Source organism: Thunnus maccoyii, chromosome 13, assembly GCF_910596095.1.
Source record: "Thunnus maccoyii chromosome 13, fThuMac1.1, whole genome shotgun sequence".
Classification (NCBI taxonomy): Eukaryota; Metazoa; Chordata; class Actinopteri; order Scombriformes; family Scombridae; genus Thunnus; species Thunnus maccoyii.
The window spans coordinates 14527765-14578281 of record NC_056545.1 but is presented as its reverse complement, the minus strand read 5'-3'; the positions used below and the strand labels follow the sequence as shown (position 1 = coordinate 14578281).

The 50517-nt window shown below is 38.5% G+C and overlaps 1 protein-coding gene across 2 annotated transcripts; it reads left to right on the top strand.

Moving 5' to 3' along the window:
- Positions 1-4813: 4813 nt before the first annotated feature.
- Positions 4814-44855, top strand: nsg2 (neuronal vesicle trafficking associated 2). 2 transcript variants are annotated; one of them, XM_042430208.1, is made up of 5 exons: positions 4814-5626; positions 6092-6265; positions 19801-19911; positions 39805-39915; positions 43227-44855. In XM_042430208.1, exons 2-5 carry the CDS (start codon positions 6137-6139, stop codon positions 43422-43424), a joined length of 549 nt encoding a protein of 182 aa, XP_042286142.1. In that variant the 5' UTR covers positions 4814-5626; positions 6092-6136; the 3' UTR covers positions 43425-44855. The 2 variants fall into 2 exon arrangements, with proteins under 2 accessions (XP_042286142.1, XP_042286143.1); XM_042430209.1 differs by having other exon boundaries at positions 6037-6265.
- Positions 44856-50517: the final 5662 nt, after the last annotated feature.

Below are 50517 nucleotides of genomic sequence, written 5' to 3'. Positions count from 1 at the left end.
TGTAAAAAAGAAAAGAAATCAAACTATTTGTACTAATATAAATAATTGAAGTTATTTTTAAAACATTAAAGGTTTTGTGCTCATTTGCTTATTTTTGTTTATTTTAAGCTACTGTGATTGATTGCATTGTAATTATTAGGTCAACAATGTATTTAGCTGTTTATTGGTATATTTTTAATTGGAATGTATAATTGATTTTTATAATTTTGATCAGATTTTTGTTATATTTTTGAGGTGAAGCTTTTAATATGTTAAAGTGTCTAGTTTTTACTAATTGCTATATTGTGCTCCACAATATATGGTTCACATTTTCTGAAGGAAAATAAATATTTAAATATTTGTCTGTCAATGATGTTACTTAATGGCAAGATTTCAATAGTTTTTAACTGTGTATGGGAAGGTTGTTGTATTTATTAATAGCATTTTTTACTTAAGATATCACCTTAATTTTTATTGTCATTTCACTTTATAAGTTCCTATTTTTGTATTTTCCTTTCTAATTAAGTTATGTAATACGGATATGTCCATATTTCTAGGAGTTGGTCTGTAGAAGTGCTAGTGAAACGAAAAAGAAAAATCTAATGTTATTTAATTGTTTGCAGCCAACTATTTATAACAGTATGCATAATTTTTAAATATTTGTAATGTGAAATGTTGAATGAAATAAATCTTAACTGTGATGAAAATATGTGCTTTGTGTGCTTATTTCTGTTGACATTTTAAACCTGGTATGTGATGGTCGTACTAACTAGACCACTGCCATAATGTGTCACACCTTACTTTTTGTCTTCAGTTTGACTCTGTCATGTGCTGTAATATTGCCATCACATGTTCACTGGTGTCAGCAATAAGAGCAGGTTTCCATTAGAACATCTGCACCAAACTGGCTTATGGTGTATATTTTAAAGGGGGCATATGCACATTTCCAGCTTTATATTTTTTTTAAATAATTTTCTATCTTTTTTTTGATCTTTGCATGATTTACAGTTCAAAAAAACTCCTTATTTATTTATTCAGCCACTGTCTGGAACAGGCTGTTTTAGCTCCTGTCTCTTTAAGGCACCCTCCTGATGAGCCACCTCTGTTCTGATGCAAAAACCTAAGCAACAAAGGGTACGGAACAGACGGCCTTTAATGGATGTGCATTTTTCTACGTTGCTGACATCAGCTTGTTGGCAAGGTAGAAAAAAAACGTCGAAAACCGAGCGTTCAGGGCAGGTTGAAGCCCGGGCTTTTCACTTTCAGGGAGCATTTCTACATATGTTAACCTCAAGTTTTGGAACTTTAACAATGGTTAGTGTAGATATCTGACATCATAACAGTGTATAAATAACAGAAAATCACAAAAAGCATAATATTGCCCCTTTAAGAGTGACCCGAAAGGTACCCTGTGGACCACTACAAGAACTATTGAGCACTGTTTTTTGTTTGTATTGGTCCCGTTAGAGGATGCACAGGTGCCCATGCATGACACGATACACATTCCTGCCATCAGTTTTACGCTGTTCAGCTGACTGGCAGTTGGTGGCAGAAAGACACTAAGGAATGAAGCAACGTGCCAACAAAGGCCGGCTGCTAGCGAGCAAACATGAATGTAAACAAATCACAATTTAAAAACAGAAGAAAAATCTGCTTGGCAAATGATTTCATTAAGGAAATGCACTCAACATGTTTGTTAGACCTCGAGGATACACACAATGTGTTTTGGTGTTAAAAGCAGTGTTTCATGCTGCTCTGGTACTATAAAAAGTGTCAGGTCTGTTGCACCTCTGACCACACCCAACATCACTGATAAGTGTGGATGGCTGATTTCTGTTGCAACCACGCGTAACAGTGATGTCACAGTGTACTGACACACCCTTTTTCATGAGCATTTTAAGTAAGTTATTACATTTTATATGACAGTGGGGAGATTTAACAGGAAATAACGGAGATAATTGAGATACAATGTGATCCCCTGCCAGAGTCAAACTTGGGCCTTTACAGTTTATGGTCAGCATCATAACCTCTAAGCTACAGTACATTCAGACACTCTCTGACACACTGTTGGAACACTTCTAGATCAGTGAAACATGGTGCGAGGGTCAGTAAAAATTAGATTTTCCATTGGGGATCATTTGCTCTTCAGCCCTAAATCTACTTTTACTATTACTTTTTTTGAGTAATATTGAGTACTATTGATTATATTATCGATTGATTCTGGTACATTTGTGTTTTGTGAAATACAACGGGAGATATTTTGCCTTTTTCCAAAGAAAATCCAGTAAATGTATTGTCTGAAAAAACACTATGACCTAGCCTGTGAAGTAGAAGATATCTTTACAATCACTCTGATCAAGAAACAGAAACCAACCTTCAGCAGTATTTGGAGTTGTCATTTGCACCAGCTCAGATGGACAGCCAACAGAGAAACGCACATCACTGGCTGCATGCTTTGGGCGGTTTATATCTTCAATGATCAGCTAATTTGCTAAATTATTTCCTTGTTTGTCTAAGGCTGCTAAAATAAATACATTCAGTATCTTCAACAACTTTTCAGCACATATTCATGTGTAAAAGAAGTGTGTATGCCACTGAATTACAGCACTAAACTCTCTCTCCTCTGTGTATTATGAACAATGTCTACACACCTACTGCTCAGTTCAAGGCTTGTGCCCAAATCACACATTTCACCCACATCACATTCACTTTGTGGATCCATAAACATGCCATCTACCAATCAAAGCAAGAATGCTGACTGGGTCATGTGTTGTTTTGTCAAATTCCAAGAAAAAACTGAACAAATTGACCTACAGCTCAGCTGGTTGCATCATGCACTGTTGAGCGTGACTTATCATTTAGCAGCAGAGCTCTTCATATGTGCACTTTCATTTTCTCTCAAAACTGATGAGAGTTTGTTGAAGTAAAATATTAATACTGGCATCAAGTGCAGACTATATGACTCAACTTTGAGTAATAATGTAGTCTGCCTTTCCAGCTCAGAGTAGTTTTATTCATCATTACTATGGGTGAGATAATACAACTCTCCTGTGCCCAGTTCACCGTGGCACTGCTCTGACAAATCACCACAGGATAGATCAATTGTGCTATCAAGTGGTAATAACATATTTACTAAATGGTTAAAATTAATAAGACATGAGACTTACATTTTATATATAAACAAGAGAAAATTATCACATTGTGTCATAAAATGAAATTAAGGAAATCAGCTTCATCACCTTCTAGCACAAAACAACTAGAGGGTGCTGTTTCTTCAGTGCAAACAAATCTCATCTAGTCAAGTCAATGTTTATTTGTATAGCCCAATACCACAAATCACAAATTTGCCTCAGGGGGCTTTACAATCTGTGCAGCAACACAAGATCTTCTATCCTAAGATCCTTGATTTGAATAAGGAAAAACTCCCCCAAAACCCTTTAACAGAATAGAAGACTCCTTAGGAAGAGGTTTGCTTTGAGATTCTCACAAAAGCAGATAATATTGGTTGCAGTATCTTGTTTTCTGCTTATAGTTAACTCCCCAGAGACCAAAAAGGAGCAACTTCCTGAACATGGTTTGGCACCATAGAGACATAAAAGCAAGTATGAATTTTGCTTTTTTATTAAAGATATCAACACTGCTCATTTCTCATGCATGACATACATTAGAGCTTTTTTTTTTCTTAAGCTGCTGATAACAGTAATGTAACAACTCATATATATCCATCTGAGATGATATGGATGCCTTCCAGTTTACTCCAGTTTACCACAGATTGAGGTCTTGACCTGCATCTTTACAAACTATGATCAACCCAGAGAGGGACAGACTGGGCAAAGAGCTGGTTCAGGATGAAAGGCCAGGAGGTGACAGCAACTGGCAGGAGACTCTATAACGTCATGACTTCATGCATGGACAGTGACAGGTGCAGTGCATCGATTTGTAGCTGTGGAGAGGTTATCGTAAAAAATAGAGCATTGAAATTGAAAAATATCGAAATAGAGAGTAGCTGTTTCAGTGAAGCCTGTGTGAAATATAATAGTACTTTTGATGTCTGACATGGATTAAAATCTTTTTAAAAAGTGTTACACCTACTGTAACACCTTTAATATCATGCAAATGATTATGTGGATTATCTGATGATGTGTCTGGCCACAGGTGACAGAAGAGAACGTAAAGTGTCCGAGACAGAGAAAAAAAAAATTGTTCCCCTGGGCTCATTTTAAACAAGTGATTGAGGGAGATCTACTCAAATAAAAGAGAAAGTGAGCACTTGATGAGCTTTTTTTTTAAAAGCCTGAGTGCATCTTTACATTTGTACTGCAACATGTTTCATCTTGCATACTGAAGGGTCTGCAGAATGACCTACCTGCAGTAGGAAGTACTTGCTCCAATAATTATCTTAATTTATCTTAAACACATATCTTATTGATTTAGCCTTTTCAAAACATTGCATTTACCTGCCCTTTTGATTTGTGTGTCTCCTCTGCTTTTATGTCAGATTTTTTTTTTTTCCTCAGACAAATTAGCCTTCTGCTGCCCACTAACTACTGCAGAGAAATAACTTATAAACCTCCCTATATTTTTCACACAGGCATACACATCTCAGCATCTATCTTACACGTGGTTTCACACACTGACAGTCTGGTTATTGATGTATTTCTGTAGACACGCCCTCCTGTTTTAGATATCTTAAATCTGACTGTGAGTCAATGATTTAAGCGCCAGATGGCGCCGTAAAACCACAAGAACCACTTTCACTGCCACATGGCTTATGCTGCTTTCATGTGCTGTAGGAAAATTCAAAGTCTAACGTCTATCTTGTGAAGAATTTAATTTTTGGCAAATTTACAACCGGGAAAGTGTGGATTTTCTATGATTGCTGAGGTGTTGACATGTGACATTTAGGAGGCACAGAGCACTGACTTTGAATCAATAATAACGTAGGAAATAAATGATTTTATAGCCTAAGATTGTTATTCTGCTTTGTTCGGCTGTTGTTTTCATTCTGGTTAACTCTGGAGCTGTCACAAAAGACATGAATGAAACAGAAATTGACCTCCATCTAAATCCTTCATTCGGACACAACATCAATCTCCTCTGATTAATTTATTTACCAGGCTAAATAGTCCATAGCCTACTGTAACATGAATAGCCTCCAGATACTTTCGCAACAGGGCATTATTTGCTTTTATGTGAATCATTTTCCTGCGCGCGTTTTTCAGATATGAAACCTTTTGAAACGTTTCCACCCTTTCAGCTCTCTGGTACAGGAGTTTCCGGACAGCACTGGAAGGCAACATTAATTCAACCTCCACTTTGGCCAAATAAACGAGACTCCCAAAAGGAAAAAAAAAAAAAGTCCCCCTAGCGGCGGCAGCTCCAGCGGCTGGGTGTAACTGCACGGTGAAGAAGAAGAGGAGGCAGTGTTTGGATTAGGGGGGTTGGGCTGCCCTGCTGGTAGGAAACCTGCCGCCAGACATCCAGTTGGTCTCCGGCGGTGCAGCGTTGCTTTCCCGCAGCATCAGCAGCAGCAACACCGCAGCGCAGCGCAGCCTCACCTGCTCCTCATCTGCGCTTCACTCCGCCTCTGTCCAGTCACAAACACTGCCGCAGCACAGAGGAAGCGGGCGGACAAGGACGATCAGCTGTAAGTAACTGCTTTTTACTGCCTTTTTTTTTTTTTTTTTTTTTTTTTTTTAGGGGTGCTTTTTTGTTAGGTGTTTTTTTGTGATGGAGAAAGGTGTGGAAGATGCTATTGAGGATCTAATTTATCTGTTTGGTTTTCGGTAAATATAAAGCGAGATATGTTTATCTTGCAAACAAATTTTGCTTTTTTTGTTTTGTTTTGCTTCTTTAATCATGAATTGTCTTACTTCACATTTTGACACAATTTGATTTCCATATCTCTCAACAAAACAGTTACTTGACATCTTTTTTTTTTTTTTTTTTTTTACATCTAAGCTTATTGTGTGCTTTAAGGCTGCAAACAAGTTAAAATCACATCAATATTATCAATTTTTAATCTCCTGTTACATTACATTCTTCTCCATCATGTAGCTACAGCCTGCCAGGTGGTAAAACCATCCCTTTTTTCAACACCTCCTCTATTCAGGAGCAGTCTTCAGGGAAATAAGGGAATATATAAGGTCAGTGAAAGATGGTGAAACTGGGGAGTAATCTTCAAGACAAAGGGGCCAAACCTGTGAGCGTGGAGGACGGCTTTCAGAATGTGCCCCTCATCACTCCTCTGGATGTTGGCAGCCTCCAGAGCCAAGCACCTGACAAGGTGAGAGACAGCTGCCCAAATGTGTGTTTGTGTGTGTGACAGAATTTCCTGCTTGTTTGTGCATCTATCTGTTTTTCTAAATAACCTTCTTTCTGTGTGTGTGAACTCAGTGTTGTTCAGCTACGCTGTCCTTAAACTCTCTTATGTTGTATACCCCCCCCCAAACACACACACGTATACACACACACACACCCTTTCATTCATTCACATGTTCATTCATCTGTCTCCCAGCCGTGTCCTTTGTTTTCCAGCTGAGATTAGGAGACAGATTTGGTGCCAGACAGACTGTCATTTATCATCCCGACATCCCATAGTAACTGCACCGCCGCTTGTTAATCCAGTTACCATGGTGGCAGTGCAACGTGGAGAGCCGATTGGTGTTTCTATGGGGTCGGGACAGAGAGCTGCACTGATTGCACATTATGAAAATCAATGGAATTAGACAATAGGCAAGCTCATTGATGCTCATCGCACATATGAAAGCTTCATTATGAATCCGCTGATGTTTTGGTTTCATTCAAGGCAGTGTGATGATTTCATTTTGCAGCAATATGAATCCATATTTCTACTGTGAGCAGCTGATCAATTATTTATTGCAGAACTCCGAGATGAAATGACAAAATTGATCATAACATCATTGCACCTCTTGTCTTATTAGCTATCAGAAGGATGACTGTCATACAGCAAACCAATATACTCAGCTTAATAAGAGTTCAGACAGGAATTTAACGGGACAATCAATCCAGTTTCAAACAGGTATTGGCTCCTTTATATGAATATTAGAGAGTTTGGATCCCCTTTGGGGAATAAAACCCACATGCAGACCTACCTTACTTTCACAAGTAGCTTTTACTTTTACTTCAGTTACAGTCAGCATTTAATTTAAAAATCCTTCATATCCACATAGGAACAAGTGAACAGTGATTGCTTGGGAAATCGAAATGACCTGGAGACTACAACTTCCTGGAAAACATGGCAACTTTAATGGTGACATCATCACAAGGAAGCGTGCCAACCAGTAAAGCCGTCTCAGTAGCGCTGAAATGATTGGCTGATTGATTAGTGGATCACCAGAAAAATAATTTTGGCAAACAGTAAATGGATTAAGGAATTTAAAAGCAATAGTTAGACATTTTGGGAAATATGCTTATTTGCGAGAGTTATATCAGAAGATTGATACCAAATACAAGGCTACAACCAGTAGCTAGTTAGATTAGCTTAGCACAGTGACTGTAAACAGGGGGAAGCAACTAGCCAACACCTCAACAAAGCTAATTAACATCTTATATCTCGCTGGTCCTGGCACTAGTCTGGTACATAAACGCCTATAAAGCCACAAGTAGATGTTTTTACGCTTTGATTTTTGTGCAGATTAAACAAGACATGACTTGTTAGAGGTGCTGGTTGATAGACTTTGTTATGTTTGGACAGACCCAGGTTGCTGCTTCCAGCCTTTGTGCTAAGCCAAACTAATTGGCTGCTAGCGGTAGCGTCATATTTACCATACAGACATGACGGGGCATCGATCTTTTCATCTAACTTTCAGCAAGAAAACAAATGAGTGAGTTTCCCAATATGTCAAACTATTAATTTAATATCTTTGGGTTTCTGTCAGTTGAACAAAACAGACTGTTCAGATGCCTTCTCAGGCTTTGGAAACTTATGATTGGCTTTTTAAAAAAATATTTTTTACATTTTTACAGACAAGGATCAATTGCATGATAAAAAATGTATTGACATATTAATCAGTAATGAAAATTATTGTTATAGTCGCAGCCCTATAACAGAGTGAACAAATCCCACCTCTGTACCCATCCTTTCAAAACAAACAGCCTTTCTCTCCATAACTAATATAATTTGTTGTGATTCCTGGAAAAACAGGAAAGATGTCAGATATCTTTTTGTGGGACCTTTTAAATATAGCTAATTTAATCCTGCAAAAGCCTTATATATCATTGTGTCAACTAAGGCTTTACGTTACCTGCTGGCATTTGAAAAGCATGACAATCTGCGCCAGTTTATAATAGCAGGTGTCACATTCTTGCATATGATGAATATCTGAATGTGGAATAAAGCTCTTCAAGTGCTTTTGTTGTTGAGGGTTCACAGAAAACTCCCAAAAATATTCCAACATGGCCGCCCATTTGTACCACTGCAGACACAAGCACGCAGCATAGCTTGAACCCTCTCTGTGTATTCTGCTAAGGGAAGAATAATCTCTTTCTATTTCATATACTTGTTAACTGGGGAGCCTTGTCATTCACCACGCTCATATGCACGCACGCACACACACACACACTCACAGAGCAGAACAGTGCAGCTTGCGTACATTTTGAAGGAGTGTGTGTGTGCAATACAGGCATTTGAGAGCATGTGCTCATGTGTGAGTGACAAGTCATTTCTGTCAGCAGCCACCAGTTTGTGACATTACATTCAGAGAGCCGTCAGTCATTTTACTCTGATGAAATCAGTCCCACTAGACTTGAGAACGTTGCTACATACTGTAGTCAAAGCTGCCATTGTGTCGGTTGCACCACATTGCTAAAGTGTGTAATTTGGTTCCACTGATCACCTGAGCAGGTAGACTGGCAGAGAGAATGAGCTGGCTGGAGTATGAACTCCCGCGATGTACCAGCGAGTAATTGTTTGTGACATTTGAAGGGAAAATAGGGTCAAAGAAGAAGGCTTGCTGTTTTTTTTTGTGAGTTCTTGCATGCCTTGAGAGTTGCGGACACAGAGATTGCTGTTGCTTGTTGCTTTTCGATATGCTAGCTGACAGCTGATGCAGATTTTGTATTCTGCTCAGTTTGGGACTGAAAAATTGTTAATTCAACCGCCGGTTTCAGTTTTCTATACTTGCAGTTGCATTAATCACACACAGCAGAATCAACATCACCCGTTTAAAGAAAAAAAAAAAAATTATGCAAATGCAGATTTGCTTTTACATGGGACAATGTGGGAGTTGTAAAGGTCAGTCTGCTGTTAAATATTTGAATTTGTCTCCAGCTGTAAGTGTAAGAATTTGTCTCCTTGGCAAGTGATGCACGAATTAGACAACAGAGCATAGGGGATGTTGATGATAGTGATCACAGTTCATTTAATGGAAATTCTGGACACAATATTTCATCCTTTTTTGTATGTGTGTATGATCATACTGTTTTGCTCTTTTAACATAGCATTTAACATATTTTGTTTGCCTTTTTGAAGCTAGTGTCATTATTATTTTGCAGTGCAGTGTTGGACAATGTAGTGGGACGCTGTAACTTTGTGTGGATTTCTACCACAAAATCTTAAAATATGGCACACCAATTATATCTTCATTATGAAAATCTCTATTATCTCGCTTACGGTAATTTAACATTGTTGTTTTTGCCGCCAGCCCCACCCAGACAGTTCATCTTCTTTAATCAGGCTTTCAGGATCTGACCTTAGACCAGTTTCTATCTGTCTGCCTTTTAAAGCTAAAGTGAGGTTTATTGGGTCATGTGACCTGAACAGCACCCCAGATCTGTGCTGCAGTTCAGAGAAGCTTTACAAACACAAGCCCTAATCCTGCCTGATGACTGTGTGACCTCCCCGACTACAGGGTTACCCAGGCATATTTGCAGGGGCGGGGTGCAGTGACGGCGGGGTTTGCAGTGAAGTTCATACACACACACACACACACACACAAATAACAATGCCGCTGTGGTATACAGAGGCTGAGGCATTAGAGTGGTATTAGATTTGATTCCATCTGGGCAGGGACGCGTCAAAGCCACCGCTCGGTCGCCAATATCTTGATTGGATTGCTGGTAGTTTAAAAATAAAAACAACAACCAGAGGAGGGTGGAGAGATGGAGATAAACAGATTGACTCACAGACAGACATCTTTTCTCTCTGTGTATTGTTTCTCTGAGAACAAAGCTCAGGTACACAGATCTGCTTCAAAGGCCGTGAAAGATTTACAATCAGTCTCTTATCCTGTCCAACATATCTCTTTACACACCTTCATCCTTTTCTCACCTCGTCTTCTTTGCTTTTAAGTCTCATTCATTCTTTACAGCTGTGTGCACAACCTCATAAATTAGGGAGGGATTCCTTGGAGCAGGAATCTTCAATAAGCATTTTAAATCAGTAATGGATTGTTGAATGATTTCTGACAGTATGTGTTGTGATGATGTGAGGCCCTCGGAACCAGATCCAGAAGCATCATCCAAGTTTAATTTGACAAATGATCTCGAATTAGACATAAACTCTTTTCACATTTATTCGGCTGACTGTGCACAGAGGCTGTGAAAGTAGCTGTGACTTCTGAAGGCAAACTAATGTATTGCAGTAATAAAGCAATAACATGCTGTTTATGAAAATGAAAGCCTGCAAGCTGATAGAGTCTATTAGTGGCCAAGATGTCAATTGTCAGCTTTTGCTTTGTAATTAAAAGACATGCTTTGTCAACAGGTAATGTTAAGCTTTTTTTAAAAATGAATATTAATATTTATGAATCATTAAATCTATTTACTATACCCAAGTTCAGTCAAAACCTCTGTTCTTTGTATGAATCAGGCATATTTTCAATTTTAAATTCAAGGAAATACAAGTCAATTAAATGAGGAGCATGGAAAAATATGGATTAGTAAATTCAGTTTTCACATTTCTGCAAGAGCTTAATTCAGCCCACACCTTATAAATATGTTTAAAAAACACATTTGTAAATATGAAGGAAGAATAAAGAAGAAAGAAGAGAAATAAAAGGAACTAACAAAAGGAAATATCTTATTATTCATCTTTTGTATTTAAAGTATTGAAGAAACCACTTTGTGCCATAAATATCACCACAATCACTATACTGTATACTGTATTAGAGATGCGATGATTAGTTGATTAACTGATTAGTCGATCAACAAAAAATTAACTATTTCGATAGTCAATTCATCATTTTGTAAGAAAAAATGTCCAAATTCTCTGGTTCCAGCTTGTTAAATGTAAAGATTTTCTGCTTTTGTTAGTCTTCTATGCCACTAAACTGAATATCTTTGGGCTGTAGACTGTTGGTCGGGACAAAATAAGATGTTTAAGGACGTCACCTTGGGCTTTGGGAAACAGGAAATGACATTTTTCACTATTTTCTGACCTTTTATAGGCTGAATGACTAACCGATCAATTGAGAACATTGAAAATGAAAAGAATCATTAGTTGCAGCGAGGGATGGATATCGTTAGTATTTATTGCTTATCGATACCAATACTTATCAATACTCTTATTTATACTACTCTCCATAATTTGGTGCAAAAATAAAGACATGACATGAAAAAAGATAATTTATTATTACTTTTTTGCAGAAATAACAAGTTAAATTGTTTCCTGTATATGTAATGATGGAGGAGCAATTGCTACAAATATCTGGTGGTGATGAGCCTTAATGCTGCTTCACTTCCAGAAACTAAACTTAAACAATATTAAATATTACAAATGACCAAAGAACTATAGTCTTTGAGCTTCTCAGAAGCTAACAGAACAAAAAAAAAATTGTGATACACATGACCGTGGTATAGTGATCCTGTGTGATACTTGTCCACCCATCAGTGATTATGGCTACTTTTGACACATTGACAAGCTCACAAATGATGTTTTTCTTCTTAACTTCATACCAAGCAGGTATGAGGATGTTTGATTATGTGCCTCTGGAAAGAGGTGGTGACCTGGGTTAAGGGCTGTGGTCATCTCCCTATAGTTGAAAATATTTGGATAAAAATATTTGGATAAAAAAATATTAAAACTCAATAAAGTGATATATTAACAGCCCTACAGTGAAAATTACAACAGCTTTTAGCCTGCTTTCAAATCTCCGCTAGGTTGGTGGTTGGTGGCCTTTCTGCTACATAGCCAAGATGGCGCCCATTAAGGGTGAGACGTGTCCAGCGTTTGCGATAACCCACATAGCAAAATTGGTCTGGCCCAGTGACGGGCCACACAGCCCACTTACACATGGCTCAAATACAGCAATGAATTCCCGTCCATGGGTGGTCCAGGTCTGGTAGCTAGAACATGGGCCACATATGTTCCATGACATACAGTATCCATATCTCAGCCAATGACCATAGCTATTCTGGCCCAATGTCGGACCAGACAAGTTTCAGCAGTGGTTCCAGATGTCAACCTCAACTAAACCTTAACCAAGCCACTTCATTAATACACACCCTTCATATTTGGCCCAGATGAAAAATGCCTCAATGACGACAGTATTATGGACAATAATGTATTTGTTTTTTCATGGACATATGTGACATCATCTCTTTTCCAAATCACACCCACTTCAAACTAGCGAGAGCTCAGAGAAAAACACAATCCCAGAAATCTCTCAAAGGAAATCACCTCAACTTTTATAACTTTGGCACAAATTCAGTTCAATTCAATTTTGTTTGTGTCGTGCCAAATCACAACAGAAGTTATCTCAGGGCACTTTTCACATAATACATAAAAAGCGATAGCAGCACAGCTTTTCCAGGAGCTTATAATATTTTGGTACTGACCAGTCAGGAACCAATACCAATTTAGTACCAGTTCTCAAAACCCATCCTCAGTTGTAGCCCTATACTGTGTGATCCAACAGCACTGCAGTGCTGCCTGTTGGTTGGACGAGTGGTTTGTCAGTATTGCACCTCAGAACTCAGAGCCCTGCTGATTTTCATTCTAGCTGTGTACGTAGGGATTGATTTACACCTCTGATGCCAGGGGAATGCAAATAACTGCTCTTACTTATGCCCGTAAGATAAGAGAACCATCAGTGCTTACCCTGAGAGACCAGCAGTGGGTTCAGGATTGAGTTCACTGATTGTGGTTTCTTCGCAATGGTGTAAAGCTTTTGTTTTTTTTAAGCTGCAATAATCAATATTTTTATATTAACAAGGCATTGTATGTGAAAAGTTACAACCCCACTTACAATTATCACTCGATTCTGCAGTTTCTCTTATCTGTGGGAGCTTTTTAGTGTCTTTTAGCTCATTGTTTTGGTTTTCTGGTTTACTGTTTTGGTTCACTCTCACCACTCTCATCACCGTCATTTTCTGATGCAGTGATAAAGCTCTGATAAACCTACTATACACTACACAAGTTAGCAACTGTCGCTTTTGAAAATAGTTGAGCAATTAGCAGCTAAAGAGGGAGATATTTCCCTCTGGAGTTAATGGAGAGGAAAACAGAGCTAGGAGGAGAGTGAATATTGGACTTATATTCATGAGGTGGCTAGAAACACAACTCCAGCTGAGTTGCTCTGTATCTGCTGGATGTGTAAATAGATAATTGTTTGCAAACAGCTTGTCTCCACTGTATCCAAGAAGCCAAAAAAAAAAATCAGTTTATGCACTTTTAAAGAAAACTCTAGCCTTGGTTTGTTTTGAAAAGCTATATTTAATGTGTCTAATGTAGCCTAGGGCTGCAACTAGTGATTATTTCCATTATTGATTAATCTGTTGATTATTTTCTCGATGAATCGATTAGTTGTTTGGTGTATGAAATGACAGAAAATGGTGAAAAATATTGATCACTGTTTCCCAAACACCAATATGACATCCTCCACTTTGTCCTGACCAAAATTTTTTTGTCCTGACCAACAGTCCACAACTCAAAGCTATTCTGTTTAGAAACCAAAAAATATTTGACATTCAAAGATATTTGAGAAGCTGGAACAAGGGAATTTGGACATTTCTTTCCTAAAGAATGATTCCAAATGATAAATTATTAAAATAGTTGTCCATTCATTAAATAGTTGGCAAGTAATCGATTAATCGACTAATCGTTGGAGCTGTTCTCTAACCACATTCATATAAGAACAGGATTCAGATCTCCAAATAGTGGATATCTTATTTTTGAATCACGTTGCTCTGTGTCTACTGAACCATCTCATGCAAATCAGCCTGAATATCCAAGCACTAAAAGAGGAGCTGATTAAACATTAATCATCTTTATCTTTATATCACAGCTTCATCATGTTAGACCTCATGTTGTACCAAATCAGCTGCCACAGAGATGGATCCCTTCTGCTTTTTTCTATGGATTTCATTCACTGTTTTATTCACAAGGAAACACAACTATCAAACATGTCAAAAGAATTTCTGCGGCTGCCCTCCACACTGCAAACTTCACCAAAGACCAACTCTGCAGCTCAGTCTGTGGGGATGAAAAATCAAACAGCAATCATAGTGATAACAGGTCTGAGGGATCACATAGTGGGGAAGACGGGAAGAAAAGAAAAGTTCTGACAGCTTTTCCACAGGGAATATCAAATCTAAAAAAAACAACAAAAAAAACTGTGAATGGAGACAGAAAGAGAGAGGAGCAGGCTGAGTTTGACGAGCTATAACCGTGCATTTTCTGAAATGTACTTTTCTGTAGTTCATGTGACACTCATCATTCACTCGAATATAAAAAAAAGGAAAACTTAAAAAGCTCTTAAGTGCTTTTTGGAAAAAAAAAAAAAAAAAAAACATCCAAAAACATATATCAAGTCATCTTGAATTCAAAAACATCCACCAGTCATTTCACCACACAGAAAGAAATAAATGAATTGTGGAGCTCTGTTACAGATCTAAAAGCGACTCTGTGTGAGTCATAGACATACTGAATGTCACAGTGCATAAAGACGTTTGCATAAAATATACATGACTAATTGAATATATGTAAATAGATTCTCACAGCAAATTGCAGCAGAGGCTGTGCTTCTGTGAGCAAAAGAGCAAAAGTCTGGAAACTCAGCAGCCACACATTTCTCTGTCCTTTATTTCTCTGTTTAGCGTCTGTCTAGCCGACTTCACTTTTCCAGCAGTTGGGGAAAGAATAGACGTCACTTCTCTTGGTCTTGACAAGCTGCCGTATTTCTTAACTGACACATTGTAGCCCGTATTGCACATTCACTACCAGGTTAACAACTTAATGCTAACCTTTTCCTCTGCTCCGCTGGCATTTACTGTCACTTTTCTTCCGCTCGCTCTCTCACTCAACCACTTACTCACCCGCTACGTGCACACATATTATGCACTGTCGTAATCCCTAAAAGGAGTTACGCTACCAGAAGTTTTCCAGGCAACAACACAGAGGTTAACTCACGTTTCGAAACAGCGCTGCACAGAGGCTCCCAAATGCTATTGATTTCCGAATGAATGGATATTTGGTGTTATTTTTGCCATTAAAAAAATGTTTTTTTGGCCTGGCGGGGTTCTCATTGTCTCATTGTACACTGCACTGGTTTTGTTTTGTCTTTGTTCTGAGTATCTCTAATTGACATGTGTCAGCACTATTCAGTCACTCTCCAGTACCATCTGCACTTGTCTCATTGTGAAGGTAGAAATAACTGAGGTGAAATACAGTTTGTTCACACTAAAGAAGGCATACATTGCGAAACGTCTGTCTTAGTGCTCTGCCATGTAATTTAATAAAAAGAGAGATTTCTGAGACATCTTTCAGAGAGCGAAAGCTGTTTTGACTTCTGAAGATCACTTGGGAACCGTGAATGTCTGAACCAAATTTCATAGAAATCCATGCAGTATTTGTTGGGATATTTCACTCTGGACCCATATAGCCATCTATAAAGCCACACCGCTAAAAGAAATAAACAACACATGAAATGAAAAATGAGGTGCTGCTTCTGTGGATTAATAAGTAAGCAACTTTTAATTACATTCTCGTTCTTTCTATCACAGCTGTTCACGGCTGCATCATTTATATGATGTGTTTTCGCATCAAGCTTTGTTAAACAGATTTTATTGTTCATAAATTAATAGTTTCCCAGAGAGTATTTGGACCTGTCTGATCAGAGCAGGTGGCACTTTGTTCACTAGATTCCTATGTGCTGCTGATAGCTAAAGGGCTGTGTAAATGAGGGAATGTTGATTGATGGCAACTTCATTGGGTAATATGAAACAAAGGACTGAAAAATAGAGGAGGGGTGACAGAGTAATGAAGCAACATAAAGCTCTGCTGTGTTTGAACCTAAAGGCCCTGAGCAAGTTATTGTGAATGAGTCAGAGAATGAGAAAGTAGAGGCAAAATTGAGACATTAGTTATGATTATGACAAGCTTGAACTCGACGTCTGGCATTGCCGCGCTGGAAGCCACCAGGCTTCCGAGCCTCAGGGGTCCAATCAAATTCACTGCACTCAGTACACCTACTGCGGCCTTCAACTCTTAGATAAGAGCTTTCTAGAGCCAACTGACAGCTTTGTTATTCAGATAGTGGAGCCAGTTTGTGTGCACAGCAGTTTCTGGCTTTGTCTCAAAGTGACAGAGAGTCGCTCAGAAGCTGCACAATTAGCCACAAGGACACTGAGACATTGTTCTCTCTCCCTCTCCATCTACCTTTCCTCTGCTTCGTCATTTGCACGCCTCTTTCTGCATCTGCTGGGTCCTCTGTCCTGTGCAAATTCATATATGGCAAATGCACAAAACAGTAGAGGGACACTTTCGCTTTTCAGTAAGTGCAAGGATGATGGGAAACCTGAGTCTTTTGATCATTTAAGTCAGTGCCACAAAAGAAGAGATGAAGCTAAAGCAGAGAAGGCAAGTTAGAGAAGGTTTTATATGTTTTTTAGGATTTAGGATCAGGATTTTTAAATCTCAAGTCAGTAGTGTAAGTGAATGAATATCCAAGCAGAAGTTCACTCTGTTACTAAAAACAGGTCCAAGATTGCATGGATTGAGTTTTATGCACATTTATTTCCTCATGAATAATACAGCCTTGTCTCTTAGAAGTTATGTTCATATAGAACTAAATTGCAACAGCAAATTTGTTTTGCAAGAAACGTAACGCTGCTGAATTATGTTTCTCTCAACATAATGATAAAATGTTGTTAATTAACACATTTTTTTTTACCTAAATTTCCAATCTTGCACAACAATATCCGCTAGCAGAAACTATAGTAATATTAAACTTTTTATGGTTATGTTTAGACACTGGCAGCACTTGGTTAATGTTAGAGAAAGATCATCTTGGTTTAAAAAAAAAAAGTTTACAATGACTTGAAGTGCAACATGTTTATTAACATGTAAGTGAAGCTACAATCTTTCCAAAATGCTTTTGTTTCCTAAACTCAACCACACATGGGACTCAGGATGTGAGCTCCAGTCTCTGGTGACATAGTCCTGTGTTTCATTCATTTGAAAAAACATTTTCTGTGAACATAATCCAGGCGGCGATTACATTTGCCGAAGCAACAGTAACTGGGAAAACAATTTAGTAGTATATAAATATACTTTCTAGGAGACAGGTTTGCTTAATGATGTTATGAATGATAACATTGTTTGGAACATGGCAAATCATCACAAACAGAAGGAAACATGAGCGACATGTTTTAAACACACCACAGATTCAAAAAACTTATTTGAAATAGAAAACAAAGGTGAATTATTACCTCAACAGTCTGTTGTGAACATCCATCACAGTTTAACCTCCTGGGTCAACTTTGACCCACTGAATGGACCATGGTTATGCATGGACACTTTTTTTCTTTCAGGTTTTTTCAGATGTGCTCGCTTTCAAATAAAGCAGCTTAGATAATCTGGTTGTAAACAATTAAAATGTTTTATTAAAAACTGTATTATCCTTTAATGGAGGGACTGAAGGTTGACACCTCAGTCGTAGTTGCTAAAGGAATGAAGAAATCCACTTTCCCCACCAGTACCTTCCACAACACAGCTGAAAAGTGAAAAGTAGATAAATCTATCTAGTTTTGGGAGTTTCACTCTGTCTCTTTTCCCCGTGTCCCTCTCATCCAGACTCCTGTATATTGACTGTAGCTCTGAACCTGTTTGCTTGAGGAGTGTTAGACTGACAGTACTGGAGCAGGGCTGGCTCTTTTTTTCCATCTAGGTGAAAGCACAAAGCACAGTGGTTTCCTTTCAGGTAGGTGGTCTTGGATTTTGGGCACCAGACCTTATTAACATGCAGTAGAGCTCTAACAGCTGCCTGGCATTAGTTTCTCCTGAAGTATGGTTCCTAGTTTTGTTGGGATGTAATTTATGTTCTAAAATTGAGGTTGGATCCATTTCCAGTCCAGGGTCAGAGTCAGTGAATTCACTTCTGTAACATTATACTGCACTTCAGCATTATACACTGACAGTTGTACTATTATGTGTGTTATCTATGTGTTCTTTTATGTTCTATCAGATTCAATATCAAACAGCAACATATGCTTTCATCCTGTATCCCTACTTACACCTTTGGGTACTGAGCTGTGCACTCATCTCAGCCTCTCTTCTCAAAATTACTTTTTTATGGCATCTCAGCTTTATCAGAATATGTACTTTGGAAGATGTCTGAGCCCCTGATGTGCTCTCAGTGTCATATCTATTCTTTTGGTCCCATATGGCTCAGGGTGATATTTCTGGCTGTGAATATCCAGCTTTTAATACAAGCAGTAAACATTGCACTAATATCTGTAAATAGAAAAAACCCACTGCCCAAGGTAAAGCTTTGTTTTTGCCAAATACCTCAGCAGATCTCCTAAACGTTGCCTTTTAAATCTTATACTGTACCTGTTGTAAACTCTAGACAGTTACAATATAGTTAGGTCCAATTTTGAAGGAAATATATGAGAAAATGAGGATAACAAAAGATGTGATTTGTATTAGTTCCATGAGTTCATGGTATCGGCTTCCACCTGGACATTATACTTCATTTATCATCCACTGTATACAATGTAATATGTTTTATATGTGACATGACCTTGTGCTACTTTTATGTTAATGATAAGGCCAACGTTTATCAATAAATGCTTTTCACATTTACCCTGATGTTGTTGAACCTGAGTACCTTCTTTTCCCCATAATTGATTTTTTTTCTTTAATTTATTTTATTATTTATGTGCCTCCACTTGTTTTCTTTAACATGGCTACCTTTTTTATGTGAAGTGTGTTTATTATTAAATTACTTAATTAAAGATCCCCTATAGACATCTGTTGAGACATAAAAATACATAAAAATACAACAATGATGTGTGTCTGATATGTATAAAAGTATAATCACCACTTTAAAATCAAATTTGGCGTCTACTCCTTCTCCCTCATTAAAAAATTCCAGAATCTATGAATATGCAAATTTATTTCATTCCAGAAGTTTAACTGTTGGATATAAGATGTCTCCTACTTCACTGCAAAGTCTATTCTCAGTGTTTGTGTACTGGAAGCTTCAAGTTTCCACATCACACTTATGTAAGTTGAATATTGGACCAAGATTTGCTTCCAAACTAGTTGTGATGTAACAAATCTTGCTCATACTATAGTCCCACCCCTAAAAATCTGATTTTCAATGAGCACAGAGCAACTTTCCACTTTCAACACATGAATGTGAAAACAGCCTTCTAGTGTCAAACTGCACATTCATTATACTGCACAGTGAAGCTCAAACATCCAACTGTAGGAACAAGAAGAAAAACATATATTTCAGTGGAGGGGAACATTAAAATTCAACTCGATCGTTTCTTCCCAACAGTAACATCCATCCATCTTTCACCATAAGCATCTCTGAGTATTTAACTGCTTTAACAGTCTTCTCTCTCCTTCAGGTGGTGGTGAAAACTCGCACAGAGTACCAGACAGAGAAGAAGAGGCTGAAGGTTCCTAAGGTGGAGGAGTTCACCATCAGCTTTACTGACGGGGTGTCTGAGAGACTTAAGGTAAGAATTGAAACATAAAAGGAAGGTTGTTGAGGTCATTTTTGTCATCAAGGCTCTAATTAGAAGCAGGTTGAACCACCAGTTTAAAAAATACACCTACGCTTGACACAGATAGTGTGCTATGTAAATAAAGAGCTGCAGGCAAATAAATTGAAGAATTGGTAATAATATGATCATCGCATGCAGACATACAGCAACATGCTTTGTCTCTTTCTTCTCTCCATCTCTCACACAAACACGCATAATCACACACAGGCATGCAAGCGCACACTCTTCCCTGGCGAAGGGTAGGACCAGTGACTCCAGCGGTGTGTGTGAATCACAGAGCTACCTTTCCAAAAACATCTACATCACCCAGGCGCTGCCTGTTCCATTCTTCTGTTGTCGTTAGGGGAGACCACAGAGAACTCATGTTGTCATGGTAGCAATGAAAACCTCCCTCCATGGCAACCCTGACAGGGAGCGAGAGAGAGAGGAGAGAAAGTGCGCAAGCGTGCAAATGTGCAAATGTCTAAGTGTGGATGTTAGTGTGTGTGTGTGTGTGTGTGTATGAGAGGTGTAACACTGGCCTGAAAGGTCCTTCAAAGTGGAGGAGAACAGAATTAGATATCGGACACCGAAAGAGGCTGTGAAATCTGTCTGGAGGACACACACACACACACACACACTCACACACATACACACACACTCACACACACTATTCACACAGAGTTACACTGAAGCAGTTTCAGCACACTGCCAAGGTTAAGTAGAAAACTGCATCACCTGGGCCTCTACAGCACTCCAAAGCCATGAGATGAGCTTGGTGTCATGGAAGTGGCAGCATCTGGCAGCTCAGGAGTCTTCTATGTAGTGAAAATATTAGTTTTGTCTGTCGAGTCTACTTCAGCCTAGCTGAGCCCTGGAGTACCTTATTGATTTCAAATACTGCAATAAAAAGGGAGGAAGTCTTGTAGCCTTTGCAACATATATGTTATGATTTATGTGTTTGAAATGATATAGGTGACACAGGAGTATACGGGAGTGAGCAATATGGATAAAGTCTTCTATCATGATGTTACAATATGTGGTATGTTTTCTTGAAATTGAATTGATTAATATAATAAATTAATACCTGAACAATTGAGGTATATACACCTGCATCACATGCAATGATGCAGAAATCCTGTAAAATACAATATTGTGAAAGAGAAGTCCTGCTCACTGAGTTCTGGTTCATTTGTTTGTGCGGTATGATACATCTTTACATTATTGATTATTGAAAGAACTGTGTTTTCGTTACTGTTCAGCCTTCTAGGATGTTGTACACTTGACTTGTTGTTTTTTGGACACTTGCAGCATGTGGAAACAAATCGGGACATATTGTTAAAAATGTACACATTGCTATGCAGCAGTGCTGAACCTCCTTGTTAGAGATTGTTGCTCATCAGAGTTTCCAAAAAACATTGCAGCAGACTTTAGATTCATCTCAGGCTTGCCACGCCATCAGCTTTTGTTAGGCAAAAAATGCATTTCAGTCTGTATGATTTTATGCGATGCTGGTTGGTTTTTCGGGGGCTCAACTGAACCGCTTGCTTTGCTTGACTGACAGAGCTGATTCTGCAGGCATGTCCACACACACACACACACACACACACAAGCACACACACACACACACACACACACACACACACACATAGCACAGCATGCTGTGCAGTGCAGAGCAAACATTTCTGGATGAAAAGCTTGCACATCTCTTCTCTCTTCAAAGCTTTGCAGATTGTGTTGATGGATGAAGAGCTCAGAGTGTAAAATGCTCTCTAATCTGCCCTCCCTCACCGCCTTGCTCCTGCTTTACCACCTTCCATCCTTCTCTGCATTTCTCTCTCCTCTCTCTCCTGTCGCTGCTTTCTTTCCTCTCTTTGCATGTTTCTCCTTACCGCATTGCTTTTTTCCCTTTTTGATTTAAACTGAGACTCCATTTATAAAAGACACTTTACATTTCAGGCATTTGGCTGCAACGCTGACATGACAGTGTTCCTGTAAAAGCAGAAAGCAGATAAAATGAGGAGCAAGTGAGGAAAAAGCAGAATGGGTGATTTTTTGGGAGCCATTAATTTCCGTTTTGCATCATTACCCTAAATAAATCATCAAGAATATAAAATACAGTTATAATTTGGTGGAAGTAGGACATAAGAGCAGATATACAGTATTTGATAATGGTTTCTCCAAAGCTCCCTCCTTCCTGCCAGCCCTCTATTTCACAAAGATTTCTCCCATTAGACCAGGTTCATGTGTCATTGCTTCCCGTGTCCCAGCCCCCTCCTAATCTCGTTCTGTCCCTCGCCGCCTGCCTTTTACCCACCCACCTCCCTCCCTTTCCTTCTCCGTCTTTCTGATTACTCTCAGCAGACCTGAGCTGCAGCATATTCCCTGTAGTTATTTTGTTCCGTGAACGAACCGAGGAGGGCACATTACCCCCCTCATTAGCTAGCTAAAATAAAGCCAGACAACATGCTCCTACGATTCACTGCATGTCAAGCAAACTGAACCTGGAGAAGCCTCAGTTAGATGGAGGAGGAAGAGGAGAGGCGAAGAGGGAGGAACAGAGAGATAGAGGAAAGAAACGTGACTGAGTGGATATCATCTGCTGGATTTAGCTTAACACAAATACATCAGTATCAGAGTATATCAGCTGTTAAAAAAAACAAAACAGAAAAGGCGAATGGGTGTTTTTGATTGGAGTTCAGTCTGTTGGCATAAATAAGTCACTTGCATCACATAGAGAGGAACAAAAGGAAATTGATATGTACTGTAAGTTAATACCTAAAGATGAATCAGATGAATTACAGGCTCTCCACACTAAGAATAGTTTATTATCAAGCTGCAAGTTTTCTCAGCTCCACTTTATTATATTTTTTGTATGTGTGTTTATAGGTTTTATTGATACTAGTTTCATTTCGAGTGAAGTTTACTGTTTAGAATTTACTGTTATGTTTGCTCTTAAAGGTATGTTTTTACAAATGTATTTTTTTGAATTGTATAAAGCCCTGCTCACTTATCTTCACAATTCTTAAATAACCAAAATTCATCCCTGTGTCCTGAAAATTATGTACATATGAGGGGGGAGACCCGAAAATTCTTTCATCGGTACCTTTCTAATCCCCTTCAAATTTCTCTCCTTGAGATACACTTGTCCCAGCGCATCTCCCATTCCTGGACACATTTCCTGTTGTCATCTTTTGTCACCGTGTCCAAAGCCTCCTGAATTTGTCCGTGAAATTCTTCCACTGTGGCGAATCGTCTCCCTTCCAGTCTCAATTTTAGTTTGACCGAGCTGTAGATACACGCCTACTAGCGGCAAATCCGATAACTACACCCTACTCCTGTGCTATCAATGACTTCCCCCTCGTATAATACTAATATGCAACAACAATATGTTTAGAGGGAAATCTGCTGGCCGAATTATGATTCCTTTCAACATAATAAGGGAATGGTTTTAATGAACATATCTGCAAGTCACAAAAGGTTCATACTATTCATACATAACATATCTGCAAAACATTCACCAACAACTTATTTCATTTATTTTTCTGGATTTTACTTTTATTTTAAAAAATATATTGCAAAACTCTTTAGGATGGTGCTGCATTCATCCCATTTTTTATAGGATTCTTATCAAAAATGTTTATGCCATGTGTTTATTTTTATATGCTTAGCAGATTTTTTGAAACTCATAAATATCAATATCAGTATTCACTTCAAAAACTCAATATTACTTTAATGAGAAGGATGAAACTGGAAATAGAGAAAGATGTTGTGTTGTGTTGTGTTGTTGGCAGTGTTTTGGGTTTAAATTCAGCTCATGACCTCTGCTGCAAACAAGCTATCCTCTTTCTCCTCCATTCGACTGCAGACCTCCTAATGACAAGGAAAATGCCACGAAGAGCAGCTCTCTCTGAAAATGAAGACTTGGAAGAGAGGAGAAGGATTAGTCTGGCGCAGTAGAGCCCAGATTGAGAGATGCAGGTGTAGAGATTGATGGAGGGGAGATTTAATTCGTGTTGTCCTGCTTGTTTTCTGGCTCTGGCTATCCAGAAAACATGGTGTACTTGGCCGGCTTCTCGATTCACACACACTTCAAACCCACATGCGCACACACTACTCCTACAGGACTGACACTCTCACACTCCCAAACAAATGCCAACACAAACCTCATCAGGCACAAACACACACACACACACAAACACACATAGACATTGACCACATGAGAGCGCCGTGACTGCCAAGCACAATACGCTCGGTGCCAGCAGAAGTTAGTGGGCCTGTGCAGGTAGCGGCAGGAGAAGCAGCCATCGTCCAAAACAATTATCCCATTATTACCTCCACTTCGGCTTCTGATAAAAGCTTTGCTGCAATCTGCCGCCTCCACAGAAGGCCCTCACTGTTTGTCAGGTTGGAGGTAATTACTGCTGTAGTTTGAAAACCTTGCACATCCTCCCTGTTCCACATATTGTTCTTCCTTGTTTCATATGGATGACTAATAGTATACGCTGATTGTAGGGAGTGTTTATAGCCGTCGTCTGTTAAAACACCCACACTGATGCACAGACACACACAGACATTCAAGAGAACAATGGGGGAACAATTGATTTACCTTCAGCACTAGTATTATACTCTGAACCTGATTGCGGACTGAGGGAGGGAGAGCATCAGAGGGAGGGAAAGAGGAGGGCGGATGCTTTTTTTTGTCAGCGTGGGAGCAACAGCATCTGAACTCCTCTGCTGTACTTGGAGTGCAGCAGGTGTTATGAAAACAGAGATAATTATGTGTTTGTATATGAGCATTAGCTTCCACTGTGGTCATTTTAGAAAATCTATATATTTAAAACTGCGGTTTATTTAAAGCCCATAGTTTTTACTGACTTTTCCTGAAATATACCCAAATTTTCAACTGTTTCAACTGATTTTCACGTCCCCATGCATCCAACAAGTTGTTGTGTTTCCTGTTTCAAGAACACTGATGATCACAGTTTATACTAGTCAAGGTGCTTTTGTGATAAGGACAGGGACCATCAGGAGACATAATGGGTGTAAAATATGAATAAGCTGCTGATTATACATCAGAGTCCCTCTAAGTAAGTAAAGAAACAACAAGAAATATTTGCATTGCAAATGATATTTTTAAAACCTGACTTTTATTCAAATAGTTGTACCACTGGTTTTAAATCAGATTTGAATAATCTAATAAACACATACATTCCCATATTCTTAAAAAACAATTACACGGAAATAATGAATAATGAACCCCAAGAATAATGCACCCACAGGTGGATAGTTCACTGCTTTTCATGTTACTCTTTCAAGTACTAATTAAAGGATGATGTTTTTTTCATTCTCTCACTTGGACACAAAATATTGACAAAAAATATAATTGTAGTACCTTTGTGCGAGGTTACATTCATACCCACGTATAAGCCGCGTTCAACAAAAGTCAGGTATTTCAGGCTGAATTTTTTCACCAGAAAAACAAACAAAAACCACAAGAAACTCTGTTGTTTTACTTGTGGGATTCTATGAAGAGTATATACATCACTATATTCTTGCAGATGCTGCAGGGACGTACTGTAGGAGATGCATTAAGTGAGCACAGACAGCCTAAGGCATGTATGCTTACTCATTTTTAACAAGTTTTGAGCTGACTTATACAAGTAGAATACAGTAATAGTCTTGCATTATTATTATCTGCACCTCGGCAGCTGTGGTTTGTAGACTTTGCCCAAAGGCAGCTTGAATGTAATTGGTAACAGAGGCAGGAGTTTCTCAACCTGTCCAGGGACTCAGCCTGGCAACCTTTTGCACTCTCGTCGGCTACTCATTGTTGTTCGCCTCTTCTCTCCGTCTTCCTTACTCCTCCCTCGCTCTCCCTCACGTCTGTCCTCCTTTCACCTTCTCTCCCTCTCATCTGTCCAGCTCGCAGTCTTGTTCGCCATTTTGCCTCCTTTCACCCTCTTCCTCTGTTTTTGTCTCTTCGCCTCCATGGTGTCATGCCAAGACAACAATCGGTGGCAGCAGCTCTCTCTTCAAAATCAGCGCTGGGAAGCATTTTACAACACTTCTAACACTAAACACACACACTCTCAGTTCCTGTTATAACTGTGCCAGCTTCTATTGGCAGATATTCACAGATGGCTTATTGTTCAGAATTGGCTTCTGATAATATGAACCGGCCAGATGTGATCCCCAGATCTTAGAGCCTTGGCGTGCACACACACTTGAAGTACACACGCTTACACACAGTATCAAGTGTTTGAGTTGTTGACTGTTATCAGATTGATTGTTAAATTATGAATCGGTTTAGACTGTGGCGTTCAGTTTAGGTCTCAACTGGATGTGATGGTTTTATTGACGTAGTGTGAGCAAGAAAATCAGTTATCAGTGTAAAACAGATAGGAAAAGGATGTTGTGAACAGGCTGAAAATCATAACACTTTGTAAATCAAAACCAGCACACTGCTGGATGGTACCGTATGTGCGTCTTCACGCTCCACTGAACCATGAACACAGTCCTGGTTAGGTCAGTCTGTCTTCCCGAATGCATCAAAGCAGACTCAAGTCTGAGTCATTTGTCACTGCAGAGAGGTCCCCTGTGTCAGCTGCCATATGAGACACGCGGACAGACACTTAGGCTGGACAGATGGACAACTCGCAATCTTTAGATCCAGATAGAAAGTCAGACAGACAGATAAGAACAGAGACAGACATCGCTGCTGTGTGAGCAATATTTGGGATGATTTATAAATCCAGATGGCTTCCGTTCCGCTCTACTTCTTGTTTCAGATCCCATATCAAGCGGCACCTCAAAGGACTGCAGACTTCAATCGCTATCGATATCAGCAGATATGAATACATATACATAACTTGACTTGAATAAAAATTCTAACTGCAAATCCTATTTTATCTCAAAGGTCAAGGCAAAAGAGAAAATTCAATTTGCCATTACAGAAAAATAATCCTGAATCCGTCTAAGATTGACCATCCTGTTTTTGTTTTTAAAAAAGGACACAGACGCTGTCGTATCCAAACTCCATGGCTGGATTTAATAACTCAGTTGTCAAGGGTTGCCAAGACTAAAAAGGTTTTCTGAGCCTGATCGATGGCCAACAAGCATAAGTCCATACAGTCTGAAAGCATTAAATCTCTTGGCACACGTATTCATGTGCGAGTTGTTTAAATGTTTTGTTCACAGTACTTATTATTTTGTTTTGAAATAACAGAAAATAGCTATTTTTTAACACCATCTCATCCAATTCCATTTCAACACTAGTGAGGGGAAGTTTCTAAAGGTATTAATTGGTTGGTTGTAAACTGCCTGTGAACTTAATTATAATTGTGTCTTTTATTTGTCAGGAAGCAGAATATCTTTAAAACTTGTTAGCATATTTCTATGAAATTTGGTGGAAAATTAGGCCATGCCCCGAGGAAAACGTAATTAATGTCTGGTGCTGATCCAGCACGTTTTTAAAGGATTTCTTAATATTGCAAGATAGGGCATTCTTAAAACAGAGTTTTGCTATTTTCGCATTAACTATTGCAGAACCTTGAAAGAGAAAAATCTGGCACATGTATCAAATGATTGTGAGTCATTGTGTTAACTTACAGTAGATGCAGATGCAATATTTCATTACAAGTCTACAGAGCCAGCAATTTTTCTTTCATATCCTAAAACATTCCTGTAACATTCTTGAAAAATCTAAGTTTACAGAAGTGTGTGTTGGTGAGTGTTGGTGAGGTATAGACAGTAAACAGTAGGACTATTAGTGCAAAATCTGTAGTGTGTCAAAGACACTAACAAAACAAGAAACACTGCAGATGTGACAAATTGAAGGAATTCATTCATGGATGGTCAATAACATATGTGTTTATTCTGCACGTCACAATAGAAATGGAAATATAAGAATGAGAAAAGTCAGGATCTGATGTTTCCGTGTTGAAAATGATAAAGTGAAGAAACAAAGTGAGTGGTTATTGTGCTTCCTGTCCTCAGCAGAGTGGAGTCCTTCACTATGCTGCTGCTGCTGTTCTGACAAGCTGAGCCATGGGAGCAATTAGGAGACAGACAGACTGCGGATGACTAGTCTGACCCTCTACTCCTCTCTCCTCTGTTGTTTTCTCCCACTTCAACACCTTTCCTTGCAATCGATCCACCTATTTCTACCATACGTGTTACCGTATCACTGACATCAGGTCAAGCTGCCAGTGCAGAAGAAAGCAGTTTGTCAACATCTGAAGTGAGAAAGTTATTATTTATTTTTTAGTACTATTGACCTGCTCTCTGTTAGCTATCATTATTATTACTATGAATCATCCTTCGGCTCCCCATCTATGATCAGAGGGTCTGAAAACACTCTGAACATCATTTTTACTCTTCACTGTGTTGACTGACACACTTGACTTCTCAGCCTCACTTTCAAATGACTGTGAAATGGTAGAAAAGTGGTGGTAGTGACCTTCAACTATTAGGGCAGCACAGTCTGAAGCTCTTCTCTCCAAGACAAATCCTGACACTCCCCTCTCTTTACAGACTCATGTACCCCTCTGAAATCCCCCCACCTGCACACTCTAAGAACAAAAATCCTCTCTTATCTGTCTGCTCAACTTTTATTTCTCATACTTCTTACCTGAACACTTTTCCCTGATGTCATCTTTCTGTCGTTACAGCAGGATTGTCAGGGCCCAGTGGATTCAGTTAAATTTGCGTTTAATGATGGCTGATCCAATACCTGAAGCTAATTTAGCTCTCATTGTACATTTCTCTGGATAAGAGCATCATATAAATGCATACAATATTATTAAAAAAAACATGATGAAAGTTGCATTAAATGATGTCAATAATAATCATAATCCAACTGCTACTATTTTATATGGCAACTATAACTGTATTGTAAGTGCTTTAAGGGGCAAAAACAAGCTGAAGCAACCATCATCATTAACATAAGAATATTAGAAATGACAACTGAAATGAAATTATTGCTTAAACAAAAGAACTGACGTGCTCAACTCAGTCTTACGAGAGTTATGAGTGCCGACCCCCCAAAAAATCACAAAAATAACAAATGGAGTCATCAGCACTCACAGATAAGTGTATATCACTTCTTTAATGATACACAACATCTGTGCATCATATACACTTATCTGTGAGTGCTGATGACTCCATTTGTTATTTTAATGAAATTACTGAAAATAAAAAGTAGTAAAAACATCATATAGGACAAGAAGAATTTATTTTGTAATTTACCAAATTTTGAGTCTGTCAGTCACCTGAAATCACAATTTCAGGTTATTGCGAAAGATCTCACAAAAACTGAATTGAAATGAAATGTAGTTGTGGAAACCTAAGAAAGAAAAGAAAAGAACAACTGAGAAGACTTTCATATTTTATTGTTGTACAACACTTACAACACTGAATCAAAGCAGATTCAATATGGATTTTTTGAAACTGTGTCAATGTCAAAGTGAAACCAGATCTCTACAAAGTTAATTAATCAGTTATAAACATAGAATACAAAATGCAAATGAAAATACAAAATGTTTGCATAAGTATACATCCCCTTTAATAAGACACTCCTAAATCATCATTGGTGCAGACACCAGGTTTTAGAAGTCAGATAATTAGTTAAACTATAAGTTAATTATTAAATTATTGTTATCTCCTTTCAGTGTCACACTGTAATTAGAAGCAAATAATTGCTGTAGTGCTGCAAATAATTATGGTAAATAATGTAATCTATTTAATTTAATATTATTAATTTAATTTCTTGTAAATATGTTTCTTTATTTAACCTGACTGAATGAACAGCACAAAAATTCCAATGTGCAAGTGCACCCTGTGCCTGTGCAAATGGCAATAAAAGTGTCTTGAATCTGACTGTAAATACACCCGTATCTGGTCCAACTTTTCAGTGTTGTGGCAAAACCTTCACAAGAGCAGCTGCAAAAGCTTGAGCAGCTGTGTAAAGAAGAATGAGGGTAAAAAAATATGCAGTGTCCAGATGTACAAAGCTGATGAAGTCCAGTGCACACAGATTCAAGTCTGTAAATGCTGTAAAAGGTGTATCTACTAACTACTGACAAGGAGGGGGTGAACACTCATGCAAACTAGCATTTTGCCTTTTATACTAATTTAGATCCCTTTGTAGAGATTGGTTTTCGCGTTGACATTAAAGGGTGTTTCTCTGTGTCAAGAAAGTCACATTAATTCTACTTTGATTCAATTTTGTACGACAATAAAACATGAAAACTTGCTTTTTTTTATACGTACTGAACAAGTGATGAAATAACCCATTACACTTGCACACAAACACATGCACATACACACACAGCTGTCTACATGGTGAACATATGCAGGAACATAAAAAATACCCAGGAGACAAAGAGCTGGGGATATATTAGAGTAATGAACCTTGTCTTGTGATGTAAACAACTGTTTAGAGGTGTGCTAAGTGTGCTGTCTGTGTGTGTATGTGTGTGTGTGTGTGTGTGTGTGTGTGTGTGTGTGTGTGTGTGTGTGTGTGTGTGGGAAGGCAGGTCCCATCATTAATAATATATTCTATCTTGCAACATCTTCATCTAGCAGAGTTGGAGCTGATTAGCAAATCTAATCCAGATGTTTAGTGTCTCCTCAGAGACTTATTACTGACTCATAATTAGTGCTTGTTTGAGTGTGTTTGTGTGTCCACCTGTGTGCTCCAATTATTGAGGATGCACTCAGATTTGTCATCATTATTGTTTGCTATTGTCTGTTTGCTCGGTGCACATGTTTTATAGGTGTGACTGTAGCAGGTTTCAGAGTCACAGTCATATTTTAGGAGCAATCGAGCTTCATCAAATCCCCGGAGGAGAGGTTTCGCGGGGTTGCAGCACACGTGTTTATTCATTGTGCTCTTGTTTGTGCATTTTCTCTCCTTGTCTCTTTCAACCTTTTCTGTCACTTTCCGTTTCTCCGTCTCTGTCACTGAAGCCCACCTGCTATTTGATTTGGAGTCTACAGTATACCCCACGAGTGCATTCTCCTCCGAGCGGTGTCTCTAACCAATATGACAGTGTGCTGACAAAACCTTTGAAGTTTTGTCTCCATAGAGACCTAACTTAATTGGGATACATTAGCATAATTAGCATCTATCTCCTGCTGAACACGCACTGCCTCACTCGCTGCTAAGCTCGTGGATTCTGCGTGCGTGTGAGAAAAGACTTTTGATGTTTTTTAATGGCATGTCTTACTACAAAACAGAGGAGAAAGTAAAAATTCACAATGACGCAATCTATATAACACTATACATGATGTAAAGGCTGATAATAATCCTAAATTTTCTATGAAAACTGATTTTTGAGATTATAAAGAGTCTGCGCTGGTTTTTTGAAAAATAGGCCAAGTCACCATGGACAGTCAGCACATGTTATCTTTTAGCGTGCAGGATTTAAATCTCTCGCCTCCGAAATAAACATCAGAGCAGCCGAGTCCTTCATGATTACATCATAAATTGTTTGATTTTTCTGGCTGGAATCTTGACTAATATGGCTGTGATCCTGCGGTTTAAGATGATTAACAAGCGGAAATGTTGAACTGAGAAGACTGTAATCGGCGTAAGTCAGTTGTTACTCGTGTGATGCCTGCTCTTTTCACAGCTGGTTAGGGTTTTACAAAGTTCTCCAGTTTGTTTCTGGCTGGTACGTCTCCCTTGCAGCATGGACACATTATCTGAAGGACGCAGAGCCCTGACTTTGTTCCTGCAAGTCAGTACAATGGACGACTTGGTCGGGCCAAAAAGGAAAATTCAGCAACTTGTACCGCACTTTTATGGAGGAGGCTGCAGAGGACGTTCATGTACAAAATGTTTGTAACTCATTGAACTCTGGATGTGCTCAGTCAGAGAGAGGGGGATTATTTTTGTTTATACCAGACAGAATTTCATTTTTAATCTTTCAGCCTTTTTTTTCTGTACTGTATATGTGGCAAAGAAGCTATAAAGCAACAAAGTCTTAACGTCTTAATCCTTGAATTCGGTGATCCAAGACTGCTGTTATCAACATACACACCCTGATGTAGCTTTGCTAAATTAGTTGTTTGCTTTATTACGCTTTATTGTATCTGAATGACCTTTATATGTAATGGTGAATCTATAATAAAATCCCTTCCTCACATACACAGAAAAACAGCACAGCACAAATATCCACTAAGCTCATGTTGTATTCATTGTTTCTGGAGAGGATTGAACAATGCAGCTTGTTGACCTCACCAGACGAAAACCTCCTGCAAAGCTCTGAGGAAGACTTGATCTTGTGTAGAGACCTCGGCTGACCTGAGATCAGAGGAAAATCTTGTTGATTTTTTTTCTCAGGTTGGCATTTTAACAGTTTGTGTTTCCATCCGATGCATCTCCACAGCGGAGTGTTTGTACTTTGTTGCCACACTACTGTAGCCGCGCTTGTCTCAACCGGATAGCCAGTCCTCGAGAGCCTGAATCCCCGTACACAGTCTCCTTGACATCCCTCTGCCCCGTCTCAGATATTCTACTCTGAGGTAGCCGGCTCCCCAAACGATGCCTGCTTTGAGAGTTGTCTTTGTTCTACTGACTTAAAAACAAAGACAACTTTGCACTGAGTGCAGGATTAGCAAAAAGCCTCCTGGAAGAAAATCAATGAAAAAAGTGGGCTTTTCTCAAATACAGCAGAATTGGCTCTGCTGTGTTTTCTCCCTGTTAGAAATATAAATGTAGAGAAAAAAGTGTTTCTTTCTCTCTTGAACTGTGGCACCATATTTGAACATAAGTTTAAAAACCACAAGGTTTAAAAAAATATCTGCTGCTTTTTCCCCAAACTGCTTTCAGTCTTAGTTTTAAAACATCACCAAACAGCCTCAAAGCAATAAGTTAGTATTCCATTTATTTCTTGTCATCATTAGGTAATGCCCTTATTCACACACACATTCATATTCCGCGTACAGTGACAGAGTAGGTATGAGATTGGTGTTTTGCTGAAGGACACATAGGGATCAAACCTGTGACCTTTCAGTTATCGGTTTCCTGGTTTCCAGGTATCCTGTCACCCACTTCATTAATTTCATCATTACAAAACTGCCTTAAGAGGATAAGAGAATATTTCATTTAAATTTTATGTAGCTAGCTGATCCCTGACTTAAACTCTCATACATGTGATGAATAGGCGAGGGCTTAGTGTCTCGATTAGACACTTCAACAGGATACATTTCGATCTAGTGATGTTGAAAATACAGTGTTAAACCTTGAGACTAGATTAATGTACAGTATGTGTTGAATAGTATGGGATGAATGAAGGATATTTATGCACATTTTAATGTTACGAAGAGTATGAACAGTTTTATTCAGATTATTTAGCACAGGTTGTGGCTGCAACAATTATTTTCACTACCTGTCTTTTAGTCTTTAAAATGTAGGAAAATAATGAAAAATGCCCATTAATTACAAGCTCCTGCAGCCGATGTTTTACATATGACGGTGAGAATAGCATTTTAACTTGAATAAATAAATGGTACTTTCCAAAGTACACATCTGACATGTCACAGTAGGAAGAGCACAGGTGTAAATACAGGTGATGGCTTAGCTCCATTTAGCTACTTCAGTTTCAGGGTCCTGGTATCGTGCAGCCCGTCCTCACAAGAAAAAACGACCTATAGTTACGTGTACACCATCTAGCAGCCATAGTAATTATGATCCAGGGAAGTGTCGCAGTTCAGATGATGTCAAAGTGACTTGATAAGACGATTTTGTCTTACTAAGAGGAGGTGTGTTGGGTGGATAGCTGGATAGTTAGATAGATTCCGGTTTCCAACTGCGAGTGTCATGTTTCCAATCACAAGTTTGACCACCACTCAGGTGGTTGAAGGTGTATAAATCACCTTGGTGTTAACGCTGGTAATGACATGATGTTAAAACATGATTTTTAATCTGCTGCTGTGAATGAAATAATTGAAGGATAATTCCGGTAAAATTGGTCTTATTTTCATAGCTTTTGCCATTTTTTCAATCTGTGATGATAAAACTGGACTCACCAAGTTAATTGGGTGACATTGCTGAAAGGAAGTCATTTAGACAGTTTTTCAGACAGTTTGTAAACATACCAACAGTTTAAATGGTCAGATCATCTAAATCCATTTATTTCCTGGTAAAATGGGTTCAAGTGTAATTTCAGTGAATCGTCATCAAACATGTTTATAACAGACATGTGCAGAGTAATTAAGCTAACATGGGGGGTTTGTTTACGTGTCTGATAATCAGAGAGGTTGTATTTCTTTCCCTGTTTGACTTCTTTCTAGTGATGTTGCTGTGAGAGCTCAGCAATTAACTTAGTGACAACAACGTTTTTACTAGTGATCGAATCATAGCTGAAACTGAAAATAAGATTAAAGTTGTAATAACCCAGAATAATCCTTTGAGGGGGCATTTGGTCCTGACTGTCCTTTAATGTTCATGAACCTTCACTGTTGGATGCAGAATCTGGTGGACATACTCTTGGTTTTGCTGTGATCTGACATGTGACCTTTAAGCTTCTCTAAAATTATTTTTTAGGGGCGGCTTCCTCTGTGTGCTAGCTCACCCTGTCACCAAGTTCATTAATTTCATTAATCAATAAAATGCCCTAAAGGCATCGGAGATTATCACAGCCAAGATAAAACGCATTTAATATTAGAACTCCTCTCACTTGATATTAATAGCTCTTTTTAAAGCATGTAGCTCGACATGTCGCACAAGCACTCACTGTAAAATACACAACGGAGCAGAAAAGGATCCATGAAAAACTGGGGGATTGAACTTCCTTTGTGCTGCTATTGAGAAGGTGTCAGGAGGGTAATAGGAAGATGAATGAAGTTTATGCTTCCTTCAGTGGTGTATTGATTGATGCATCAACCGATATCCCATTGTGCTCGCTGCCCACCCGCCCGCCCGCCTGCCTCTCTCTCTTTCTCTCTGTCTGTCTGTCTGTCTTTGCCACCTGCTACCAAGAGAAGAGATTCTCCATCTGCCCCTGGATCCCTATCACTCGCTCTCTGTCTGCCTTTCGCTCGCTGCTTTATTGTCTCTGTCATCTCCTCCTTTATTTCTTACTTTGCTCCCTCTGTCACTCTGTTATCTGTTTTTATCAGTGTCATTTTTCTCCCGCATCCCCTCTGCTGTCACACACCCACTTTCACCCTCTTCCCCCCCCCCCCCCGTTTCTCTCTCTCTCTCTCTCTCTCTCTCTCTCTCTCTTAGACACACACTTAGATATTCTCCTCTTTTCCTCGAGTGAATGTGAGGAGGTGTCTGCTCCCCCATATGGCCTGTCAAGTTCCAGCAGTGAGAGTGTGGGTGGTGTGTTGCATTCTAACATAGCGTGGTGTGAAGAAAGGAGAGAAATCATATGTCGAATGGTGGTGAAATAGGCTGTGAAGAAGCATATCCATTTAGGAAATTGCCTTTGAACTTATGATGCACCGTACAGCCGTAAATAATTCAAAGGAAATGTATTTTGCGGAAAATATCAGACTTATAGATCAATTACAATCAAGATCCACAGAGTCCACAGTGTGTGCGTGTGTGTGTGTGTGTGTGTGTGTTTGTGTGTGTGTTGAGTGGGTAAATATAAACTGTAGACTGTAGATAAACGGTAGACTGTAGATGCTTCATTTGCAGTCAGGGATGAGAAAGCTGAAGAACAGGATGAACAATCCTACTGGATCTTTTCTAATCTAGTTTGATTGTTTGTTTTTCTTATAATATATGACTGCGTGCAGCTGCCTGTTGTTTCTCTGATAGGACTCAGTGCTGCAAAAACAAAAAAACAGCACGAATCATGTGAGTGTGAGGCCTATTCAATACAAAAACACTACATTACAGTTAACGATTTAAGGTTTTAAATGTTTAAATATACATAATATCCAGGAAGTTTGGCAGGTGTCAATTCAGCAATATTTGTCTTTCATAAAAACTGAATATTTTTAGGTTTTTGACTGTTTGTCAGACAAAACAAGCAACCTGGCTAAGAAATTGATTGATTTTATAGTCACATGTTGTTTCATTCTACTCTCTCAAATAAACATATGTTTTGGGTTTTTTTTTTTTTTTTAGTTTTGTGGGTTAATTTGCTCTTAAGTTTTGATTTGTCAGTTACAGCTTGATTTTGGTCAAATAGTGTGAATCCACAGGTAAAAAAAAAAAAAAAGCATGCTTGCTTAATGCACCTTTAAATCAAGTCTATTTGTTTTTCATCCATGTGAAGAGGAGTCTGGGGTTTCTATTGGCGAAACGATTATCTGTTAACGCCCAGCGGACACGTTGTTCTTGGTCCAAATTATAGCAGCATGCTGCGCCTCTACCTGCATCCAAGAAAAACAAACCTCTGTCTGTTATCTGTGTTGCACAGCAAACAGGATGATGGTTGTGTTGGTGGTGATAGTGGTGTAGGATGGCACATTAATGACAGAACAACCACATCGACTGTATGCAACAGAAAATAGAATAATGATGATGATGTGGGTGGGAGAAGCTGCCATGCTGGCAGATATCTTAGCTTTCTATTGACCAAAAAAAAAAAAGCATTATTCTATTCTGTTCTATTCTTTTCTATTTATTTGCTCAATGTGACCACACCCTTGGCACAGATTCAGCTGTTATCAGCTAAAAAAAAGGATAAGAGCATTATCTTATCATTGAGAAATATTGCATCAGGCCAGTAGATACTGGCAGATAAAAGTATGAATCCACTTCACGCATGGGGGGGAGTCTTCATCCGCGAGCGATGGCGTTACCCATCGACTTCCTAAGGTTTACTGTGGAGTTCAGCCAGATTATGAATAATGGAGAAAGGTCAGGATAGATTTTTAATGGATTTATACACCACATGGCCGCTTCTGCATCAACAGGGATTTTAGAGCAATCATTTCTATTACAAAGGGCAGGGTATGTTCTTGCCTGAACTGTTGCTTCAACTGCTGCTGCTGTGTTGAACCTACAATTAAAGTGTCATCGAATGTTAACACAGGCTATACTCTGCATGCCAGGGTTAATCCCACTAATCTGTTTCATCTATGTGCAATGTCACGACCTCATTTTAAGCATCGGTAAAGACCATATAATATATTCCATCGGAAGCTGTTTCGTTCAATAAATAATCTGTTGAGTGACTATTTTGGTGTTTAAGAAATAGTTCAAATGCATATACGAAGACAGTTTAAATTTCCTCCATTTTTGTTCCACAAAAGAGCAAAATCTCTGCAGTTATTAGCGACTCGAGTCTTCATTTTATGTCTAAAGTTGAGTCTCTACATGCACCCACCAAACACTCATTGCTTCAACTACGATTTGAGGAGCTTTACAGTAATCCCTCCTCTTAATAAGCCGTTTCATGTGCATCACTTTTCAAAAAGGGGGTCAGGGTGGGTCTTAATCAGTCATTCCACGTCTGTTGCTGCCCCAAAAGGCGGGTCGCCCTGACTTTAAATGCGTCCTTTTAATGTATCGCAGTGTGTGATGTAGGAGATGTAATTTACCAAGAGTGTCAGCAGCAACCAAGGCTGAGAATCGTGTCCCCCAGCTGACACCAAGTAAACAGTCACTTAGCTTGCGTGTCCCTGTCCACCCCTATAACGCTGATGGAGACTAATGATCACACGCATGTGTAATTGCTCTGACGTCTCTCTGTGACAGATCATATGGAGAGCAGTAAATTGGGAATGGCTTTAACACTGGCCTCTGACTAGAAATAGAAGCAGGAAATTAGAAATATTCATCCATTATGGATTGTTTGGATGGTTTCTGTTTTTTCAGGCGTAGATCTGACTTTTTAATGGCAAGTGTTTATTTTTGAGTTTGTGGAGAAGACATGCAGATACAGGCATATGCATCATGGACCACACACACCTACAGACAGCGGCATTTGCCAGACAATACCATTTTTAAACACAGATATCCTTTGCACTTAATTTGCATAATTCTAATTAAATGCTCGCTCAGAAGCATCCAATCAGGGTGACAAGTAGAAAGTAGGAGGAAACAAATCCTTTTATATGTTAATCTGTTTTACTACGACATTGTCTAGCCTGCCAGGGAAATGAATATTTCACACCTCCAACTGCACATAGGCGTCCTTATTTGCATCAGTAGATGCAGAAATAATTATATTACTTCCATCATTTTAGATTAGCTCTGCTTTTGGCTGCTATTAAGCATTTTTCACACTGCAGCTGTATTTTGATTCTGTACAAGTGTTCGTCCGTGCAAACACTGATAACATTTCATAATTCCTTGTTGTGAAAACTGACCAGAACATTTCAGTTTGTTCCAGTTTTTTTTAATATTATATTTTGTTTAGATCAGCTATTGAAAGGCTTAAATTGCACACTTGACCACCTCAGAGCCATTAGCAGTGTCAGAAAATGCAATTCATAAAGCAGTTTGCCACCTGCGTATTTAAAATGAGGAAGAGCTTTTTAAAAAAAAAATTCTTCTGCATCTGGCAGTAAACAGCTTGAAACATTCAGAAAGTAGATGAAAGCTAATGGATTTCTCTTACTGACTTCAGTGCAGTGACAGTCAGCACAGGTTTGCTGCCAGGAGGGATGCTGATTGATTCCTGAGGCTGATTCAAAAACAAAATGCCCAACAACTGAATTCTATTACATTTTCACCTCATTAACACCAGAGGAAAGCTCAGTATGAAACCTATTTCAATATAGTCGCTTTTATTTTCATACAATTTTAGATACTGATGGGCTGGGCTTAATGTCCAAAAAAAAAAAAATTAAAAATCACAATGTAGAAAATGTAAATAGATAAAACAAATAAGGTAAAATAAACAAGTTGATGTTAAATGCAATTGCATTGTGGTGCGTTTCATCAGACAAAACATTTCAGTTACTCATTTTGTTTGTTTAATTGATTATTGATTTGGACATCCATAACAATAACACCATAATACGCCTAATTACTCTTCATGTAAGTATATGAGAAAACATTTAAGTTGATTTGGACAAAATGAATCTAATATCATAACATTAGTCAATTGAAATGAATTATCAGCCAGCCTTAATTCAATAGGCCTTTATGGAAACATGTCTATCATAATGAAGTCCTGTATATTAAGTTACTCGCATGACATGACAAAAATTTCACCATCTGCATAACAGGAGGTGATATCTTGGGGGATTACATGAAGATTTTGTGTAAGCTGAGACAAGTCTGCAGTGGCTTAAGTGAGGTTTATTCTATCATTTTTGCAGGACATTTGTAATTTAATGTGGAGAGAACTCGTGGAAAGTTTATATACATATTAATTTAGCCATTATTTAATTAAGAAATCTAATTAGAAATTCATATTTACAATAAGCCTGGAAGACATTGTGATATGTCACCATAGGAAAAGCACAGGTGTGAATACTAAAATTACCTTTAGGTGGTCATAAAAGTACCATATATAGAGAAATACTGTAACATGCCTGCAGCCACACAAAAAGAACAAAAATAGATATATAAAAAAACATGAGAAATCATGCTCATGTGCTACAGCTTTACGTCACTGACTTCATGTCTTATATTTATCCAAACCAAGCAGCACATTGTCCGTGGAAACAAGGTAGTTTTTAACAGTGTCACATCCTGAATCATTCATCACGTAACTCAACAGGAACACCTTGCCTTGAGGAGCCATTGACCTCAGTCAGCTGCATCTTACCATTTATTATGACAACACACACTCAGGTACACACTCGAGCACACTCTCCATCTTTCTCGCTGTCTAACCCTAACCCTGTCTCACATATATATAAACCACATACTCACAATCTTCCGTTATTGCTCTGACACGCACACACACACACACTGACCAGTGTTTGTCCTCCCTCCAGGTGACGATTCTGATCATCTTGGCCCTGGCCTTCCTCGCCTGCATCGTGTTCCTGGTGGTTTATAAAGCCTTCACCTACGACCACGCCTGCCCAGATGGATTCATTTATAAGGTAAGACCAGTAAGTAGCCTGTATTTCATTTTAGAGCATTATAACACAAGTAAGCAGGGTCAAGAGATAGTCAGGTGGTTAACAGGGTAGCTGGACTGCAGCGAGTAGGTTCACCTTTCCAGAGTAGGAGGTAAGTAGGGCTGCAACATCATTTTCTTTATTTATGACTTTGTTGTAGAGCTGCAACGGTTAGTCAATTAATAAATTAGTCGATTGACAGAAAATCAATATGCAGCTATTTTGATAATTGATTAATCGTCAATCGTGCCAAAATTTTGCTGTTTTTGGCTTCTCAAATGTGATGATTTAATGTTTTTGTTTGTCACACATGACAGTAAACTGGGTTCTGGACTATTGGTTTGACCAAACAAGGCATTTGAAGATTTCACCTTTGACTCTGGGAAATTGTAAAGGTCATTTTAATCGGAATAATTGAGAGAATAATGAAAAGAAGTTAGTTGCAGCCCCACTTTGATGATTATATTTTTGATTTGATTAGTCTATAAAATGTCAAAAAGTTGTGAAAAATATCCACCACAATTTCAAACAGCCCAAGGTGACATCATGAGATTGCTTGTTTTGCCCGACCAACAGTCCAAAACATCAAAATACCGCATTTACTCCCATTTAAAACAGGAGAAAAGCAGCAAATCCTCACATTTGAGGAGCTCAAATATGTCAAAGTTTGTCACTTCCACTTGAAAAACTGTTAATCAATTAAAATTGTCAGTGTTTAATTTTCTGTCATTTGTTGTAGCACTATAGTTAGTCTACTTTTGCCTTGCCAGAGTGTCCTCGTGCAAGGCAGTGAATCCTCTCTGTCCTTCACTATCTCCCTCTCTTCTATCTAAATAAAGAATTAAAGGTCAGTGCACCGCCCAGTCTGCTATGGGAGATGAAAAAATAAAATACTCCCGCCCTAGTTTTATTAATTTCTGAGGTCATGTTACAGGAAGAGGCTAATGAGGCGTATCAGATGGGCAATCATCAATCAATGATTTCAATGATTTTGTTATGACGAGTGTAATCAGGTGTAATTATGTAGGTTTTTTCCTTCACACAGCAGCCAAAGAAAGAGAGTTCACTGAAGCTGCTCTCATATGTCATTAGCTGTGTGGACTATTAGATAGAAATTAAAAATATTAGACCTACTGCCTATTTTACAATAATTACTACATGATGATCAGTAACTCCCAATCCATATGGCTGAGGTCATAAAAGAAAATGGCTCCCACAGCTATTTTATTAACAATCTGCTGTCCAGATTCACTGTATTACTGTTGAATCTTTTACGTTTTACAGTATATGGATACAGACAGCCTCTCCTCTTCTGGCAGTGCTCCTCTGCCCTGGTACTTACAGATTTCCACTGCACTGCACTTATAACATAAGTTTCACAGTACTTTGCAAGAGGTCACCTTTGAAGTCTGTGTCTCTGGACAAATCTGGTCTTTAAGGTGGAATAAATCTAGTTTTAGGCCCACAACCTCTGCAGGGGCTCTGACTGCAGTCTGCAGAGGTATTATTAGCAGTGTCACATGCACATTCACCAGGTGCAGAAGTGCAGATAGAAAAAATGTGCACACGCGCACGCACGCTCACTAGTGTAATATGGTACACACACTACACAACTGCACACAAAGTTGTAAATGTGTACACACTCAAGCGTATTCTAATACAAATGAACTCCATTACTGTATAATGGTCTGTGAGTCCCCCTCTATATAAAGTCTGAAGCACATTTAAATGAAAATGCATATATATTTTCTTACAGGGAGCTGCACTAATGTAAATGACTTCTTTTTTCATCTTCTTATTACCTCTAATAAAATCTAGAATGTATAAAAACACAGATTCTTTTTTATTTTATGGGGAAGCAAATTTGACCTTGACAAAAAACACGGTGTCCTTTTTATCAAAGCTTTTCAAGGTCTATCATCTGAATTCTTTGTGACACGTTTTTGTTCATCATATTCTTGTATTCTCTCCTTTTCTGCAGAAAAAAAGCCATTCAGCTGCTACATATGGTATTTCAATAGTAGTTCAGTGTGTCAGTGGTATGTCATTGATGTAGAAAATGAGTTTGAGTTTGTTCTCCAGTGTCCCTTTTACTGGAAAGTATGCAATATATTGTTTGGTAAGATAAAAAAATATGTGATTGAAGCTCAAAGACTAAGTTGGCTGCTCACATAAAACAGTGAAGTTAGTCAGTCACTTGGAGGAAGCCTGGGAGATGAGAGAAAACACCTTTTATCAGGATAAACGTCAGGCTTGTTCTTTTACGCTATCATTTGGAGCACAGTTTATTTGAAAATTTTTGCATAAATGTGTCCTAAAATTATGCAGATGTGCATATAATGTTATGATCTATGTATTTTGTTTGTGTTACCAGAAGATGTCTCTCTTTACTTTTGATGTTTGACACAGTGGTATGTAAAGCCCTGAAGAATGGGCCAAATGTTTGGCATGACAGAAAGAAAAAAGAACTGACTAACTAATTTCAACAACCAATATAGACTTTTTTAAAAATTGCAAATTAGCTTCGCTGATCTGTAGCACAAACCCAGAAAAGGTTTGTATTTATTTGTTTAATTGTTGCTTGCAATGACAAATAGCGTAACAAGCAAAAGGCCAAGGGAAAATTCATGTTTGACATGTTTGCCTTTGGCTTAAAAAAACACTTTGAAATAAGTATTAATATCACTGGTGCAACAGAGCTGTCAACCTTCTAGATGCTTAAACATCAAAACAATTTGAATAAGTAGCAAAACAAATTAAACGTTTTTAAAAATCTTGAGTTTTCAAGTTGTAAGTGCCCCAATTTTTATTATATCTTAATTATATAATTAGCAGTTCATCAATCTTGCATGTTAGCTGGTTAATGCTCTCTGCGTGATGTATTCTGTACCACGTTCTCTCTGTCAAATATGACTTTGTGCAAGAAGAGATGCCACTCTGTATCATATTTGATTGACCTGTGAGGGAAAAGTCTTTTTCTACACAAACAATCACAATATAGTCAGTTTGTCATTGTTATCACTACTGGCCACGACCGTAACGTCACTCTTGAATGTCATGATGATATTTAAATATTACTGAATAATGTCCGGTATACCACTGATGTAATATCTAAATAAATAGCTCAATTGGTCAATTTTCTATAGAAAATTTGGCAATTTTACTTAGAAAGACCTTGATAGCAAACAAATGCATTATTTTGTCATGTAGAAAAAAGATAAAGTGGTGATTATGCACAGTACATTGATAAATATTCTAAACCTCCCCGTCCTCCATCTATTTCTCCCTTACAGCACAAGCGGTGTATCCCAGCCTCTCTGGAGGCCTACTACGCTGCCCAGGATGCCAACTCGCGGGGCCGTTTCTACACAGTGATCAGCCACTACAGCATGGCCAAGCAGACCACCTCGCACTCTGTCTCCCCCTGGCTGCCTGGAGGGGCAGCGGGGCAGCAGCACGACGCTAAACCCCCAAGCGGCGAGGGGCACTGAGTTAACTGAGCAGTTAAAAGTTGTTGTAAACACTTACAGACACATGCAGATGCAGACATGAAGAAATACAGAAACAGGCAGATATAGACGCGTACGCACACACACACACACACACACACACATACACACAAACATGTAGGTAAATATGTAGAGATATAGACAAAAGAGACGCACATGAACAGCTACATATATAATGCCAATATAGAGCGAAAACATGCATGCAGACATAAAAACACACACACGCACATGCTAGATCATATTCTGATTTACCTGGCCTCACTCTTTTATCGAGGGGCGTTTCTCATTGACCCTTTCTCTCTTTGGATTATCATCGTCTGCTGATACACACTCACATATACACACACAAACACAGTCTGCTCTCTCGTTACCATTTAAACCCATCCTCTAATTTGTTATTTATTGACTGTCATGATATATTTATTTTTTACTGTAATGTATGGATGTTTTGTATGTGATTATCAGACAACTCTTTGTACAAAGGCACGAGTCAATGCTGAATTTCACGCTTCCTCTTTGTGAGATTCTCTTTTGAGTTCGGAGTAAAAATTTTTTTTTCAAGTGTGTATACTGTAGTTACTGTATATTCATTCACAACCCCTGTCATTTTTTTTGCCTTTCTTGTCCAAACTGCGTAACCTCAGGCACGTCTGTCAAACACCACACACACACACACACACACACACACACACACACAGATCGCTTTATTTTTCAACCTAAAATATGTTAGTATGGTCTTGTATTGCTGTAATGCATTTTTAAACACAAAATTTCAGCTGTACTGTCTGAGGAAGGTTTGACGTCCACATCCACAACACACCCTGAATTGACTGAATGAATTTTTCCATCATGGCTGTTTGATAGCTCATATACAGTGACATTTTCAATGTGCTGTGTTATACATTTGAAATCCAACATTCCCCAGTGACCCAAGCTGTACATAGAACTGTGCGTTCATGCTAGTTTTTTGTGTGTATGCATTGTAGTAGCTTTATTTAGGAGGTTTTTCTTTTTTTTTTTACAGACCTACAATGTCTTCATGGGAGTTACTTTCTACATTGCTTTAGCTGCCAGTCTAGTAGCTCCATTATATATACAATGGTGGCCTGTCTGAGCAATTAAAAAACAAAAGGATGTAGATGGAAAAGGAAACACCGTGCATATCACCATCTCTTGCCAAAACTTATTTTCCACTGTGTTTTGTTAGGTTTATCAATGGGCTTCGACTGCAGCAGAGTTTTATTCCCGTATTGTTATTTTTTTTTTTAATTTTGTAATGTTGGATCTGTTGTCAAGAGCGCTTTTATGAGATATTGTGATGTTGTTAGTTGATATGTAGCGATACCTGGTGTAATTTATCAGTGTGCATCCCTGTCCCTCTTCTCTTGGTTTGAATTCAAAAATAAAACAAGCTGTGACCTGTGTTGAGTGTCTCTGTCAGTCCCATTTACTGCTGTGTCTCCTTAGCGCTTGCACAGCGCCTAATGCAGCCCAGAGGCAGTACAGTGTGAACGACAGTGACAGCTTTTCATACAGCATGTTATATCATACTCCTACTCAAAGTTATACTACATCAGATACATATTCTGCTGTTCATACATGGAACTTTCCAGAGCTGCAGAGAGAAGATTTGTAGGCTATAATGATGAGCACCACCTTGACAGAAAAAAAAAACAACCAAAAGAATACCTGTGTGTGTAACGGCTACTGGATATATAATTCATCTTACTGAGTCCTCTGTGAATGGCAGCACTAACAACATTGTCCTCAGTGAGTGACTTGAATAGCTGGCTTTCCTAATTAGAGGCTTGTATTCTAATGAATCTGTCCGCTGTTTGTGTGTGTCTCCTCACAACAGAGGAGTGAGACACCCGCTGAATGCAACAGCTTTCAGAGAGAGAGAGAGAGAGAGAGAGAGAAGAAAACACACAACTGTATGTGAGGAGACAAAGACAAATATACACTGTAAACACATGTAGATTCGATATTTAAAATGTCCAGAGAGTTAAAATAATGGTACATAAATTTACCATCTCCCATGAATGATTCAGGTAAGAGCCAATCAGTAAAAGAAGACACAACATCCCTCCATGTTAAGCAGAATCAAACAGATGGTGTAGCTGAAGTTTGAGGGTTTCACCTTGTGTTGAAAATAAAACACCATCAGTGTTACTGAAATGCCTGAAGATAAGAAATAATGACCAGTTTGCAACATAAGATTTAAATAAAAGGCAAATCAGCGTAATTCAGTGTTTACTAGACAAGTAGCAGCACTCATTTAAACACTTTATCATTGTGGGGTATAGCTACAACCCTCAGCCAACTAGTACACACAATTAGTAATAGTTTGTTGCCATCTAGAGTGAAAAAAAGTGATGATCTAATCCTAAAACTAAATATTTTCACATTTACACGGAGGAGACATATTTACTCTACAATATTTGACCACTCCAATCTTTATTCTTTGCTCTTGGCCATGTTTTTCCTTAAAAATATAATATAATATAATATAATATAATATAATATAATATAATATAATATAATATAATATAATATAATATAATATAATATTATATTATATTATATTATATTATATTATATTATATTATATATAAACAGTACAGTATGGCAAAATCTCTGATGGTAGACACATTTATATCTTCTGGTGGTATGTACTGTAACATAGCCCAACTCCACTTGCTGCTCATTCAAAGATACTTCAAAGACATTCAATAAGGATATCCCACTGGGTCTTTGATAGAATTGAAAATGGTATAGTCCATCCATCCATTAGCTATACCCGCTTATCCTTTTAGAGGGTTGCAGGGGGAGTTGGAGCCAATCCCTGCTCACATTTGGTGAGAGTCAGTGTACACCCTGGACAGGTTGCCAGGCAGTCACAGGGCTGTTGGTATTAAAGGATAGGTTCACAATTTTTCAAGTCTGTCTCAAAACAACAGTCCAGTCAAGTTCCCCAATGAACATTAAAATGGATTTTTCTCTCTGTATTATTCCTCTTGTTCACACTGGACATTAAAAGATCCCTTCCAAATGCACTTACAATGTAAGTGATGGGGGACAAAATCCCATCCCAAGTTCTTGTTTGTCCAAAAATGTATTTAAAAGTTTGTCTGATGATAATATGAGGCCTCTGCAGTACAAGTTAGTTAAACCCAGTGGATATCTTCTTCAGCTGTGGTGGAAGGATTGTAACAAAAAGAGGGAATTGGCACTAAAAAGACTAACTCTGAAAGATATCTACTTGATTTGACTAATTTGGATGGCTGAAGCTTCATATTGCCTTCAGATAAACCTTACACTTTTGAATGGAAGGAGAATTTTGTCACCTGTTACTGCACATTGTAAGCTCATTAGGAAGGGATATCTTAATGGTCAGTATGAACAGGAGGAATGATTACACAAAGAAAAACCTGTTTCAGTGTTTGGGCACCTGGCCATTGTTTTAAGACAGACTTGAAAAGTGAACCTATCCTTCAATACAGAACAAATTGTGAGCACAGCATAGCCTGAAAATGACGATTCAATGCCAGTTTCAAAAACAGTTTTATGTACAATAAAACCTTCAGGACGCAGCAATAAGTTGGACTGCCAACATATGGTACCGAATGGTTGCTAAAATGTTGCAAAAAAACAAACAAAAAAAAACTCTTTTTCAGTTACAACAGATACTTAAATGTTGCAAAATGAACATGAAAGACAGTTCTCCTGATGCTAGCCATTTTCTTAACTCCCACATAGATTATACAAAGAGTCAGTACAAATGGGACAGATGGTTGCTTATGTGGTGCTTACACAATGCTAGCATGACGCCAATGTGTGAATGTGAATTAGGGGGTCAGGTGGAGAGAAGCAGCTGGTTATGAGCAGGAGAAGGTACCTGGACGTCTGTTTCCTACAAAGGCCAACAAAGGTCGGCAACAACAACAAAAAAAAAAAAACGGGATACACCTTCGACATCAGCAATGAGTAACAGGCAAGAAATAAATTAAAATTATATGTGGAAAAGGCTCACTCCCTTTTGACACTATTATAAGACGATGTAACATGTAGGATTTTTGAAGCTCACTGATTTTAGCAGAACTGCTTAATGATCCATCCAAGATCCATTTCTTCTCTTCACACTGTGGAAGCGTACAATCCTCACCAAGCTTATTAGACCATTAATTTAAAAGACCTTATGGCCCTGATAACTTACTCGGGACAATTGGCAATCAGAACTGTGGCTTAATCCTCTCTGCGGTTCTCTAATTATAACAGCAAATAGCTTCCAGCGGTATAATTCATGCTAAATTCCTTCCAGTGCAGGATATTAGATATTGATGTGAAGAAGGACTGATTGTTGCAGACAGGTCATTGGTGTTTTCTCAAAGTAGAGAGGGATGTTGGAGGAAGGAGGAGAAAAGGTAGGAAAAGAGAAAGAAGAAAGAGAAGAAAGGCTCAGTGTTGATTGGCACAGAGGGAAATTAAGCCTGACATCTGGAAATGAACAGCCCTATATGTCCGTCCTGTTGTCTCCCCACACAGGAAGAGATAGCCTCAAACTTCCCTGATTACTGGGAGGTACTGGGTTGTATCCACTACAGAATGATAACAGCTGCCTCTCTGTTTCGCTCATATTTGTTTTTCTGTCTTGTATCAGTCTTTCTCCCAGTCCTCATGTGCGTTTTTCTCTTTGTTCACATTTTGTCTTCTTTGTTTCATAATTCAAGCTCTGTCTATGCCTGTCTGTCTCTTCCTTTCTTTCACACTCCTTATTTCAACACACCCTTCATTGCTGTCATTTCCCATCTCCCTCAACTCTCTGCTACTTTTTGCTTCGTTGAAGGCTCCATCTGTGATCCAAACATAAACAAAACAGTCGGCATGAAAAATCAATTCAGAACGGGCAGCATTATTTTGATTTTTTGAATCGGTGGAAACAAGTCTTAAAACCAAGGCTAACAAATGCATCAGCTACTGTAAATGTACATATTTTAATGAACAATGAAGGTTTGCTCACATTTGAAACAACTGCAGTTACAAGTACAGTCATATCCAAGATAACTAACAGAACACAGAACAAGCTTGGGCTGAGACATAAGCACTAGAGAAAACACCATTGTTTACAATCCTGTTTGGATCTTGAATCATTGTCCACATCTGTGATTTGTTCAGCGATGCAAAGAGATCTCGTGTCGTACTCATTGATGGTTACACCCAGTTGGAGAAACAACAGAGCAATCAGAGGCTGTGGGCAGTATTAAGAATGGGGACATCATTTTCCTACATATTTTGCTAGCTAGCTACCTTTTAAATAAAACTAAAACTAAAACTGCTTCTGTGTTGAAGAAAATTGTGAGGACAGATACAACACTTGCTACTAATGGTTAGGAAAAAGAACAAAACAAAACAACCTCCACATTAAAACAGAAATAATCTAACATCAACATGATGCCAGTTTGAAAGAATGAAGGTGTATTGTGGTTTACCCCATGGTTCCATTTTAGGGCCTCTTTCATTTGATATTTAGGGTCTGTTTTTTGAAAATACAACATCCCTTATCATTGCTAAGCTGGTGACACACAATTTCCCCTAAAAACTGGGTGCAGCTTTCCCTCAGGCCAGCAGGTCACTAGCTTTACTGTAGCTAACGTGATTTGAGAAGTTTTCACTTTCCTCCTAATGTTAGTTGGATTGGACAGATTCATGCAAATATCTAACTTTTGAAATAAAATTTCTGACACACAGATAACTCCAACTCCAAGCTCTTTATCCTCAATGGTACTTTAGTCTGATACTAGTTCATTAATTTGGACCTTTGTCATAGGTGTCCAGTTAACCTGTCCAGTTTCTAAAAGTTAATTCACACCTGCCAGCCAATCAGAACTGAGAATTCTAAGTAACTACATTTGTAATTGTTTTTAAGATACTAAATACCCCTCGCTGTCAAGTCTTTCCTATCGCCACTTCCAGTCCAACCTTTTTATTTTTTTAAAACTGTTCCTCAATTAGGAAGTAGAACTACACAATTACTTTATTTTTGTCTATAAAACTTTGGTCATCATTTCCTGTTTTTAATAAGCTCTATGAATGAATTGACATGACTTGAAATCTGACCAAAACTAATCTGAAAATGAAATTAAGTGAAATTTTAAGGCAAAAGGAACAGCCAGGCCTTATGTCTTTCCTCTGACTCCCTGTCCCCTTTTCTGTCTCTATTTTCCAGCACACCTACACACAGACACGCACATGTCAACACTCAAACATACACACATATGGCCATCTGTGTAATGTGTGTTCTAAACCTCCATCTCTCGTTTCAGTCATCTCCCCTGCTGTCAGAGAAAGGCTGCTTCTCAGCAGTTGGTCCTCAGAGGTGTGGAGGAGGAAAACAGAAGGAAGACAAGGAGAAAAATAGCAGAGGTGGGGGGCAGACCCAGGGGGAATTACAAGAGGTGGGGAGGAGAGTCAGGTACAATGGTGGGGAAGCAGTTATCAGGAGTTATATCAAAGCTTATAGGCAGACCTGAACATTGGCAGACGCTGATAGTTTTGTATTCAGTCTTACAGTTTGATTAGTTCGTTTTTGTGCAGTTTTCCTGTCAATGTACAGACATGATAAAAAAATTTGATCCGAGCGATCTTGGGCACACTTTTTTCTTGGTAACATCAGACGTCTTTTTACATATAAAGTGCCATATACTAAAACTACAAAGTGACACAACCTACCAAATGTCCTCTCTTTCTTTATTAAATGCTCTCTCAATTTGATGTTTAAATTTTAACACCAAACACCATAAAACATAATGTTCCGAATTATAACACTGTAATACAAATCAGCTTTGATTTTAATCAAGTGTACCTCACTGTTGAAAATCAGAACTTCTGCTACATCTATTGAGACATTTTGTGCATACAGAATCATTGTTTGTGGAATAATTTGCACTGTTCATCCTCTGTTAGACTTCAGTTTTTCCCAACTGGTCAGATACATTTCTTGAAATTTAAACAGTCTGAAACAACAACTACAAAGCTTGCTAATTGGCAGCTAGCTTGCTCAGAGAACTTTCTTTCC

Coding starts and splice junctions, on each gene's coding strand:
- nsg2 (XM_042430208.1), top strand. CDS start 6,137: ATGGTGAAACTGGGGAGTAATCTTCAAGACAAAGGGGCCAAACCTGTG. Junction 6,266..19,800: donor AGAGCCAAGCACCTGACAAG/GTGAGAGACAGC, acceptor TCTCTCCTTCAG/GTGGTGGTGAAAACTCGCAC. Junction 39,916..43,226: donor CAGATGGATTCATTTATAAG/GTAAGACCAGTA, acceptor TCTCCCTTACAG/CACAAGCGGTGTATCCCAGC.